Raw genomic sequence first — 72,089 nt, 5'->3', positions numbered from 1 at the left:
GGACGTCAAAATTATAAAGTGCAGAGTGAACTAAAATGTGCTTTAGCATAAAGGATCCCGGTGAAAAAATTCTGTGTCCAGGCATCATAGATTTTTTTCAGAATTGCTGGTGGCGGCGATACATGTACGTTATTCTTTATGTTTTTAAACTAATAAAAGCTCGGCTTCTAAAAAACGTATTACCTGTATGTTTATAAAAAGTATCAAACAAGAAAAGTGAGCTTGAATGAGATCGGAGAGTCGCTTTAATAGTTATTGATTTGTCAGAAAGCTTCTAACTCGACTTTGAGGCAACGCCATAATTTTTCCCTTCGAGCGAGATAATTTAGGAATTTCTTGCCGATTCAATCCTAAAGCGATAGTAGCTTCGTTTCGTGGCATAAAAAAGACTCGATCATCAATTTCATAAGAGATTCTTTGTGTGAATAAACAACGCAACTTAGCATAATAGATACCCGCGAAGTCGATCGAGCATTTCATGGTTACGCACTTGCGACTTTATGTCAGTAAGTCTATTATAAGCTCCCTAAAGATCTCCTACAAATAATTATGCGTAGTCTTTTATTTGAGCTGGCGTTTTCTACAGAAACTTGATTTGCTTTCACCTTCCTAATGCAGCTAAGAAATACCTCTATCACACATCATCATCATCATCAGCCTGACTACACCTACTGCAGGGCAAAGGACTCTCCCATATCTCTTCATAATCTCATCCGCCCACCTCACCCCCTGCCACCCTCTGCTACGCTTGCTTTCACTTGGAATCCACTCCGTTACTCTTAAGGACCAGCGGACGCGAGCCGAATCAATAAATGCGCGAGTTGGATCACCTTCAAATCACCATCACCAAAGCCCGAAGCTGCTTCTCGAGTTCAAGCCTTTATACTGCTACATCGTAAATAACTTTATTGCCCAAATTGAATTCCCAGGTAGTGAAGTCTGTTACCTTTATTTAACATACGTATTCAATTTATGGGGAATTAAGAAAACAGTTCATTGCATGTTTACGGTCACTTCATTTTATTGCATACTTTCTGCTTTAAAATTATGCATTAGCCATTGAAGTACATGGATCACCGCGTGGTATTCGACTGCGACATCTAAATAATCTATAATACAATCTCTTCTTTCATGCAGTATTGGTTTCATCCACAAAACGATTGCTTTGACGTGCGGTTCAGCATTGAGTGACGTGCGGCAAAGAAAAAAACTACAATATGAACGTTTATACATAGTTTTAAGACAGTACTGCACATAAACCAACCTGCTTCAAGAGCTAGAATTACAACAAATGACGCATCGGCTGTTTTATTGGCGTCTTTATGCGCCTCACGTCAACTAGAGTTCAACTTCAAATTACAGCCATTCTTCGCTTCATGAAGCCGAAAGAGCGCGAAGAATTGGACGTTATTTAGCGGTCGTAGGCAAATATCACGCGATGCTTCATGTATATAATGGTATAAGGCACCGTTTGAGAAAAAAAAACAAATAAGCAAAAAATTTGATGTTCATTGTACTTTAAACGCTTTATTAGGGCAGTAGCGGCAGGCAGAGCACTAACACCTGAAACGTATATTTGGCATAAACTTAAGCCAGCAAACAGAAATGAACTACAAAACACAACGTAAAGCCCATCAGCTAAAAATAACAGTTTACACATGGGCAACAAATACAGTAATACAAACTCTTCCGAAACAAACAATGAGATAGAAAAAAAAATTACAAATTCATATGTGGATCACTTCTGTCACCGTTCTATGCAAGTTACACTTACCTTCAGCCCGAGATTGCTCAGCAGCTGTGTAGATAAAAAGAGAGAGAGGGATGGGCTCTTTCACAAAATAGAGATTTTAGTGGGCGTGTGAAATGAGCTTGAATGGTTTTCTATTTTGTAGAGGGTTTTATAAACTAAAGGCAGTTTGCACAAGAAGTTGATTAAAGCTGAAAATTTATACATGCGGTAATTGCATTGGTGAGAGTATGTATGAGAGGGGACTATAAGGAGCCTGCCTTCAAACGTACATAAATGTCCGCTATCCTCCCGAAGGGCCACGGCATAGGCAGTGTCCTGTGTACAGCTATCTCAGACAACATTTATACAAAATTACGAAGAGCAGACAGCGAGTTGCCTAGCGCCGCAGGTATTCTTCAAGCAGATTAATAAGCTAGCACCTAAGAAATCGCGTGTTTGTCTTTGCGCTGTTTCGGTGCGTGAACGAAAAGTGTTCCAATAATTAAAAACGATCAGTTCTTTATTTTAGCGGAAGGAGTTCTACTTACGCCTAAGGCCCAGATGGTGACTGGAATCTGAATTATGAAGGGTAGGCTACGTCCCACGCACGAAGCACGATACATGGGTCCCGACATCATACATACCGCATTGCTGGTACACACAGGTGAAAAAAAATAAGGCTGACAGGCGCCATCGGCTGGCTGTGCCGCTAATGTGCAAAATGCTAAGCCGACGATGCAGAACACGAATAGCTGGAAGAAACGGCACGTGCATGGTGTCGCAATGATATAAAATCCCGTAAACCACGCAAATGTAGCTTACAGTAGCACGTTATGAAATTCAGCACGTTCCTTCCGTGTCGCTACCTTCTATAATACTAATGCAAGCCGTGATATAAATATGTAAGCGTTCAAAACTGTGCTCTTTTGATATTATCATCATCCCCCATAAAGGCGCTGCTTATTTGAAAGACTAAAGCAAGTCATTTTGCGTGAATACCGTAAATAATTGATGTCGTTTGCTTGCTGCAATCAGTTAATTCTCTTTGCCAGTAAATATCTGCTCGACAAGTAAAAAAAGCTACGATAATAATTGCGGGAATGCGTTTAACGGCCGCATTCTTCCTTGGTTTTGGTTGCTCACCTTCCACCCATTCGTCCATGAGGGCCCGTCCTCTAGGACCTGAAAAGTGGACAAAGTGATGCTTGAAAGAGGCTCAAAAACTGTCGTTTTTTGATTAATTCCCCCATTTTTCTTCAATTAAGGTGGATAAGGGTAACTTAAAGAATGGCTGAAGCTAAATGCAGGGTTTTGAATTCTAACAAACTATAGAAAGGTCGTTTTTATACCGATTCCATCATATTTTCCTTACCATAATGAAACAATAGTCATTAAAAAAACACTTTTCTTTTACCGCAAAATAGCACGATCATAGGATTAAAGACCTCAATCAGCGATTACAGCCGCGAACACATTACAAGGCATTTTTATGTTTCTGCGTAAACCGGAAAAACAACATGAGAATGCTGAGATAACTGAACTGAAAAAAAAATTTTCCGCCATTTGATTCCTGGGCTCGACGCAAAAATTGCAAAGCACTTGCCTATCACGCTTTGGGAGTGTGTGAAAATGGACCCTGGCATCAGAAATCCGCCTGAAAAAAAAAACTGTCACTACGCACTGTCGCTTTCTTTGCGAATATAGCCGATGGTGCTTACACTTGTACTTTATTCTTTGATATGTTCAAGCTAATAAAAGCTTTCTTTTGAAAGCATGTATCGTCAGTATGTTGGGAAAGCAGGTGGCCATAAAAAAACGCGACCCTCCATGTGTTCTTAGTGTCCGTTTAATAGTTACTGATAGCTCTCAGGTACTTTTGACCTCGAGAGCGAGGCAAAGCTAAAGAGTTGCTTTCGGGAGGGATAATTTACAACTCTTTGCAGATCCAGTTCTCAAGCCATTGTGTTTTCGTGTCGAGACATAAAAAAGAAACCCGCTCATCAAATTTTTAACCGAATATACATTCTGTTCAAGCGCCAATATACCCAGGGCAGACAAACAACGCGTCTTGGCGAAATGAATATTCCTGAAATCCATTGATTCGTTAATTACTACGGATTTGCGACTGCCCATTAATACGTTCATTATAATCCCCCCCCCCCCTCCAATAGTGCTCCACAGAATTAAGCGTAATCTTATTTCAGCGGATGTTTTCTGCATAAGCTCGACTTTCCGAGTTTCCTTATTGTAGCTAAGCGATATCTTCATCAGAGTGTCGATTCTTTTAATTCGGGTTGGGTACTCTGGAAAGTATCATAAACCAGGCCAGCAACTGTTTTTCGAATTATCGGTTTTTCTACTGCTAGGTCCTGAATATTACTGTACTGCTGACTCCTGAATATATAAGGGCAGGTCATATAAAGTTTTACCTTTTTCATTTGTCTAAATGTGATGTTGGCCCATGCGGTCGCCAGTGAGCATATTTATTTTCCCACGGTTAAGTGTTGCATGCTTCAAGCGCGAAAGCAATGAAGAATACAGGTGTAATACGAGTGCTGCGCACAATACAAACCAGTACATAAGGCTTAAAGCACATTATTATTATAGCTTAGAGGAAGAAAAATGGTGAGCACAAAAATATATTAACGAATGAAGAATTCGGACTACTACAATGCAGTCTAACACGACTACAATATAAACAATAGAATCTAGCCGCTACTGTTCGTCGTAAAGTAATCCGGTAAAGCATTTTCCAATTTCCTTCCGGAATACATATTTTCAATTTCCCTTCGTAAAGAGCTTCATGCTTGAAACTTGTGTGAAAAAGCAGATTAATTAAATACCCCTCTACTCGCTTGCAGAGGCATGATTATATATTAGTTACTGCATACGGCTGAACGTGATGACCTTCTTTTTATTATAACCTTTTCTAAAATGACGTATTTTTGTGCACATCGAGCGAAGAAACTTTAACCTTGCAAGGATCAGTGGTTGGGATAGTTTCACTAAGTTCCTTTTAGTTCACATAACCTTGAGTGAATAGGTTGTGCTTATTTCTAAAGCAGAAATCCTTCTGCCCGCCTCTATATTCTTTTGTGGGATTTATGGGATTAAGATAAAAGCTTCTCATGGCTACCTGATCAGCCTTAAACCCTGTCTGAGTGCTGCAGCGCCAGGCACAGCATTATTTCATCAAAAAGCACATAGTTGGCTTAACTCAAGCCAGTAAACAGAATGACAATAGAAAAAAAGAGCAAAAGCTTGGGGCAACAGCCTAATCATGGGAAAAACAGCAATAGACGAAATAGACAGCGAAGAAGAAAGAGGCATGGCTACAAATTTATTTCAGCAACCTTTATAAACAGATACACTTACCTCCAGCCCGAGATTGTTCCACTCCTGCGTAGAGAGAGAGGGGGGAGGAATAGAGGGAGAGGCTCTTTATTAAAGTACAGTTATATTAGCGGGCGTGTGAAATGCGCTGCAATGGTATTCTATATTCAAAGATTACAGGAGAGAACTGCAGTCAAAGATGTCTGCAGACAAAGTTAATGAAAAGAGTAAAATTAAAAATTCGGTCAATGGATAGGGTGGAGTACACATCGATAAGGACTGTAAGAAAGTTTTAAACTTAGTTGAAACGTCCAACATTTTTCAAAAAATGGAGGCAGAGGCAGTGTCCTGTGTGCAACTATCTCGCATTATTCGAGCAAATATACGATGATTAGACAGGAAAGTTCCCAGCGCCATCGGTATGCTTAAAGCAGTTAGCAAACTAGTATCTAAAAAATCGCCTGCTTGTCCTTCGTGCTGTTTCCGTGCACAAACGAATAGTGTGCCAATGCAATTAAACTCTCTTGCTGCTTTATTTTAGCGGCTGGCTTTCTAATTGCGCCTAAAGTAAAGGTTCTGGAGACACTAGTATCAGTTAAACGGGTTAGGCTACGTCCCATGTGAGAAGCGTGATACACTGGTTCCCGACATCATTCATCCTGCATTGCTGGTACACAGTAATTGTGAACGGCAAAAAAGGACAACAGCCACCATTGGCTCGCTGAGCAGCGGACCTTCGAAACGCTGACCTATCGGAGAAAAACGTGAATAGTAGGAAGAAACAGCATGTGCACCGCGTCGCAGTGATTACATCGCGTGAGCCACGCAAAAGTAGTCTATAGTTGCAGGCTATGAAATGAAATTTATGCCTTTCATATCAATAACTTCGAGTGTGCGAAGTAAAACAGTAATAAATATCAAAAGCCTAAAAACTGCGCTGTTCTGATGTCATCTTCAACCTCTATTGAGACGCTGGTTATTCGAATGGCGGAAACTAATTATTTAGAGTGGATAAGCTAAGTAAGAGAAGCCGTTTGCTTGCCGTGAATAGTGTATCGTTTTCATAGTAACCATTTGCTTGACAAATCCAATAGCGAAACAGTGTTAATGCAGGACTATGTTTAACGGCAACATTATCACTTGACCTGGGCTGTTCACCTTCTGCCCGTTCATCCATCAAGGCCCGTAAATGAGGACCTGCATATAGGCACAAAGCGACGTTTGAGCGACGCTCAAAAATGCTCGTTTCTTCTTTATATCTTCAATTTGTTAGATAACAATGGTATCCAATTGGAGCCACGCAAATTTCGCGGGGTTTTAAATCGACACCAACCATAGGAAGGTTCTGAATGCAGATAAAATAACAAAGAGGATTCTTGTACTGAAAAGGCTAGGGAGGGACAGCCATATACATTTAAACTCCGCCATGAGGGCGCCAGATGGCGCTTTGTTTCTGCGCCGCAAGATGGCCGCTAATTAAGCCCACTGAAATAGAAATACGCGTGGACTCTTTGCTTTCGCCAACGACTTGGAGGTAGGGAAATGAAAACCGTGAAAATAGTCGAAGTGATTTCTATTGCTCTTTCTGAACACGCTGTAAGAAATATTTTTATAAAACCTCTAAAGATTTTCGGTTCATAGAATATATCACCGAAAAAAAAAACAAGTCTGAACCAGCCGGACTATGGTTCCTCCTCTTCTGCTGCAACCGAAGTGATGAGCCCCGGCGCGGTGGCTTCTGCAGGCTCCGAGGAAGTGCTGTTTCTCTATGCCCTCGCTCTTTTGCTTGTGGTTTGTCGGTGTGCGCGGTTCCTCTTCCTCGAAGGTCCCGTGTTTGCCCCACTTCCAACTTTTGCTATCGTGCGACATCCTTGGATCTGCACTTTTTTGTGTGTTCTGTAGCAAGTGCCGTTCGGTTCGCTAGTGATATTTTCGCGATGCCGGACGTTTGTTCGGTGAGAACGTGCCCTAATCGGACTTAAAAACCTACCCAAAGCGCCTACGATTCTTCTGCTTGCCGGTGGACGAACCGGGACGTAGCGCGTGGGTACGTCGCGCGGGGCGCTGTAGCACCACCTAGAAGCTATCACAGTTTTCCCGTTTCTGAGCTGAACATTTTAAGGCATGCGCTTTCTTTCGGCACAACCTGAATGAGTCCCGCTTGCGGTGGAACGCTCTGTCCACGCTTCGACTTCCCGTCGTCGACAGAACCGAGCAACAAGCCCCGAAGGGCCAAAGAGTCCTGGTAAGTATTTCTCCGAATGAACTTTCTTTTGTTGGCACGGCGCGAACGTTCGCATCGTTCAGTAGAGTCGCTGACTCGAACATGCGTCAGGCTGAAAATATAGATTGTTCTAAATGTTACGTGGTTGTATCATCACCTGAATGTTCATGATTTGCGGAAGCTAAGGAACTAACAATGTTTCATACTTCACGTTCGTAAGCGTGTGGTCAGTCTGATTATAAGCTTCGAAAATTGTAACCCAGCTTGTCCGGCAGTTTTACGCGCCTTAGACTGGTTCTGTCATCTAAAGCGGCGCATTGTTCGTGCTCAAATTTCGCACAGCTATGGCATTTCGTCGGCAGTGGTGTTGGTTTGGGGTGCTTGCGTAAGTCGATCGCCCTAAGTCGGGTATTCGCATCGTCTATTCTGACGGTGAAGCAAAGCAGGCCACTATCCCAGCGATGGCGCCATCAAGTTTAGTTGGTAACGGCTGATCATCGCGCACTGCGGCCGTGTCTGGGAGCGGCCACTGACGCTGTTGATGCGCTCCCCTCGTGCGATTCGGGGTTCGGGGTGATGCTGCTGTCGGAGGCGATCGTAGACAACCGCTCGCATGTCCTCCAGTGCGGGAGGCGGGTCGCTCGGAAGCAGCTGGTGTGCGGCGGTCGTGAGTTCATCAGCTTGCTCGTTGGTCGCAATTACGCAGTGGCCGGGCACCCACTGTGTACGAACGGAGGGGCCGTGCTGCGCTAGGTGCGCACCAATTTTGCACAGTGATTGCCGAGGCCGTGCTCGTTGTAGAAACTCACGACGTACTGAAATCGATATATTGCGAAGCGATGAAACGCTCAGCAAACCGTAATTGCTATGTTTCACCACCCCCAGCTTTCTAAACCGAAATGATTTAGAAAGCAAAGTGGTCGATCTGCATTTTTACAACCATTTTTAGGAGCGGACACTTCAAGCAGATCCCTCCGAGGCAGGGCCTTCAACTGTTACACCCAACAGTTGTCCGCACCAGGACAGTGGTTCTGTCGAGCACAGCACTGGATCCGAAGCCGTCGGTAAGTCCTTATTGTATTTCGCCCGTTTTGTTTAGATACATAATTGCTTCCCTGCAGTGGCAGCAGCTACGGCTTCTCCCGCCTGTGTCACAGAGGTACCCATGCTGCTTCCATCCTTAGTTCTGGCCTTATGCAGCAGTGAACCACTTGGCTGCACATTCCTACAGGGTCACAGGCCAGACTCTAACTCCAGCTACTCTCCAACCCACCATGACGACATCGAAAGGTGGGCTCTTCACACGTGCATCGGCTTTGGGCCTGACAGGTGGCACTATTCTGATTCCAGTGAGCCAGGCACAAAGAGTACACCACCCATCCCAGAAGAATAACGGCAGTTCTTGGTGTTCGAGAGCTGTCTGAGGGAGTTCTTCCAGACATGCCCACAGTGCTCGAGGCCCTGCGAAAAACCATTACTACCAAGGGCAGCCTCATCAATGTCATCAGTATCTGCCCCCTGGATCATGTCCGGACGTGTAACAGCCAGCCTGTCATCACTGCATGGGCAGCAGGAAACCATCTGCTGTCCAGCCACTTGCTCTTTTCAGGAGCAAATGTAGCTTCCACGCTGAGGATGCTGCGTCGCATGAATGTGCGGGTCCCAAGTGACCAGACCTTCCACACATATCAGAATGCCCTCCTGTTTCCTGCGGCAGAAAAGGTGTCCAACAAACCAAACATACTGAAATATTTTACCCCAGCATGAACAGATTGCTAGTTTTCATGAACAAAGCAGCGGTGTTTTAAAAAAATTCAATTCTAGGGAGCCCAAAAGGCAGAAATGAGGTTCAGATTAAAAGAACACATTTCTGTTGTCATTTTTTGTGGTTGCTTTGTTCTAGTCACCACCGCTAAAGTAGCTGACAATAAAACTAAATTGTTATTTTACCACATGCTGGGCTAGTCAAGGAATTGAATAACACTTGAACAGATCTGCGTACAAGAACAAGCTGGACTCATCGATCAGATTTTTCTTTTTTTCTTTTTTTTCTTTTTTCTTTTTTTTCTTTTCTTCTCGGTGTTAATCTGCTCAAGCAAACGGATGACACCACTGTTATCCTTATCATATCTTGTAGCGCTTTTTTGTACTTTCTTCACCATGTATGCTCACTCCTGCCAAAGGCCTTCTGCGAAGGCTGGCAGTACCTCTGAAATATAAAAATTATAAATAAATAAAGGGGTTGATGTCACTGATGACGGACGGTTAGACTCCCCTGGGTTTTCTGCTAAGTTCCTGACATACACCACGCATGTTCATCATATGAACAAAATGCTTCACTCGGTCCAGGTCCAGCTGGGGGAGGTCCGTAGATTGTAAACTGTTGCAGTATAATCAGTGATCTATATTTAGGTAAGTCGTTGGTAAGCTGAGCGTAAATACAGTAATGTAATGCTTAAAAACCGTCTTCATGCAGTCGAAGCAGGTAATGGCCAGCGCGAACACGGAGAAGGAAGGCCTAATCAAGCAGCTGGAATTCTTCAAGGAAACATGCATGTGCATAGATGCATATGTTTGTAACTAGCAGCATCATGCCAGAAAGGTTAACATGGTAGATACTCTATTTAGTGTCATATTGTTATCCCCAGGCAATGCACGACACAGGTATCTAGATGCAGTCTCTCACTACTGACCCTCCACCCTGCCACACCAAAGTACATGCAGACCCATGAACCCAATATCAACCGCTACTCCGACATTTGGCACATCTCTAAAAGAAATTTGATAGCCAGATTGAAAACCTACTTGCTTGCGCAGAATGTGGCGCGTGCTTCACTGATATATCTTTTTAAATTCGAGGTGTCAAGAAAAAGCTGGCTAAGGCATAAAAGCGGGCTAGATGCCAGGAGAAGGAGATGTGGATTCAGGCAGCTACCAACCACATGTATTGAACAGCCTGGGCCGGGGGGAGGGGGGGGGGGGCGATCCAAAGCTGGTCGTCGACATCTGGCAGTGCATGCAAAATGAAGTCATCAACAAGCACTCTGAACATGACGGACTGTATACAAGGTTTCTCCACGACGACATGCCGGAGGGAATGTGGTTGGACCCCGGTAAGTTTTTGTTGCCCTTGCCTAAAGAACTCTTTTAAAGCATGCCGTTTCCTCAAGATTCTCAGGCATACAATCACTTCAAGCAGACCACCGGGGACAAGCGCCTCCTCAAGGATATTGCACAGGTGTCGCCCAATGGACAAACATTTGGTCAGGAGGCATTCCACAGTGTCCTGACTGACTTCACACCAAAGTCGGCGTCATTTTCCTCAGCAGGGATGCTTGCAAGGAATATATTTTCGTTCTGTCCTGTGCCTTGAGGCAGCTCATTTATTTCAAGAGTCAGCACCCAACCATGTCCATGTACTGCGGTTCATTAGGCACAATTGCCACCTTATGAAATATCAACTTACAGGACGCGACTTGCTATCCTTCATTTCAATGAAAACGTGGACCGCTCCCAGGTTTGACCAAGTAAGGCAATTCACGCTGAAAGGTGAAGACCACCAAGGAGCGAAAAAGCCATCACACAGTGTGTCCCATCAAGACACATATCACTTACAGCAAATATTATGCTGCATCCCGAATGAACAACTTGAGTGGAGCCTTCCGGAATGAGCTCAGATGAAGACTACATATCCAGCGTATGTCAAAAAGCTTGTGAAAGAAGTTATCACCAGCAGCAAGCTCTGGCGATCCCCCTCTGATGCATCGGAAGGCCGCACAAGCGCTTTCTGAGCACCAATGACCTCCACCTTCACAAGTCGTTCTTTTCAGGAGCTCATGGAAGCGAGGAGGACCCACTTCAGCCAGGGTCCCCAGTGAGGCTAGCCTCGAGTTCATGTTATCTCGACCGAACCAAGGTGACGACTCCAAGTTCCAACGTGTTTGGAAGTCTGAAATGTCTGACGAGCCGTACCATGTGTTGCTTCTCTTGCTGCTGCATCAGAGGCCGAAATAGCGTCTTGGAATGGCTAAACATCCTACATGTCAAAAAAGTGCGGACGAATGCCAGGCTATGACGCACAAAGGCAGTGGTGAATAAGCAACTAAGGCTCGGAACGGCCACGACACACTTTGTCCCATGAAAGCACCTCCAACATTCTGTAACACACTTCCGTCCGCATGAATGACATCTGGTGAGCATTTTGGAGCAATATCAAACGCCGATTTTATTTTCAGTGTACGTCTAAAAGCCTGTGAACCAAATGGTGAGCAGCAGCAAGCTCTGTCGTTTTTTCTCGGGTGCATCAAAAGCCAGCATAAATGCTTTCCCAGCACCAATGACCCCGGCCTTCACCAAGGTAGGGGCGACAAATTCAAGCGTATTTGAAGGTTCGAGCTGTCTTACAGGTAGCAAGTTGCGTTGCTTCCCTTTATGCTTGATCAGAGCCCGACATTAACATTTCTCTTCATACACTTTTTCGAGTTTCTAGCAGGTGCAACCGGCTGCTGATTTCCAGTTTCCTGTCCACACGACCAAACATTGTATGGTCATGCTGAGACACATATCCTTTGTTCAATAGTCACCTTGGAAACGAGGGCAAACAACATCTTATGCAGAAAGAGACTGGTTTAGCCAGATCACACAGATTTTTCTATCGGCAGAACCTGCCGGCTAGAGAGCGCGTATTCCCAGTTGGCGGATTGGGATGCTGTTTTCCCAGCAGGGCCCTGCTCCTCTGCATTCTGCAGTCACCTCGAGACACTGTTATCAGGAAAAGCTTCGATTTATTGTGCCTGCAATTACATTCCCTATCACTGGCAGAGGAGCAGTTGAGGCATGCGTGATAGGAGTGGTGCTTGCACCCGCGGACCAACAGGCGTTCAGATTTGAGCAGGATCCAGACTGTCTACCAAGCGTACACCGGAAGGACTCTGCAGATAAATCTAAGCAAGTCAATGAACTGTTTTACAACTGCTATGCTAAATGGCGTGTGCATCCATTTGTTTTTTACCGCATGGCTGAAATACATAGCTATATACTAAGTTGCGAAGGAATGGTGAAGGTAATCAACTTGCTTACTTTGAGATGTTGCTGAGCGAATGTATTTCCTGTGATTCTATTGTGTACGGCAGCGTGATGAACTGCAGAACAAAGTTTTGGGATGCACTTGGAAGGATCACACCTTTAGTTAGCTGTAAGACATTGATTCATGCATTAGGCGGGTAGTCGAATTCTGATTTTGGTCCACTGCCAGAATTCTGTGGCCCTCATAAACAACTCTTATAGAGTGGTCGAATTACAAATACCTCTTTGCTACTCACAGATTGAATAACCTTAGCACATTTTCAAAAGTGGTGTGTATGAAAGCTGTAAAAGCTCTGATGCACTCCTAGCATCAATGGGGTGTGAGGTGGTACACTACTTCATCCTGCCAATGCCAAGCTGAAATGTCATGTTTGGGGCATAAGATGCCTACCTCTGTTCACTTTTGGACGATGAACAAGGATGAGCTGGTCCTTTTCCGTCTTGCAGAGAGTTTATGGCTCTTTTAAACAAATTTTGAGCAGCAGTTTAAATAAGTATACACTACTACACAGACAATGAATAAGCTGAGCGCATTCCCTACAATGGTTTGCATGGAATCTGTAAATGCGGTGACGCCATGGAGGCAAAAATGGGGTAAGAGGTTGTCATTTCGAAAGAAAATAAAACATACAGCGCGAACAGAGACGACGGACGAAATAGTGGTGCACAGCTCAAGCGCTGTCTCACAACAAAAGTTTTATTCAGGAGGAAAGAACATATATAACAGCGGCCGAAGAAACTGCGTGGTCAGCAATCACACGAGGCAATAAACACGAGGAAGAAACGCAAAAGATAGCGCGGGGCGCCGTTTCCTATGACCTATGGCAAATCTGGTGTTGTCCAAGAATTGTATCTCCGCATCAAATAATGTGATAGAAGGTTGGCTGATGCATGAGCTAATTTTTTTCTTAATGAAATGCGCTTCCATAACTTCTCTGGATCGCTGGTCGCGGTACCGGTAAAGTATATTGGTTCTCTCAAATATCGCATTACAGTTATTTTAATCTGCGCACTGATCGCAATGTTTTGATACACCTGGCAATGCTTTTTCGTGTTCTTTTAGGCGGATATTCATGCATCGCCCCGTTTATCCGATCTACGCCTTTTGGCAAGTGAAAAGAATCTGGTACACCTCCGAACGTACACAATCTACTAATCTAAATCTGTCCTGCACCGAACACGTAAAGGGGCGCATTTCTTCCTTTCAATTTGGTCCTTCTCATCGGACCCAGCTGTTGATGCTTTAGGGGTGGTGAATAAACCACATCTACACTAAAACGACGAGCAACATTCCTCAGATTGTGCGCCATGCGATGCACGTAGGAAATGGCCACTGCTTTCTTTTTGGCTCCCGTTTTTTCACCTCCGTTCGTGGTTCGGAGACCCCTGAAGTTGGCAATTAGTTTTTCGCATGTACGTGTTATAACTGAGAGTCGGAACCCTGCCGTGGTCAGTCGTTGCAGCTGCAAAGAAACACCATCTGTAATCGAGTGCACACAAGATTTTTCTAGAGCAGACCTTAGGCAGGAGAGGGTTATGCCATTTTTCCAGTTTCGAGTGCCCTGAGCAAAAGTTTTATATTGCTTTCTTGGAACGTGGTTTGTTGACCCAACTAACTGTTTGTTGACCGAAAACTAATTGCCAACTTCAGGGGTCGCCGACCCATGCATGGAGGTGAAAAAACGAGCCAAAAAGAAAGCAGTGGCCATTCCCTACGTTCATCGCATGGCGCACAATCTGAGGAATGTTGCTCGTCGTTTTAGTGTTCATGTGGTTTCTTCATCACCCCTAGACCTCCAACCCCTAGGTCCGATGACAGGGACAGATGTCCAAAAATGGAAGAAAAAATGCACCCCTTTACGTGTTCGGTGCTCCACAGATCAAGATTAGTGGATTGTGTGCGTTCAGTGGTGTACCAGATTCCTTTCACTTGCCAAAAGGTGTACATCGAGCGAACGGGGCGATACTTGAATGTCCGCCAAAAAGAACGCAAAAAAAAAGCCTCGTCAGATGTATCTAAACATTGCGCTCAGTGCGCAGATGAAAAGAACTGTCAGGCGATATTTGAGAGAACCGAGGTACTGTAACGGCACCGCGACCAGCATACCAGAGAGATTATTGAAGCGTTTTTCATACTGTAAAAAAATTGGCGCATGCATCAGCCAACCCTATACCACATTACTTGATGCAGGGATACGGTTCTTGGAAAACACCTGATTAACTATGGGTCTTAGAAAAGGGCGCCCCGCGCTATCTTTTGAGTTTGTTCCTCGCGTTGATTGCCTCACGTGATTGCTGACTTCGCAGTTTCTTCGGTCCCTTTTATATGTGTTTTTTCGCCCTGAATAAAATTTTTGTTCCGAGACAGCGCTTGTGCTGTGCACCTCTTCTTCGTCCGTCGTCTCTGTTCGCGCTGTATTTTCATTCAAAATGACGATCTCTTACCTCATTTTTGCCTCCATGGCACCACAGCATTTACAGATTGCATGCAAACCATTTTAGGGAATGCGCTTAGCTTATTCAGTGTTTGTGTAGTCGTGTAGATGTATTTAAGCTGCTGCACAGAAGTTGTTTAAAAGGGCCATAAACTGTCTGGCAGACGGACAAGGACAAGCTCATCCTTGTTCATCATCCAAAAGGGAACACAGGTAGGCATTCTATGCATGGACCAAACATAAAAATTCAGCATGGCAATGTAAGGATAAAGCAGTGGACCACCTCACACCCCTTTTACGCTTGCATACAGACCTGTTTTGGAAATGTGCTAAGCTTATTTACTCTTTCTGAGTAGCCAACACGCATTTGTAATGCAGCCGCCCTACAAGAGTTGTTTATGACGGCCACAGAACTGTGGTGGTGGGCCAAAATCTGAATTCAACTACCCAGCTATTGCATGAACCAATATATCTTACAGCTAATTCAATGCATCACAAAATCTTGTTCTGCAGTTCATCACACTACCGTAAGCAATTCAAATCACAAGAAATACATTCGCTCAGCAGTGTTTCAAAGTCAGCAAGTTGGGTGGCTTCACGATTCTTTAGCATCATAATGTATAGCTATGTAGTACTCGTCAGAAAGGTTTTCTCTGCGTAAGTGTTCACCCTCTTGTCGCTGTCCATACCTGTTCCCCGCTAAAGCTGCGCTCGTGGCCAAAGTGTATGGGTCGGAGAAGTTATCTCAAAGGCAGTGAAGCTGTTTGAGCTGTTACAGGTGTGTGGTAAAGTTATGATGATCGTGACCTTGTCACTCAGTTCAAAGCACGGTGAGAGCTCATTCATTCATTCATTCATTCATTCATTCATTCATTCATTCATTCATTCATTCATTCATTCATTCATTCATTCATTCATTCATTCATTCATTCATTCATTCATTTCCTCAAAGGTCTTTTCGAGACACTACATGAGGGAGACTAAGCAACCTTGTCATAGAAAGCAGCAGTAACGACAGTTCGGTAAAGCGACATTAAAAGAGGCCGGAAATTTCAAGGAAGTATCGTTTGATAAATTACCTCATTACATGTAGCATTCCACGGTTCACTACAGTAGACATTCGTACCCTGTTCATTCGCTGCTTATCGAGAGGTGGGGAATTAGCCTGGATTCATTTCGCTGCTGCAAAGTTACCTAGAAGTGGAAGAAGAATGTATTGTTAAGTGATATGGTGCATAATTCGCAGAAAAAGCAAGCGGAAAATGAACGCATTCACACGATGATAAATACCCATGAATGATGCAACAACACAACGAATTAAGCTCTTTAGAAAACTCACCAACAGAGCAGGGCCCACATACTCAGAAGCATTTGATTTTTTTACGCAAACTCTACCATCGTGATACAGACTTTGCGCGATAACCCAAAGTGTGATGTCTGCAGCCGAAGAAGAGCCACCGCGGCGGTTGTGAATCCTGGCCTTCTGCTGCGAAGCCCATGATAATGGGTTCTTAATCCGGCAGTGGCGGCCACGTCTAGACTGAGCTTAAATGTGTAAACTGCCGTGTTCTGTGCGACGCCAGTGTATTCTAAACAAAGGTTGTCAAAATTAATCAAGAGTCACTCTTGCGTCTGTTGTAGCCCACGTGTAGTACCGAGCTGTGAGGGTCTACACGGTGTGAAACAAACCGCAAGAGAACAGACCTGAAAAATGTACCCCATCCTATTCGGGGTCGCGAATTGTGCGCCGGCCGTGGCAACGGCGACTTGGGTCGCTTTGGAAAAGTGCTCACTTAATTCTCCCGACCCGTCGACGAGAGACGAACTAAGCGCCCATGATTAGGCGCTTCTTTGTGGTTGGTTCTCCTTGCGGCAAGTGGCGCGGATGCCGAAGAATCCCTCGCGCGTAGAGGGCGTGAAGCAGGAGTTGGGCGCAGGGTGGCGGCGAAAAGGCACGTAAGTTGCGTCCTGTTTTCGTTGAGAAAAATATTTTGATACTTTCTACGCAGACGTTGTTTTGATGCTATCTAACGGGAACCTAAAACTAATCACTGTGACGATCAATATAATTTTATAGTCGTGCGTTTCTGAGGTTCGAAATGTGCTTTTTCATATTCCTACGGAAATTTGGACAGGTAGCGTTACATAAATAAGACGTTTTCGTGAATTACAGCCTTTTTTGTCCATGTGGACCAGATTTATGTGCGATATTGCTTTCTAATTTGGCAGAATTATTATTTCTTAATGCGTGAAAACTTCTGACGCAACGTACGTATCAAAGTGCCGAGATGGAATTTTATCCGCCAAGTAGGAAAATTTGACCCTACCTGTCATGAAGTCGTTCCAATGAAAATGGCAAATTTCATCGCAAAGATTTATATTAATTTTTTCACACTGTTAGGTGGGCACACTGTACCGCATCAGTTCGAATAAGTACGAAAAACTTGGTGCCTATAAAAGGAAAATTGCGATATGAGTGCGCTGGCGAGCCAACACACTGTGCATGCATAACGATGATGTATAAATCTCTAACGGTAAAATCCAGCCGATCTATTTATGTACAGTTGTAACACAAAACGGAGCATCGGAAACACACTTTCGCTTAACGTAACGTTCAAGGGAATTGTTTTAAAATAAGTCTAGGCTAAAGGAGAGGCAATGGTGGAACTAGCCCACCAAGTTACTCTATCGATCGAAAGGAGAGCCTTCGCTAAAATTCAAGGCATAGTCAGCACTGTCATAATCGTTGTTGAAACCTTCCTTGCATTATTTTGGCGCCTTAAATATCTGCACGGCAGACTCTATTCCTTAAGCCGCTTTTTTTTTACAGCGAGGGTTTGTGCGAATGCTGTAACTACGGACCCTCTCACGTACGAAGCTTGACAGATGTTATAAACGTGTACATACGTACACTCAAGTGGTGTCTCTGTGCAACCTTCAAGGAGCTATTCGGTCGTCGTAGCGTCCTCTGTGCGTTGCATGCCACTGGCGCTCCTATTCACTTCTTATTCGCAGTGTGGCGGTATGCTCTTGAAATGAATATCGCAACGCCAGGCGCTGCGATTATAGGACTGTTGTTGTCATCCTATTAAGAGATTTGTTTTCATCCTTGGTCACTGGCTCAAGCACGGGGACGCTCCAGTTATGGCAGGGAGCAGCCATTTTACTGAACGAGGTCGGAAAAATATCATACTTGTTTTAGTCTGGCTCAGTATGTTCATTAGACCTACTACAAAGTAATATGCGTTGACATTTCTTTCAGCGTGAAGGTGGAACAGCTTGCGGACCCCGAGCCATGTGTCTGAGAAGCAGTCTGTTGTGGCTTGGTTTCCTCGTCCTAAATGGAGCAGCATCAAGCCGGTAAGTTTCACTGTTAGGGGAATGTACCATTTACATAATGCCGTATAAGATTGCTTTCCATGGCTTGAATACAAGAGAATAGAGAACCAAGCAATGTATGTTTGTTCAGACATAGTTGCCAGAATTTTTAAAACAATATACAGAGTGTTTCACATAGGACATTACACAGTTTTTAAAAAACAGGGGTCTTCAGTTAGATGAGCGCTTTCTTCGGCATGACATTGTAAGCGGTGTAGTGCATCGGAATACAGCTAAGACATGCTAACTCGCAAGATGGTTAAGCGGCATAAAATTAAAAAAATAACTATTACTGTTAGGCTTCGTAATTATTACGGCGTGTAGCCAACCGTAAGCAATTTTGTTAGTTTTTCCGTTCAACACAAAGCTTTCTAGTGATCCATTGCATGAGGGCATCCATTGTCAACTGACTACATGGTTTATGTGAAAAAAGTCGTGCAGCATAAATGCCATCCCCATCAAATGCTGCTTCCTGAATTTAGCGTATAGGGAGCTTTGAGTACAACAGCAGCTGAGGCAGGTTCCACTATTGCACTGTGGGAGCGTGCGTTTAAAATTACTTATATATGTAAAGGGGTAATGATACGGAAAAGTGTGCTACTATAACAATCCGAATCAAGAAATTATGATATCGCTTGTAGTTCATACACAGCCAGGTATAGGGAGTGATAATAACGCACATGGCTATGTCGCCTCCGCCAATTTCGCGCTGCCAACGAAATCTCCGTGCTTCACCCATGACGAGTTCCCAAGATTATAAACCCACATGTCAATATAATCATGCCATGTGTGGAGAGCCACCCACGCTAGTGATGCGATTTTTTGCTGCGGATAAAGCGCCAGCGAGCAACCATCTTAGTGCACTTCGTACGGCCTCCTTTGGAAGCCATCGAACCGAGTTCCTGGTTCGATGCCGAGCGTGTCTTGCAGTGTAGGTGCGCAACCGGCTTTTCGGCTGTAGCCAGAATTACGTATTTCCGGTGTTGATACTCTTGTAACGCCTCTTTCCTCATTTTATGTCGGCGCTATGGCATATCAGCTTATTTCTACCCAAACTTTATTCACGTCTTGCTTAAGCTGCTGAACATCATTTATTTTTTCATGCCGCTTCCACTATTGTTTTTTGTTATAGGACAAACCATGCATTATACCTTCATCACCTTGGTTAAAAGATTTAACAAATTTTTCATTTTATTTTTAAATCCACGTCAAAAATCTTGCTTGTTTGTATTCTGTAGCGCAACACTTAATTAGTACAGTCTCACTGCACTGAAAAACATTTTCTAATAGTTTTAGTTTTTACCGGTAACAAACACGAGCAAACACTTATTCGGATTCTGCAAGTGGTCATGATAAATTAAGTTCATTTCTTCATACATGACATTATTGGTGAATAACTACATTTTTGACCGTTATTGTAAATTTATTGCTTTCCATATTTTAGTTTGCAACTTGTTTTATCTTTGTTACTCTCTTTGCGTGGGATATCCAATTACCGTCTCCGGCTTCGGTACCTCCTCCTGTACAAGATATCATTCATAAAATTTCTGTATTAATACAATAGGTTCAGGTACCATTTAACACGCTCTTCCTTAACCATTCTGACGTAATACCTCCAAATATGCACTGGCTTCAGCATGTGATACCGTTTTCTTGTGTTTGAACAACATATCGGGAGCACTGCGTATTTTTGGGTAATACTGCCTGCAGCTCCTATAAAAGTATTCGAAAGAATTCACCATGTGTTAAAGCAAATTCTCTGCATCATTACAGCCGGCGCTGATTGCCGTGTGAAGGAAATGTTAGAGGAAACGCATGGCTAAATCAGACTAGAGTTAAGCAAATTGGACAAAGCAAGTAGCTTACCTGAACAGAAATACAATTTCCGCTGCGATTGTTCGTCGCGCAAATGGCCAGCAGCGCCACCATGAAGAGATTCGAAGCTTCACCACTACAGAGGTTAAAGCGCTGAATGTTTGCCTTTTTGTCAGCTTAATAATAATATTATTAATTGGGTTATTTGGGGAAAGGAAGCGGCGCAGTATCTGTCTCATGTATCGTTGGACACCTGAACCGCGCCGTAAGGGAAGGGATAAAGGAGGGAGTGAAAGAAGAGAAGAAGAAAGAGGTGCCGTAGTGGAGGGCTCCGGAATAATTTTGACCACCTGGATATCTTTAACGTGCACTGACATCGCACAGCACACGGGAGCCTTACCGTTTTTCCTCCATAAAAACGCAGCCGCCGCGGTCGGGTTCGAAGCCGGGAACTCCAAAGCAGTAGTTGAGCGCCTGACCACTGAGCCACCGCGGCGGGTGTATTTTTTTTGTAGCATACTTACGAACTTACTTTCATGCACAAGTGTCGGCAGTTGGGCTAATTGGCGTAAATTTATCTTTAGAAGTAGCTCGAAAGAGGGCACAAAGAATGAGTACAAGCGCGCATTGATTTTGTGTTGGAGTCGTTGTCTTATTACCAATGCGCGACTTTATTTGGATTTCAGCATGTATAGCCGAGAGCGCCATATCGGCATCCTAAACACCATTTTCGAGAAGAATGCCTACGACAGCAGCATGCGGCCTCCAGCCGTCAATGGCACAGGTAAGTTACGTGACAAAGATTGCCGCGCGTCTGACTGGTCCTGGGAGAATGCAATGAACTTACGTGCTCTGGCGAAAGTTCGTCCCTTAAAGAGAGCTCACATGCACCTTCTGTGGTTCTAGCTTGAAGATTTTAGTTTTGCCTTAGCACTCGCCAAGTGGCTTCTCGGCGCATGAAACGAAGGCGCTAAGTCCTGCACTACACTGCAGCACTTTCTAGAGCTTGCGATGATCAAAAATGAAATGGAGAAAAGCGATGAAGAACGCGCGTCAAACCGGGCTAAGTTAACAACTGAGAAAAAAAGAGAATGGGTTATAACTTGCATTCATCCTTCGTGAAAAAAAAAGCCAAGAACTTAGAAACAGATGCAATAGTGAAACGAAACACAAAACGGCAAATCCACAATACCTGATTTAAGCAGCATTAGATGCAATGAAGCAGAAAATAGAGAGAGAAAGACGAAAAGAAAGACAAGAACAAGGAAAGGCAAGACTATCATGCAAACACGTTTGTCTGCCCTACTTCACTTCTAGTTGGGGTGAAGGGAGCGAAAGAGTAGAACAATGAAGATCTAGTGCAGACTGCGGCGTGGACCACTTTGACCACTGCCGCGTTGTCCTTTAGATCTGAGTGCAGGGTACAGCCAGCATGAGAAGCACCTTGATGGTGTTCCTTTAGGCGATGGCTGTGGCCAATGTCCCAGGACATTCTTCTCCTTTAGGGGACGCAATTCCAGACGGCAGCGTGTTGTCTGTAGGCACAATCGTCAGCTCTCAGCGAATGTTGACAGGCTGCAGTGATTAATAAATTAGAATGAGCTAATTAACTTCGCGTACTATTTAGCATGTAGTCTACGACCACTGACCATAGCGGGTTTTAAAACGTCGTAAGCACGAAATCCATTTCGCCTGGAACAGGTAGGTGTTTGTAATGCTGCACACAAGGAAACGCCAACACGCTTTTCATGCGGGATTTCGGCAGTAAAACGCTTCTTGAAATGCCAAGGCTGCATTCTTCGCGTTAGGAACGCTCTTTGACTGTGCAATGTGCTCCAGAGGAGGCATAAACAGAGGGCTGAAATCAGTCTAAGATTCAACGCCGCTACTACAGAAAGCTCTGAAGTAATGAAGCCCATATAGCCAAGTTCAAAGAATTAGATAATACTGATATCTTTACTGCTGAGCTAGGCAGTAACCACCGGATGCTATAGTTATCATGAATAAGGTAAAAATAAACAAAATGAAAACATATAACGTTTTTTCCGGAAAAGGATAAAATATTCTCTGATGGCGGGCTCCGGTTCCAAAACCCCTGCTAGGCACCACCACCCTATGAATTGCGCGATGTTATTATAAATATGCATTAGTGACGATTGCATCGCATTGTAGGGTGACCAAGGGGTATGCAGTGTCTGCAAAAAAAATTGCAGTGGTTTAGCTCTGGTTAAATCTGGAGTGACGGAACGCTACAGCTGGCCGAGTGGAACTCGCTCTGTCAAGTTTCAAAGTCAGTCTTTCGCCGCTCCGTTTCGCAGGGCGTTCCTTCTTGATCTTCGTCCCTACACGTGATTCACTCTTCCCCACCCCGCCTCTGTTTTGCCGGCGCGCCGCACAGCCAGCAGCTGTTCCGCACCACGTGACAACGTGGCGGCGCCACCACGCTAAAGGCTAGAAGTTCTAGCGTAATGTATCTATCACTTTAAAAAATCCACTCACGAAATGGAGGTCTCTAATCCTTTAACATGCTGGTACGCATCCAATACTCACGGCGGGTCGTGAAATCAACAGGCTTTAGTGCAGTCGGCCGTTCTGAGATTCTGGCGCCCATAATCCTTAGAATTATCCTGCAGGCTTCTGTTATTTTTCAATCTTTTTAGGTTGCCCCAGCCTAATATATGTTTCATTGAAGCGTCATTTTCAAATTTGGCGCACGGGTACTGCTCACGCACGTGCTTCGATGCTCCAGCATCAAGTACACAGCATGCAGATTCTGTTGCGGCGCAACATATGCATGAGCCCTAAGATAACCATACAATGTTTTTTTGCTTCTTTCGTGGTATGTGGAGTTCGGCATACTAAAGTTCCGCACGGCCTATGTTGGATGCCGTAGTGAAGAAATTCTGACTTAATACAAACCCACAAGCTATTTTGTGGCGAGAGCTACAATACGGTAGCATTCCGAACCTTCAGCGTGGCGGCGCGCAACCCTGTGGCGGCGCCGCCACGCTGTCACGTGACTGGTCACGTGGTGCGGCGCCGTGGCTGGTCACGTGGTTCGTCACATTGTTAGTCACGTGAACAAGTTCCACTCGGCCAGCTGTAGCTATCGCGTCACTCCAGGTTTATTCAGAGCTAAACCGCCGCCAATTATGTTTTAGTGACCTATCATCCTAAAATCGACTCGGGTGTATTCGAGTTTCTCCTCTATTGAAATACGGCCGCTGCTGTAAGGATTCGATGCTGCGACTTTTAAATCAGCAGCTGGACGCCAACGTGCCGCTGACCCATCATGGTGGTTTGGTTTTATGGTTTTAAGGGTGTTTAACGTCCCAAAGCGACTCGCGCTATGAGAGACGCAGTAGTGAAAGGCTCCGGAAATTTCGACCACCTGGGGTTCTTTAACGTGCACTGACGTCGCACAGCACACGGGCCTCTAGATTTTCGCCTCCATCAAAATTCGACCGCCGCGGCCGGGATCGAACCCGCGTCTTTCGGGCCGGCAGCCGAGTGCCATAACCACTCAGCCACCGCGGCGGCTCCATCATTGCGGTTGTTTCATTCATCAGGATTCAGATGCATTGCGAGGACAAATATATCGCTTTTATTTTGAACGCCAAAGAAAACAATGGCTGTATACGCATACATTGAATAACTGTTTCATATTCTGTTAGCAATTTTGTGTTAACAGTCAGCCCACGTCAGCTAAGTGCTAGCGTTTTATTAAGCAGCCGTCCTGTCGGCTTGGGCTTGCAATGCGGCTCACACCACATGCCCGCAGTACTCAAGAAGCTGGTCTGCGTGCACGAAGCCATCACTGGTGAGATGATTCAGTTTAAAGAAGGAAGCGAGACACCAAATGGTCTCGTTGCTCGGTTTTGTGGGTCCTAGAAGAGAAGAGGAAGGAGCCAGCGTAGCAGTGATTTTACGTACCGCAGTAGTGAGTGTATGTACGGGGCGTAGCATGATTTTGTACACGAATGGGCACGTTCCAGCGCCGTCCATTTGACCATTTTACAGGTTGAATCCAACAAGTAATTTTACATAGTCACCTTCCTTTTTGGACGTCACTCGAAGGGACATACGGTATCCGCACAGGTACACCTACTCGTTTACATGACAGGCAGATCAGGTTTTCATTACTGCTTCTTAAGGCGACTTCAGACCGTTAGCAAAGAAGCAGTGAGGTGTACGAAGGTGACACCTGCAGCGCTTTATTGCTGCACTCCAAACTCTTTTGGCTCCTTTGCATCAGCTGCATATTCTTCGATTGAAGCTGCAATATGAGAAAACGTCTTTGAATTTTGTTTCGTCATAATAGCGAGACTATTTCTTTGGTCCTGGCCTAATAAGTTAGCGGTGCGGGTAAGATTTTCAATTCGATCTTCTCCTTCCAGCACACTTGCTCACGTTATCACGTTATTATTGATGCGATCACTAGACGCACATCTGCTTACAAACAGTCGGGATCATGCCCCACTGTTCCCGCAAACTTTTTCAAAGTGCCTACTAAACCGCCGATGAAGTGTTATATTTCACTGCACCTTACTTCAAGTGGGAGTCTTGCAACGAAGAACCGCTCGAGGAAGGCCCTCGTTTCACAAGCCTGCTCTTCGAGCACTCTCTTGAGAGATGAAAACAGCTGTGTCTCAATCATGCTAGTCGACCGGGATTTGTTTCCGGACGTGTCCAGCGTCCTTAGGGGGGAACCGTTCAATTTTAGGTAAAAGCACCTGTCAGTGCAAAGAACTGCCGCCGAGAACTTGGGGCAGCAAACAGTGTCGAGAGTCAGCCTGGAAGCGTCAGGTGATCTTCGATGTGGCCATCAAAACCCCAGAGCCGTGTTCTTTGTTCCAGCACTTTACCTGCAAAGAAATACAACCCGTAGCGCAGAGAACAGTCAGAAGAATTTAGCTATCATTTCTACCATTCGCGGAGAGTTGTGTAAGACACGAACCCGCAATAACAAACCAGAGATGTCTTCATTGACCCCCTCCCATTAAGGTATTTAAAATAATTAGAGGGGGCAATTATGCTCCGCCTTAAGAGCATGACGCGATAGCGTGGTGGATTAATTCTCATATATGTGGAAGTTCATTCCTTACATTATATTCGTAGATCCCTTAGGGCCCTCGTACACCCCTGCGTACTGGTGCAGCGGTTAAGCGATGCGCCAGTGCTCTGCAATCCCAGCGGCACGCATTGTACGCACCAGGGTGCTCTTCCCTAGCAGCCCATCATTATCTTAATTTGGCACCTGCTACGTTGGGCAGTTTACTCACTATCTTTTGGGCAGCTTGTGATGATGCCGCAAGGTGACGACTTATTTCACGTGTCTCCTATGTTGCTCTCTGAGGACGAGCTGCCAGAGCCATGCCCATGATCGCGCGCAATGGCACCGCCAACATTGTCGACATCATCGAGTAGACCGCACTTTTTTTGTACATTTATCACGTTTTCAGCCGGATAAGTTGCCTCTATGTGCCGACTTCTGCAGTCCATTTTGGATTTATATCCTACAACATTAAGAATTCTCCTGACGCATTACCAAAGTCGCTTCCGTTTTAGGAGCGTTGCAAACATGCAAAGCATCTTCAAGCCGACCCGGTGAACGCAGGCTCTTCTTTGGTCCGCAAGAGGTGGCCCAAAGTTTCATATAGCCCATGCTTTGAACACCACAACTGCCTGTTTCCGCCCCTACATCGACGCGATGTATTTGAGTAATTACCTCAGAACAAATATATACACTCTTCCCTTAGGCGTACATTAATCGTCAAAAAATTATAGTCAGCCACCATAACACTGTGCCGGAAAGTCACGCTGTACCGCTGTTAGACTCCCTAAGATTAAGTGGGAATAAGTGAGTTATCGAGACAACTGTCTCTCTGTATATGACGCTCCAGTGTCTGGGTCGCCAAAGAAACACTCGCACCAACTACTTGCCACCCTCTGAGCTTACCTCTCTTTTTAGCATGTCCTCGGTGGCGCATTCCGTCCATTGCACGTCGTCATCCTGGTACAGGCGGCCATCTAGAGGACAGGCGCTTTCACCTTCGTGTTCGCACTGGTCGTGCAAAAGTAGCACATGGAGTGCATGCAGAGTGGCAACGCGGTCCACCTGCGCACCAGTCCACAGGAACTGCATATACGGCTCACGGGAACCTGTCCGATGAACCGCAAAAGTTTCCAGTCAAGTCATTCAGACAATCCTACTCAAGTGTAGCTCTCATCACCCCATGCATCATGTTCTGCATCCGCTCACTTCTCAAGGATGTTCCGTGCCCAGGCTTGCGAGTGGCGAGGCAGCCCTAGGGTCTCTTCCTGTTTAACCAGCGCCATCTTGAATTCACAAGGCCTGCCCGCTTTCCGTTTCCCCCGCTTTGACGCCAGCTACTTTGACTGCTGACCCCTCCGCATTCCACTGGCACTGAGACGTCTCCTTTCCTCCCTCAACCACTCCTGCACCCATCCGTTGTCGTGTTCCCGGACGTGTCAGCGTGGGCGGCCGCGCTCCATTGCTGTCGCGTCCGTGAGGGCTGGCTAGGAAATTACTTGCGATCGCGATATCTAAATTTTCGCGTCGCCTGCACCTGCTTTAGAAGCGATGGGTCGCTTCTGCGTGCCCAACTGCAAAGGAAACTATGACAACGGCCAAATGTGCGTGTGTTTTCGTTTCCAAAAGACGCCCGTAGGGTTACGTGGGAGCGTGCTGTTCGCCGCGATGACGTCGACATACAGACTTTCCGAGATCCTAAGGTACGTTGTGTCGGCGCATCGAAGCAATCGCTGAAGACTGATAATTCATCACGGTGCTTAAATATGAAGAAGGTGTGGTTTTAAAATTCATGGGACGCGAAATTTGCGCTAGTTTGCTGGTATCAGTAAATATATCTCTTTCTCATGTACCCGGCCATGTTTTTTTGTGGTTGAATGCATGCAATTTGTTAAGTTCAGTGCGGGCGTTCGTGTCTTGGTTAATTAAATGTGCCTATGAATTCCATCCAATTCTGCAGACAGCATATATACATTAAGAAGGTATATTCTTACATTTTGATTTAACTTTTCAACTATATTTATTGAGTGTAGTGTTTTGGATTAAGAATGTACAGTATTTTTAGGTCATTGAAGCTCTTCTATGCAGAGGCGTCTATGACATGGGTGCGCAGTCTAGCATACAAGTAGCGACACCAAATTTGGTTCAAACTTGAAATAAAAAACTGAATAGAAAGGAAATATTTTAGTTCCTGAAGGAGGACATGAAGTTGGGCTGGTCGGTTCATAGTTGATGCGAATAAAAACTGCGCGAAGTGGACGGGACAAGGAGAGACACAATGACGCACACACAAAGCGCAGATCTTTAGATTAGAGAAAAAGTCCTCAAGGACTTTTTCCTCCGGTGCTTTTCAAGTATACGTGCTACATTTTGAAACCCCAGTATCTCAGAAACAAGTCCGCGTATACAGACGCTACTGGCAATACAATAGAAGCACCAATGGGCCTCAAAAGGTTGACTCCAGACGCAGTACCCCCAATTCTTTCGAACAGTCCTGCTTACCTGTCGGACAGAAGGCCAGAACGTCAGGAGCCGGAGGAAAAAAGGAAGCGCCTCGAACAAGTTCAGTTACAATAAGCCATACAACTTAGAATTTCAGCATACGAAGAAGATGAGCGTGTCAACCACCTACCACGGTTCGGACAACTTCTCACACGACTGCACGATTTTGAAGTCTCCGACATCTGGACATTAAAAAAAGGCGAAAGTGTGTACTATTTGTGCACGTTGACGGCGGTGCAGGGCCACCGGAGATTGAGTGTTCTGTAGCTCTCAGTGATGTCATAGAAATCTCAGTCTTCTGGAAAAAAAAGTCAAGCTCTCTCAAAAATGAGGTCAAGATTTTAGTGAAAATTGGCGATTTGCGCATTCTTCACTGTGCCTTAAACAGCGTGCAGGTATTCATAGCGCCGAGTGTGTGCCAGCGAGAAGAAAAACTGGAAGCCTGTTGCAGTTCAATTTGCATCCTTCATGATGGCCTGGCTAGTGACGAGCTACTGCCGGGAGAAAAAGGTTGAAGTCGTCACTTTCCTAATAGGGCAACTCCGATTAATTCGCAAAAAAGAGGCGCCCTAAGGTACCCTGCAGCGCTCCCTGTCTTTTCCAGCCTTCTTTTTAAATTTTCCCCCATGCCCATGAATTCCTTCGCAGTCGTGAAAAAAACAGATTTACCACACCGATGAACATTAATGAGGGTATGCAGTCATTGCAATGCCAGTCCTGCAAAAGACCAAAATGATGAGGGGTTCCTGCGATACATAAAGAAGAGAGCAAACCATATAATACTGCACGAAAGAGTGGTCACATTCATCGTTGATGAAATTCACCTTCAACAATATTTTGATTTCAAGGGGGATCAGTGTCTGGAACGGCGTCGAACTCTTCTGAAGCGGAAAAAAACTGAACATGTCCTCATGGCACAATCCTTGTTGTCAGCCCACAAAGATGTTGCACATATTGTTCCCGTAGCCAGTATAGAGGCAAGTCAGCTGCAAGACGTTCTTGTGAGAAGCATTTTGGAATTGGAGAAATTTTGGAATTGGAATAACGGAAAACAACGCTAAAAACTGGAAGGTTACGTAGCTGTTTTCTAAACAGAACACAGTAGACACTGTTTTTCAACATCGTGCTGGCAATACGAGGTCGCTTTTTTAGTTTTTGGACCCAGCTACATTGGTTGAACAGCGTAAAAAATAACTGGCTAAATAAAAAACCTCGCACATGCATTTTTTGATCGATAATTTAACACAGGGTCAATTGTACAAGTTTATGCTGCATCAGTTAAGACTCTGTGAGATCTTCACGCTTCCGAACAACTGCTTGCTAAACTCTGACTACTTACTGACCTAAAAAGCTTTTCATCCGTCAAACATTGAGTGTCAGAATGTAAAGTTCCCTCTAAAGGTATTCAACTGCTTTGTGGTAGAGGCCTTAAGAAGGCGCGGAACTTGGCTTAGTTTCCTGTATGTGATAAGCACAGCTACTTTCACTGGACTGATCAATAAGTGGCGGTGCATTGCTAATGTGAAAACCCCTTCGAAAGGGCGACGCCTTAGAGACAACCTCCAAGAGCCAATTAAAAGCATCAACGAAGCACTAAGGGAATTTCGAAATTCTTTCTTTGGCTGGCTCGACTTGTGAAAAGACGTAAATATGAAGACTGGTGCCCTAAAAAATGATACACACGCAGCTCTGAGGCTCACATCACACTCCCTGATGGAGCCTAGAAGGTACTATCTTGACAAACTCAATTTTAATTATACACTTCTCTAAAAATACCTTACCCACCGTTTAGAGGGCAAGTTTGGCAAATATCGCTGCCTCTATGGGTCAAATTACTTTGTTTCCATTCAAAAAATATTCGAAACAGTAACAAAGATTACGCTTCAAGATTCCTTGTCCTTGACAAATATGCAAGAGCTCTGCAAGCGATGTACCACACCTAGTGACAGGGAAAGGCGTTTTGAAGACTATGGAATTCATAATACACAGAACATGAAAAGTAAGGCACCCTCTCTACAAGCTATCACATATATAGCAGGACTCTGTGCGCATGCTGCACTGAAGAAGCTACCGGTCGAAACCAGCGCGGAAGCTTAAAAACGCGGGATAGAGAACTGGAGAGAAATATTCTCACTAGACGCGCTCTCAAGTTCCCACAGCCAGTTGTCGTCAATGCTGTCTTGAAAGGACAACTAGCACTTGAAAAACAGACAGATAAAGAAAACTGCGCCAGGTTTCCTGCCGCAGGCAACCAAATACACGTAGTTGTTGCCCTGACAAAGCATCTGCTTTCAGAGAGTGAAGAATTAGATTATTGCTACAATAGGCACCATCCTGACATAGTGCTGGAGATCATCTTGCGCGCTGCTGCGAACACGTTGTTGAAAAACTCATCGTCATCATCAGCCTGAATACACCCACTGCAGGACAAAGGCCTCTTCCATGTCTCTCCCTGTCATTTGCCAGCTGCATCCACCCTTTGCCCGCAAACTTCTTAATCTCATCCGCCCACCTAGCCTTCAGCAGCCCCTTGCTACGCTTACTTTCTCTTGAAATCCACTCGATATGCAGCGGTTATCTTTCCTTCTCATTACATGCCCTGCCTAAGCCCATTTCTTCCTCTTGATTTCGATTGGGATGTCATTAAACAACGTTTGTTCCCTCACCCACTCTGCCCAATTCCGGTGTCTTAACTTATCATTTTTCTTTCCATGGCTCTGCGTTGTCCTTAGCTTAGGACGAACCCTTTTCGTTAGCCTGCATGTTTCTGCACCACAGGTGAGTACCGGTAATATACAGCTGTTATGCACTTTTCTCTTGAGAGATACTGGGAAACTGGCATTCATGATCTGTGAAAACCTGACATATGCGCTCCACCCCATTAATCTAAGAGGAGAAGGAGAACACAACTTTATGCGGCGCGTGCTGCCGGATTTGTGAACTAGAGCGCATGAACCAGAATTCTGACCATAGAATCTGACCGTGATAATCAGGGGGAGTAGAAAGAAGGTGGACGATGAGTGGGGTGCGAAGGTTTAGAAGAATGTGGCTATTATTGCGCATGTACAAAATACAAACGCTGTGTACAACTGCCTTTATCATTCTTGAACTTCTTACATCGGGCAACTAGCCGATCCATTAGCACGCGCCGAAAAGGGTAGATATTTCTTAGAAAAAGGGGCTGCCTCACATCTGGCCGATTATTATCGTAAGCATCGTTGCGCTCCGCTTTTCTAAGAAAGAAATGCGCTTTTCAAGCATACACGTCCGCCGTATGTTCACCTGCAAGAATGCAAACCGTGCATGAGTAAGTGATCACTAGAAGATAGAAGGAAGTAGAGACAATTGATAAAAGGAAATTGATAAATGTAAATAGAGACGAGTATTTATACATTGTCGGCCCCGCCTCTTCGGGATAATAGGATAGTGCAGCGCTAAAAAGTCTGCCGCTTGTCGCATCGCACTCGTTGGACTTTTTTTTTATGGTTCATCCTTTTGTGTTTAGTTGTGACCTACTTGATAGTCCTACTTGTGATCTTGTGACCTACTTGATATGAAAGTATTTCATTGAGGTTTTATGCTAGCGGGACTTTGAGCTGTCTTGATCTCTGTCGCTTGTAATTTCGTGTTTCCGCCCTGCTTCCACCAATATAAGCATTTTTTTTATTGAGCGCAGTTTCATTTCTTCTTTTTTCATTTATTGTTTCCTTAAACATCTGAGGACAACACATAAGTCCGGAGAAAATTGAACTTTATACTTCCAACAAGAACACATTAAAACCGAAAAAGAACAATGAGGTACAGAACAAGAAATATAGCAGTATGCACTAATTAAAAAATACTGCTTGAAATAAACAGTGATAAGTTAAATATACGAAATACGAAGCAGGAAAAATATATCGAACACGATGCATTGCATGAACAAGTACAGCACAATAGTTGTATAAAAAAAAACGAGTACTGACGCTCAGCCGTTTAAAGGGTAGAAATGCATATAAGCGAAAAATATTTCAGTAATGCGAAGGATCTGAGAAATCTGAGTCTGAGAAATTAATCAGATGCTACTTTTGCTACTTGCATGGTGTACCTTTCCTCGCACAATCTTCCAACCGTTTTGTTTGAGCTTCTGGAACGAATTGCAGAATAGCCACCGAGACTGGGCTCGCGTGGTTCAATACGGTATTAAAATTTGCTATACCATGAATCCTTGCTACGTTTGGTCCACAGGGTGACAGAGAAGAGTCGCACTTTGCATCACTAAAGTTGCGCCTTTCTAATATTTGTCATTCCTGTTTCTCTTGTGAAAGGTCCTGTACGTGTGGAGGTCAGCATGTTTGTCCTGTCCATCCCGGAGTTATCAGAAAAGCACATGGTGAGCAATGCAACTTCGTTGCTGGTGTGTCTCCTCACTAGGCGTGTTTTTTTAATAATAGGCGGCACACCTTGGGGTTATTCGGCGTGAATATGGGTACGAAAGAGGCTTATTCCTTCCCCCCCTTTCCTTTTTCAACTTATGCCTCATGGCACACTTCTCGAATAAAAAAAAATAATAAGGTTCAATGTATTCTAGGCTAATCACGCATGCCTAAATAAACTATAAGTTGCCGATATTGTGTGTTATAGTTTTTGGCACTCCCTGACTACGAACACTCGCTGTCTTTCCCTGCATTATGATATGCTGGAACAAGAGATCTGGAGATGCATGCAATTGAAAATAGAAGTGAACCAACAAATAAGTAACTCAGGCTGACCAAAGAGAGCAACAGGTGTGAGAGCGACTGCCTTTCTCTCGCCCTCTGCCTTTCCCGTACGCTTGATGCAAAGCAGAATGCTCTTTCCCTTTTCTGTGCGACGGATACCCTCTTCCCACCCACTCCCTTCTGTTTTACAATCGCAACCTTCAAGAGATCTCTACAAATCTGCCCCCGGCGCCGTCTGCGGTCTATAGCCGGACTTCCTGTTTGATGGGCTACTTGCAGCATCAAAACATGGGCAGCCTGTGACATAAGACCAAAGTGCAGAGAGCTTTCGGATAGTTATTTGCCATAACGCGAACAACAATGCCTTGATTAATTTGATTTCATTCCGCTGCTGTTATTTTTGTCAGCCGTAATTGAAGATGTCCCAAACAGGAAGATAGTTGCTGGCGCCTTGCGTCAGTCTGCGAGGATTCGTGAAAGTCATTTTATTTTCCAGAAAAGGATAAAAAGTACACAGTACCGACGAAAAACTTCCATTTCTCGCAGCGTGTATGAGAAAGCGTGCCATATTTGATGTTGACATAAAACGCATCATTAGAACAACGCAGCAAGGAATTCATAAGTTACAATTCAGCTGCGAGCAATAGCTTGAGAGCGGACGTCGGTGTCGATTTTTTCTTTTGTTCAGTTCTTTGTGGAGTATGATATAAAGAAACTAATCTTCGCCGTCGTGATGGGCAAAAAAGTCTCCGATTGCACATATTAGCCTCCGAAAATATTTTAGACCTTTACTGACAATATTTGCCCCTCACGGTAGTGACCGAATTAAGGCCGGTTCAAATGGACGCTCGTTGAGAACATTTATTAACCTTGAGTGAAAGGCAACCTGAGTTCCATACAACGAGCAGGGAACGAGTAGGACAACGATAGAGCTGTACAAAAAGGATCATAGTTTACATTTATTTATTTATTTATTTATTTATTTCAAGAAACCCCTAAAGGCCCTTTTCACGAGGTTATTACATAGGGATTTGATAAAAATTTGAACATCAATATACAAGAAGGAACATCTAACATGAGGCACTGAACAGAAACAAAACAATAAATGCGCAATAACATAGTCCGCAAGCGCCAAAATGTGGGGAACAATAAAACGCAAAATGAACACAATGGAAAAAAAAGAAAACAACGTAATAAACGGAATGAAAAGCAAACCTAAAACACATTACGTGGACCGGAAGAGAACTACGAGAAACTAAACATCGCTTTCATTTTTAAAGGTTAATGAAATGATGTATTGGTTTCAGTTGCGATTGTGGAAGGCAGCCGGTTGCAATCAATAATGGTTTTGGTTATGAACGATTTGGCGAAAGTGGAAGTGCTACATGTGATGCGTTTGATCTTGAAAGGATGTTCTCGGCGTGGAAACGTGCTGAGGCTCAGTGAAAGAAATCGCCGTGAAGCAAAAGATGATGGTAAATTTTGTGGAAATGAGTTATACGAGCGAGTTTGCACGATGAGAAAGGTTGTCAAGTCCTGGACGAGCTTTTAACACAGTTACGCTAGTAAAACGTTAGTAGCCGGAATAAATGAAACGAGCAGCATGGTTTTGCAGGAATTCGACGTTATTTTTGATGTAACCTTGATTTCGGTCTCATATGGCGGAAGCGTACTCAATTTTAGGTGTAATTAATATATTATAGGCAAGTTTACTCACGTGCGCCGCAGCATGTCGAAGGTTACGTTTTAAAATGCCAAGAGAAGGGCTAACAGCTGCTAGAATCAATTTAATACGATAGCTCCAAGTTAAGCCTGACTGAAGGTACACTCCTAGATATTTGAAAGTGTTAGCTGTGTCAACTGTTATGTCATTAAGAGAGTATGCGGTAAGAATTTCTGGTAAACGAGAAGAGCTTTTTCATAGAAGGGTTTAGGGTCATAAGCCACAACTGGCACCAAGTGCTAATAGAACCGAGGTCAGTTTGTAAGGATTGTCGGTCAGAGTCATTTGTAATTGTTCGGTACACAACACAGTCGTCAGCAAACATTTTAACTTGGGAAGAAATGCGACTTCGTAAGTCATTAATATATATTAGAATGAACAGGGGACCAAAAACACTCCATTGGGGCACACCGGATGTGACATGGGTCATTGTAGAGTTAGAACCATTAACAGAAGTGAACTGGACGTAAGACGAAAGGAATTCTTTAATCTATGCTAGTACCGTAGGGTGCATATCGAGATGCGATAGCTTGAGTAGTAGTGTGTGGTGAGGAGCACAATCAAACGCGTTGGTAAAATTAAAAAACAAAGCATCGACTTGAATTCCGGTATCCAAAGAAGTAAATAAGTCGTTAGTAAATCCGGCGAGCTCAGTGTCGCAAGAAAATTCCTTGCGAAAACAGTGCTGATATTTAAAAATGATGTTATGATCTTAAGGATAATAAATAATTTTAGTGTGTGTGGCGTGTTCAAAGAGCTTGGAGAAGGAGCAAGTCAATCAAATGGGTCTATAGTTAAGAGGATCAGAGCGGATGCCAGATTTTAAAATAGGCATTACGTTGGCTACGCGCCAGTCGTGAGGGATGAAGCCAGATTATAAAGACTGAGAAAATAGCTCAGACAAGACTTGAAAATTACTCTGAGGTATGTGTTTTAGTACTATGTTGTTAACGCCCAGCGGATCCGCGCTTGTGGTAATTATAATATTAGTTAACAAAAAAAGAATACCATCTTCACTAATGACTATTGGGGACCCAAAAGACTCATAAAATGAGTTGAGAACTGTAGCGGTAGTATTTACTTCTTGAGAGAAAATAGATGAGAAGGCGTTGTTGAAGCGCTGAACACAATGGCAATCGTCCACCTGGTCACCATTAGAACTTGTAAAGAAAGAATCTGGACGCGAATGAGGATTAATTGAACTCGAAAATCTTGGGGGGTTTTTAGATAGCATAGTGAGCAAAACGACACTATAAATCTGGCGACGGGTAGCTTTAAGCATTTTTGGTAATTTTTACCGCTTTTGCACTTTTCCTATGTGATCAATAGGTTGTTAGCGACCGCCTTCCTTTGCGAACGCTATTTTTTCTTTTTATTAGCACTTCGCAACAACCCATTGAACCAGGGCGCACTTTTTCTGCACTAAATTGTGATAATTTGTGTGTATTTTATAGTGAGCTTAAATAGGGTAATTTTAAACAGTGTCCAGTTATGCTCAATGCAATCGAATGAACATTCATCCAAGAACCACCTAAAACAAGAGGTTAAATCATGATTCATTTGGTCACAATTAGCTCTTTTATAACAGCTCTTCACCTTGGAGGTAGTTTTTTTTTTTCGATAATTCTACAGTTGAAGCGGCCAGTTATGATGTCATGGTCCGAAAAACCATGAAGGTGAAATATTTTAGAACAAGAATCAGAATTATTGGTATTAATTATTGGTATTAAATATCGGAATTAATCGCGAAAAAAGGCAAACACGTACTGTCGGACATATTGTTCATATCGGTTTGTTTTATTTTAGGATAGGATATCTTCTTTTTGAATGTCTCATAGGAGAAAGTGCGGGGGGCCTCTATAAATAGAGTACGGCATTCTATCAACAAAGAGGCTTGTATAACGGAAAACTGAGGTTTTCAGTGAAACGAGCTATAAGCTACAACAGAAAAAATAAAATAAGCAAAACAAGGTAAGATCATTTAATATACGTTTCACGACGAAGGCCGTTTTTGAAAGCAATCTGCATGACCATAAACACAATTTTTTTAGAGCGGGGAGCTTTCAGCCTAGGTTATAGTGCCATGCACTTATAAATTCTTATCGTGGAGTTTCTTTCGGTGTTCATGTTACGAGCTTGATTCGAGTGACGAGAAAAAGATGTTGAACATTAGAATCAAAACTTTCAGTCTGTAATCCTTTTTTCCTGGACAAAAAACATCTGCATGGCAAAAAAAGAACTTTTCTTTTAAGAATAAAAATTAGTAGACGTTGTCGTCACCCTCCGTTCATGCGTAGTCTGCTCTCAACCGACACAATATTTGTCACAATCAAGAAAATCAATGTAAATTCAAAGCGACATTTAATCAGCAGATTAGTCAACTTGCAATTTCTTTAAAAAGCTAGTTTGTGTGAGGTGTGCTAGATCCATTCATAGAGACTTAGAAGAGCGGAAAGTTGGGCAAGTTAATTGAAATACAAAGAAGCGCCACAAAGAAAGCTCGTTGTTCTAGAAATTACACTTATCATTAAGGTAAGTAGGCTAAGTTAGCTGAAATGCAGAGATTAAGTGCGACAAAACCGAGCCCATTGTGCCAGAAATTATAAAAGCGGAAAGTAGGACAAGCTGCTTGAAATACAAAGAAGTGCGACAACAAAAATGCCAATTGTACTAGAAATTAAACTTAGAAGAGAGGAAAGTTGGGTAAGTTGGTTCAAATGTAGAAATGAAGTGCTACAAAAGAGAGCCCCTTGTACCAGAAATTGCACTTATAACCGCGGCAATTTGGGGAGGTTGCTTGAAATGCATTGAAGATCCACCAAGGGCCCGTTTTACTAGAAATTACACTTAGAAGGTAAGAAAGTTCGGGAAGTTAGTGTAAATGCATAGAAATGCCACAAAAAGAGCCTGTTGTAGAAGAAAATAACTTAGAACACCGGAAACTTTGGCAAGTTCCTTGAAATGCATACAAGTGCCACATGTACTAGAAATTGCACTTTGAATAGAGGAAAGTTGGGTAAGTTGGTTTAAATGCAAAGGCGGAGTGCCACAAAAGAGAGCGCGTTGTACCTGAAACTGCACCTATAGAACAGTGCAAACATGGGCAGGTGGGTTGACAGGCATAAAAGTGGCTCAGAAAGAGTACGTTACGGCATAAATTACAGATAAAATGGCGGAACGTTGGGCAGGCTGGTTGAAACGGTTGAAAGCGCTTGCCCTTGTAATTCTTTTTTTTTCGTCCGTGTGCTCCCGTAGCCACTATTTTTCAGCAATGATTTTGATACTGAAGTTTGGGCAGGCGCCGCGGAAGTAAGATCTCGGCAAGTGAGCAATGAAAAAAGTACATCCTAGCACGCTGCAGCAGCCGATGGGCACGCATATAGCGAGGGAGCACGTGGATCATCTGGGTCACCAGTGCCATACAGGTAACGGCACCTGTATCATTTCTCTCGGTCGTCTTGAAGATAAACAGTGCCGAAGCAAAACAACAAGGCTGAGAGAAAAACTTTAAAGGCGATAAATTGGTTTTATGTGGAAGAAGTGCGGTAGCATTCTTCCTTCACTCGCCAGTCAATTGCATTTGTGACTATTAAAGTTATGATTGTATTCCAAATATGAAATATGAGTCCTTTGTCTTTCGCTACCGGTTGACACTACCGAGGCCTTTGCAGTAATGCTTCGTGAACGTCGTCTATTGCGAGCTGGAGTCATGCGCGCCGGAACTGTAAGACGGTAGGTGCAGCGGCGGGACCGGTTGTGATTTCGACGTCTCCCTTGTCCGACATAAAGGTATACAGCAAACAGCTATTGCCCTCTCCACTTACAGAATGAGCCCCAATTCTGATCCTGTTTCAGTTCCGGCTACGCGCAACGCGCCACACTGGCAGATCATGGTGTGTTCTCGTACGTACATATAGCGGCGCAGTGGCGCTAGATTTTACCGAGCAAAGCGATGAGGAATAGCTCCCGCAAACATCATTTTTGCACACAAAGCTCTTCACGAGGGTTTATATTTTGCACGTACGCGCGATGTTGTCGATGTCATTTTGCTCTTAGTCATTTTCGTTTCTGCTAAGTCATTATTTGTCCAGCGCCCACCTCCTCTGTCCTCCATGTAAAAAATTACGGAGGGAACTTCAGACTGCTTACGTGGTGTCAATACGAAAGCATGCACGCTGAGTGTTCGGCTGCTGCGATGGTGTACACCTACAATGCCTTGCCCTGTGAACGTGATCTGCTCGCGCCGGCCGAATGAAGTTGATGAAGACGACGACACCCAAATATATCCCGAATGAGTGGCAGTTTTAGAGTTCGGGTTGTCTGCGCTGAACGCGCAGTGCTCTAATTAAGTGGCGAGATAAACTGATCGGTCGCGTGGGCCTGGGTTCGAAACCCCTTCCGAATCAAATTTCTTTTTCTTCCTTTCCTGACGGGGTCATATGGGTTTCGGCACCATCTGACGTAGACAACGAAAACACCGAATTTTGCGCCTGTTGAGCCATTTTATGCTCGCGCATTGATAAGGGGAGGGGGAGATAGGGACTGTTGACAGGTGGCAGCTGGAGATAAGCAAATCCCTCAAAACACGACAAAGTAGCGCCGAACCCGCGGACAGTTTTCGCCTTCATGGCCTTCCCAGTGTTTTCGCACTAAAACACTACAACGGGCCAGCACGATTTTTCCAAACGTGGAAGGAACACTGGAAACCACACTGTGGTAATGACCTCATCTGCCGCTCAACGTTTTACGAAGCAAAGCCGCGGCCTAGAGCGGAAAATGCAGACACATACGCAGCAATTCTGGACAAAATCATTTTTGAACAGGAAAACCTTTTATGAACGCAATTTGTTCATATAACGTAAGATTTCGCTACACAATCAATATACCCTCTGATCACCCGACAGCAGTCTTGAATTTTTTTATCAATGTATTTGCTATCGCCAAAAGCGTTCCCCATTGGTTTTCTATGTTAGTCTTAACTGTTCCATGCGATTGATGGAAACCCTAAAAGAATTCGCGACATATCAACTGATTTCCTTCAATGATTTCCTTCGATGTTTCCATTAAAGTATCTTACAATTTTCAAAAATTTTGCCCGAAATTGTTGGACATTTCCCGGACTTTCGTCACCGCAGCTGGCAATGCAATAACGTTGTGGCGCCTCGCACGACTACACGATGCAAGTGTACTTCCGACAAAGCTGGGTCGATCCGCGACTGCAGTTTGACGACCGTGCTGGTGACGTCGAGTACCTTAACCTGTACCAGGCCGACAAGATTTTGAGGCCGGACGCGTTCTTCGCCAACGAAAAGGAAGGCTACTTCCACCATGTTCCCCGGCCTAATTCCTTTGTTCGGATATTTCCCACAGGACGCGTTCTCTACAGCACGAGGTGGGTGCGCTCGTCTTTTTAGCGGTCATTTGCAAAACATGTGTCCGCTCATTAAAGATCTCCTTTATAAAGTCTACCCTTTTCCTTTGCTGTACTCAAGGGCTCTATTGTCAGTTTGCCGTGTTAAGTGACGGAGCTGGTGTGTGTAACAGTGTGTGTCATTTCTGTTTCCACGTAACGCAGTCAGAAACAGCTGAATAATTTCGACGTAGTTCAGCACTAAGCAAATACGCTAGCATTTAGGATGTTTTTTTGTGCGTATCTAGCGTGTAAGTGACAAATCGTCCAGTATTATTCTGTCAGTGGGGGCGCCAAGGGAACCGAAACGTTGCCTGAGGTGCCAGACAGTTAGGTGAAGTGATTATACTATGGAATCTTGATGGGATAGTGAGGTGACTTCTGTCGCGACATGGAGGGATTTGGGAACTACTGGAGGAGAGATAAACGCGAACGAAAAGGCAGGGACGTTAACTAGAAGACGCCTAGTATGCTACCCTAGACGTCGGAAGGGAAACGGATGGAGAGATAGAAAGGAGATAGAGCAAAGGAAGATCACTTTTTCACGTGTCCGTTGGCCGTTACTTACAGGGTACACCGGGGACACACGTATACTTCACAACCTTGCACTGAGTCCTGAGTCCTTCAAGAACTTGAAAAGCGCGTTCACAGCTGTTCTCTACGATGAAGGTTTAGTGCAAGAACCCAGAATCTTGGCTTTACTAAGTGGCCGATTATCTAAGCAGTGGAGAGTTGCCGCCAGGAGGGCATGCTGACGCTGGAACCAAGGGCAGTTACATAGAATGTGCTCTGTTGTTTCGTCGCATCCGCAGTTCTCCCATGCAGCAAGGTCTTCCATTGCGATTAAGTGAGAGTACGCATTTATAACTGCCACTCCCAGCCGCAGGCGACACAACAGCGCAGCATCGCAGCGGGACAGGCCATACGGAGGCTCGAGTTGAAATAAGGAGTCGATGCGGTGCAGGAGGCATGCGGAGTTTCCAGGAGAAGACGCTAAAATCTCATTTCGGCCAATCATTCACAGATGTCTTGCTACGTCAGCTCTTGTCAGGTGTATCCGGACAATGATGGCTCTACCGCGAGCCGATCGAGCTGCAGCGGCAGCTTTGTCGTTTCCGACAATTCCACAGTGTCCTGGTATCCACCGGAAGACGATATCATGACCATCTTCCTGTGCCTGGTGTTGACGATACCTTAATTCAGATACGAGTTGGTCGTGATCGTCATGATGTAAAGCAGAATTAAGACTTTGTTAGGCTACTTTTGAGTTCGCAGAACAGAGCCCATTTGTGGGGTGTTTGCGCACCGATGTACTGCTAGCCGAATGAAGAACGGCCAATTCTGATCCGGTGGAGGTTGTCCGATGCGAAGTTATCTGGTTAATACTGGCTTGTCTCAAGTTGAACTTGTAGCTGAAACTGAACCATCTGTATGCACATGAGAGCGGCCACTATATTCGGTATGCAGTAGGTAGATTTTCAACTGTTTTATGGCCGGCGTCGATAAGTTGCTTTTTTCGCTATGCCTGGAATTGTAAGCTGCACAGTCACCGCAGACACCACAGCACAAAGGAAGGCCGCGCCGCCGGGGTGAACTGTGGTGGGATGGACGACTGGTGGGCTACTACTACATTTGAAATCGCTGCGTGTGGTCTTTTTGACCGCCACCGATATAATGCGATGCTAGAGAATCCTTGTTAGATGACGTATACGGGTTCTCAGGGTGTCGAGGTTTATATACGTCGAAAGTGGCTTTATTCTTGCGTAATAGCAATGGTAGCAATTATTGATGCACTGCTAGGGAGACCCAAGCATGTGCGAAGTGCCTGACCTTTTTGAGTCTGGAAGGCCACGGCCGGTCTCGAGGGGAGCGCGCGCTTTTCTTCTTAAGGCCTTCGCAATGGGGTCTGTTTCCGCCTCCCGCCGCACCTCGGTGGGGTCGCCACTTCCACACCGCTCCGCCGCTGCGACCGCCGTTCACTCCGAAGGAGAACGCGCGCTCGCTCCCAATTCGGCCTGCGTCAGTGGTAACTGTCAATCCTTTATATTTTGCCCTTTACGCTTTACGCAAAGACCGCGTAGTAAGCCCCTTTCCCATGGACGAAATCTGAAATAACGGATTAACGTTTGCGTGCTCACTCCTTGAGCCGGACTGTGTATGGTCGAACGTATGCTTCGAGCACAAACGTCTACAGGTTCCACCCTTATACTTGGCTAAAAAGCAAGGCTTTCAGCTTCTATAGTACGTCTTCCGGCAGGCTATTTAGGAGTGTGTAGAATGATATGCGGCATGTAATACTTGGATGGCGAGTTTCAAAGAGTAAAGGATTCTGCAGAGCAAATATAGCTACTGAAATTTCAAGCGCAGCTGCTTTAAGTTTGCACAACCGCGGCATTAGCAAGAATTCATGGTGCTACCCCGGAAAACGCGTCATGTCATTCGCTAAAAAAACGGTTATAGACGGAACCCAACCCTGGCTGCTGGAGCAGAGCACGCTGCACGCACGCGACGTCCAAGATTTCCTCTTGGAAAGGCATTTTGAAGTTTGGTGGCGTCTCACGGCCGCCCATCCCACCACACGACAATGCGAAAATTAAGTCACTTGTTTACAGTAACTGCAAGCATGAACTAACTGCCAGCAAAGCAAAATTAGGAACTGGGCTCTGTCTTAATAAAATCGGCCTTTACGAGCGAGCAAACTTATCTGGGAGGCGATGGCTACCAGCTTTGCATTATCCTCCTGCATATCTGTAGCCTCGTCCTTGCTTTCGATAAACCTCCCGTGAACATGAACTTTCCTCACGTCATTCAGTAAACAAAGTCGCTCGCACCACAAAAAGAAGCTTTCCGCAAATTAACGGAGCACCACTAAACATCACAGCAATGCGCGTTATACCATCTGGCTTAGCTTATAATGTAAGGAACAGAAATTGAAGATTTGCAGTACTTACATGTTAGTAAAATCCCCTGAATTTAAGAAAATAGAGGGCATTCGGCATTCAAGTCCATAATCTCATGTCTTTTACAATGATATTTAAATCAAATATTCTAGGAAGTTTCAGGACACGCCGCAGGTTGAACATACGTGGAGAACAAAAAATGGCGCTCTTTATGGTAGCTGAAGTCACTTATTGGACATACATACTTTCTGAAATTGCAATACTCAGTACATTTCAATAGATGTGGCCGCAAACGCATCTTGTACTGTTTGGTTCTGTATGTTCTATTAATGTTATTCAGGCCAGACTGACGACAAGGAAGCTTGCGTCCAACAAGAAAATTGTTTATTGGGGCTAACTCGTGTACTCAAACATAAAGCATGCAGTTCAGCGGCGCAGCGATTAAACAAGTGCTCGGTCAACGAAGGTCAGAATGATGGTCGCTCTCGGCCTTGCACAATTTAAAGGTGACCAGGAACTTGAAACATTAGACGGCTAATGCGCTTACGACCATTTTGAATATAAATGGAGACTTCCACGCGGCTACAGACATTCCAGAGGGATCTGGTGGCTTCTTGTTTGACAACAAAAGCAGAAAGGCCGCGTGCCATTGGCTTTGAGCAGATAAAAATTCATTACAATGCTTCTTGACACTTGCTCGCACATTAGTAATTAGCATTCTTTTGAGATATCAATACAGGCCTCTCGTTTAAGGAAGTTGTGACGTATAAGAGGGTGAAAATAAGTTCATTCAGGACTTGCGAAAAGCGATATCGGCGTAATTATGTACTATTACACCTACCAGCAATCTTGCAATTTATTTGACAGTCCAACGACTCAAGTATCGTCTCAAGCCACCAGCTACGGCGCTATAGAATTTATGGCTCAAGCGTCGTAGAAATTTTTTTCCCCGATATAGTACATTTTTATGGGACGAGCACAAAACGTTCGTTCTCTGAGTTTTCATTATCTTCCTCATAGCACTAACTTGTCATTTAATCAGGGACCATGATATATAAGAGAGAAAGTGATCACAGTATTTCGTTCTGGATTGAAAACCAGCAATGCTGGACATAGTTTTGAGGAATGGGAGAAAAATTCCTCATTTTGAATGTTTTCATCGAGCAAAGTTTGTGACGAAGAATCTGTGCACATGTGGGCTTTGTTGCCGATACGCAGCTTAAGCATCTGGATTTTGTTTTCTTTGACTTCGGTGCTGCGCTCACCATGAAGCAGCGGACCACAGCACAAAACCAGTCAAAAGCCACCCGCCGCCGCAGATGCAGGCGGGGAGCGAGCGGTGGGGTGGTCGAGCTTCTAGCGGCGGCGGGCGGCGTAACTCCCGGAGAAAAACTCGCATTGCTTCTGTAGCGAATGCGAAGGCCGTATAAAAGAGCTCGCGCGCCCACCTCGAGACCGGCCGTAGGAAGGCATGCAAATTCGTCTTGCATGTGTTCGAAAGCACTGGTGTACTATACCCCAAAAATTACAAAAACAGTGTTCTGTACAGCTGCAGCATTGGCTGAGTCGATGAACTCCATGATTTTCAGCCAAGAAATCTGAGCATGTGTGACAGAGATTACATCTTTCTTTACAAAGCTGCAATGCGGGCTCCATGATAGATTCCGGTATATGATAATTCCCAAAAAAACGATGAGAAGCATGATAAGCAATGGCATGACGGTCGATAGTTGGCTGTTATTGAGCAATACGTTTTCGCCTAAATGCCACTATAGCGCACTTTTCGGCTGACGCGCTAAGACCTTGATCTCGGATGAGAGATTTGTATTGCAGATATCTGACCTAGGTTAGCGAATATAATAATGTGTAAAATTTGCTAATATGAATGATGAGCTGCTAAAGCAAAATGTCACCAAAGCCGGCGTGGTGCGGTCATGACGTTTTCTGTGCCGTAAGCAGATATTCCAGTTTAATAGAATTGCTGGGGAGTAGAAAAACTTAGAGCAAATGAGCTGTAGTCATTTATGTATACTTTAGTTAATTTGAATGCCGAAGCTTGACTTCGATGTCGCGTCCTTTATTATCTCTCTCTGTGAAATTTCTGATATTTGGCGAACAGTAGAGTATAGAACACTGCAGAAAATGAAAAAGGATAGAAAAGTGTTCAACAGAGAAAAGATACCTCCATAATGTTCTGGCAATTTCGGCATTTCTGCTTCATTTTCAGGTTGTTGTTGACGCTGTCTTGCCTCATGAATCTGAAGAAGTATCCCTTCGACTCCCAGAGCTGCGCGATCATCATTCCAAGCTGTAAGCATTATCTATGCCTTTACTCCATGATTTATTCCCAGTTTTTACGACTTTGGTTGTCTTGATTCTTATTTTGGTAACAGAAGTAGCTTTTTCTTCTGTCCAGAGCACGGATACGTGAGGCATACGTGTCCTCGGTTTGATTTAATAACCAAGAATATGGCGGCGTCTGTGTAGGGAGGTTGCACGTGGGCGTACGACTGCCTTCACCGGCACCTGCACGAAAATACCTTACATGATTTCCAATAGCATACAATGAACCCACACTATGCCTTCATGGCAGGTGTACCAAAAAAGTGCGATAGGCGCCTGAGCTGGGTGGCTTGAGCAACGCGCATTTTTCGTACAGAATTACCTTTGAAGAACACCAAGCAACTATGGTGTAGCCAATGCAACATTGCTCTGTCGATCACCAGGTCATTTAGGTTGTTCTTCAAGTGGTAAACCGTTATTCGCTACAACCGCAGGTGAGTGTATACCGGCACGTACAACAAGGGTATTTGGCGGCTCTCGTTAACGCCAGTCCTTTTGGGCGTGTCCGCTGGAGAATACAATGGAGACATTTTTCGAACTTACTCGAAAGTGGGTGCGGTCGCGAGCCGATAGCAATCTTGAGGCTTAATTATAATATTTTCGCAAGGGCAACGAACAGACGCGCGGGGTTATTGAGCAGGAGGCCATGTGCAGCTATTCGTTTCATGGTCATGCTTGGTTGAGGGTAGTAGAAGGGCCTAGGTTATCGGGAAGTGGTTAATGCGAGCAGTTAGCTCTACAGTTAGGCATTGTGTCGACTTCAGTATCTGAGCAAAAGTGTTGCGTCCGCTTTGGTATTCTCTTAGCTAGTACCTCTGTTTATCCATCTGTATTCAGTGCAGATCTTTATCAAGAGGCTGTCTGCTACGCGTGATAACTCAAATCAACGTGTACCTCGAAGAAGCGAGGCACAGATGAACCTGAACTTTAATTGCACTTTGATATCAAGCCAAGGCCTAAAACAGAGTGTAACGTTTACGATACCAGTAATGAAGAGATGACGTCATAGACAGAATGCCTTTTAAAAACGCCAAGCGACCTTCAAAGATGGTGTGAATTTTGGCGCTTGCAGTGCGTTAAACTTCGCTTAGGCGCAGAAAACTTATTTCAAAGGATGTGCGTCCCACGAACGCTCTAATTTATTTAGGTTGAAAAATTATTGGGGTACTTGTAAGCGCACAAAGGAGGAAAACCGAGACGCAAGCACTGTGCCTAACTGAGAACTTGGGAGACGTCTTATAGAATACGGCTTGCTGTCATAAGTCATGAGAGAAGCGGAGTTGGCGCCAGTGCCGTCGAGCAGCCATTGTAAGCAGTTTCATTTCGTCCGAACCAAATGGCTGCACAATTATAACCCTAGCTCCAATTCTACCGGCAGCTAAATTGCGCTTCGTTCTCCTGCCTCTCATTGGCCATTAAACGTCGCTTCCATCTACCGTATTTCCCTCCGTTGTACCAATAATTCAGTCTCCCTCCTCTTTAAGTACAAGAGACCCGCTGATGGTCACTCGGTAGTAACTCTAATAAGGACGGAATGGGCTCCACGCTGGTATAGAATTTGATAAATCCGAGAGACTTGGAATTTTTTAAAATTAAGCGGCACGGACAACTGTATACTTAATTTCTTTGTACTACAATTGTTGCCGGGAGACCATCTTGAGAATATGTTCTTTCGATCCAGAGGGGTATACGACGGATGACATTATTTTCGCCTACAAGCAACACAATGCCGTGATGATTGACAAGAGCGTCGCGCTCAGGGATTACAAGATTACTGGTTTCATACAGGGAAGCTGCACGAGTCGTACGAACACAGGTACGTAGATCAGAACGCTACCAGGAATTGCGAACAGTGCCGAGCCTGTGCCGCTAGGCCTAGTGGTCAATATGCTTCAGTGGGAATTCGGTAATGTTCTTTCTTGCGCGGATGATGCCAGTGCGTTACTTTTTAATGTTGAAGCCATGTTCCACGTGGTGGTAAAAAATAGAACAAAAAGCAGTTGTGCTGAATTTCTAGCAATATTTTTTTGTTTCTAGTACGGTTACTTACATTTGCGAATTCATGCTACTTCCCATTTTAAAAAGCGTTCATGCATCGATGTGCCCTAAAATGATTATGCACGTGAGAATAATATGTACTGTGTGGGGTTCGTATGTCGCGCCCGCTGCAATGACTTATTACAGTCGGTGTCAGAAATAAATTGTTAATGGTGATCATACTGTAGCTTTTTGCTCCCATTAAGCTTATTGCGGATGAATAAAAGAATAAAGCCTTTATTGCATGAGATAAGAAAAAATGAAGCATGAAGTTATTCCTATAATACGGCACAGATATGTTGCTTTTAATCGTTCAAAATTTGGACATCCAGGTTTATTGTGAGTGAATCAATTATATCTCAATTACTGTCTTTGCTATCCCTAACTACCATTATTATCATTACTGAACACACAAGGGAAGTGAAATGCTAGGCTTGTTATAATATATATATGGAGGAAGCCAACTGTTACCGAAACAGAGTAGCAACACGGCAATGTTTTTTCTTTTTCTATATAAAATAACAGAAACATTCCCCCAAGGTACATGGTCTCGGTGGCTGTATAAGAAAAAAAAATCATTCCCCTATGCTACCTGGTTTCGGTAACATTTCGCTTCCCTTCATATATTAACGTTTGTTATGTAGAAAAGATGTGCCTGATAGAGCCGCCGCTATGAGAAAATGTGAATTGATAACCACTCAGGTGGACGTAGGTATTTGGTAAAAAGCTCTTCAATACTTTTTTACCCCAGTTAGATTATTGTATAAACAGGATTAACGCTCCTGATATTACCCGTTCTGATTTCCGCCGTCTTTTATAATTCTTTCATGTGAGTGAGCTTCAGCACATGTTAAAGCTGTCATCTGTTCACGGTATGAAGTGAAGCGCCCGGTAATCTCAATGTTTTGGTCTGTTAACTATTTCCTTTTGTCTAGGTTTCATGAGCAGTTAGTACGTAGAGTGCTATTTGAGCGGTCTTTCTAGTCTGTATGTTGAAAAAGGCCATTAGGCCGTTTTCCGTGCACCGGCCTTAACTACTTATTTCTCGTCAAACTGCATAACATGATTGCCCACGCTCCTTCACAAAATGTCCTTAAGGCGACTACTCCTGCCTTCGGGCGGACTTCTGGTTCCGGCGCCTCACGCGTAGCCTCGACGTTCTGGTGTTCATTCCGTGCGCCATGTACGTGGTTCCCTCCTGGATGCCGCTCTAGTTGGACAACACCGGTGCTGCCAAGCGAACGCACCTAGTCGTTCCCGCACTGGTGCTCGTCGCTATGGGCTCAACCCTGTCCAGGCTCCGGCATTCGGAGTTCCCGCAGACGGCCTAGACCAAGGCGGTGGACGTGTGGACAGGGGTCACCCTCGCCTTCGTGCTGGCCGTGTGGATAGACTTGGGACTCGTCGCGCTGCTCGCTGGCCGCAGTCCCAGCGGTGCTGGGAAGGCAGCTGCTCAGGAGGCGGCAACAGTCAACGATGAATGCTTCGGAAAAGCGGAGCATCTGGAGTTGCTGGTGAGTGTACTATCGCACGAATGCACCTATGTGGGAGTAAAAAGAGAGTAATTGGTCCTCTAGCGCACTCCGTTTTGTGAAAGGAAGCGCGCTAGAGGACAACTTACTCTCTTTTTATTCACTTTTGTTCATAGCGTTGAGTGCCACTCTTCTAGCGTATTTGCGGAAAGCAAGTCGGCATGAAATGAACGAGCATTGAAGATTACATATGCTTCAAATTAGGTACCCGGGAAAGTCATGTAGCTGTTGTTTCAGTCTCACTTAGCCCTGATTTATTGGGGAATGACACTGCTGCTGTGGGACGTCAGTGCGTGTGCCAAAATAGGCCGTTTTGTACTGGTGACCTCGTCCTGTCGAACAAGGGAATACAGGAATACTCTACCGCAGGGGCATCTGCTTCATGGAGATGTTGGTGCGTTGCGTCACCACGGGTCCTTGAGCATCCGCAGGGACATCACCGCAGGGCGATGATGGTGAACAGTGCGCCACCACGCACCCTAGCACCCGCACTTATCCGTGTGGGGCATCGCCGTGTCCGGGGAAAAGGGGATCCCTGGCGGTTGAGCCGATGCCGAGCGTTTGGACCTTTAAGGCCCCTCGGCAAAGGCAACACACCACTTTGGCCGCAGCTTGCTGTAGACGGCACCTCCGGCCTGACCCGACCAGTGGAAATCGGCAGTCACCTTTTCCTGACCTCCCCTCCGTCTTTCACTTTCGTATTTTCTTTCTCACAACTCTCCTGTATTCTATTTACTTCTTGTATTTTCCTTTTTTTTCTGGCGGCTAGCGTTAATCTTGTGTGACCAACCAATCTGAGTGGCGTCATATTTGGTTATAGCTGGGATGTACAGCTGCCGTGGGCAGCACTTGCTTGCAAGTTCCTGTCCCCTCCTCAAGTTAGGCTCTAAGGTGGGTGTCTCGCACCATTGCCGAAAAATACGCTTAGTTTATGGCTAACTCTCTTTATCAACTGATCACCCTCTTAAGAGAGGGCAGACCAATGAAAGTGAAACGTTTGTGCAGAAAAAAAAGCAAAGCTTCCCTAAATTTCACGTAATACATAGGAAAAAACCGAGAAATCCGTCCCAATAATCTCCCCATTCATTGTCGAAAAATGCCTGACAAGTGCCTCCGGCCTAGGCTGCAAGATTGCAAATAGAGCTGGTGGAGACGTCTCGCTCGAACTTCGAGATAAAGTCCAACACTGAAAACTTTCCAACAGCGTGTCCATGGGCGACATACCTGTCTCCAGCACTGCCCATCGTTCCCTCAACACAATCCGTGTGGTCATTTAAGAAAATGATTTGCTCCACCTCGCTGAACAAGACATCAGAGAAGGTCTTTCTGAACAAAACGACGTTGATGTTCACAGGTTAAAAATATGAAAAGAAATCCAACGAAACATATTGAGTTCACATTTGCCCAAAGTACTCTTCCTGATTGAATCGAAGAGGATTATTTGAAAATAAATGTGAGACCCGACATTCCTAATCCTCGACAATGCTTTAACTACCACAGGTTCAGCCATGGTTTAAAGAGTTTCTATGGTCGCAAAATTTGCACGAAATGCGCTCCGAAAGGTCACTCTTCTGATGAATACTAAGGCGCGCCACGCTGCTCAAGCCGTTAAGGAGACCATGCTGCATACCTCAGGTCGTGTCTGTCCTGTAAGAAAGAAAAATAATTAATGACACTGAAAACTACTGAAAGCTTTTCTTTCAAAGAAGCAAGAATGTGATGCGCTGCGGTAAACACATTTTATTTCAACGCAAAAAGAAACTTCGCCAATGTGGTGCGTAGAGCGCGGCACGTACACCACACCAGGCTTCGGCACCTGCCCAGGCCACTCACAGTGAGCCCCTGCTCCCACAGGTTGAGGTCTAACTCTATCATGCATGCGCCCTCTGCACGGTCGTCCAGCGGCTCTGCAGAGGCGATGGACACGACCCAGGGCAGCCCCGTGCCATCCACATCAGACGGTCGGCGGAGATCTCTAGATCGATAAAAAAGAGACAGGCCCCGAGTCACGTGGTCATAAACTACTTGATCTAGTTTTTAACTACACAGAAGCACAATATTAATACGGCTTTCTTAATTCAGTGCAACTGTAGAGGACTAAATTAACTACGCTAACATAAAAGTCATCCTAGGAGCACACGCTCTAGTCGCGTTATGTCTGCAATAGACAGACTTAGGTAAAAAGATAATTTTGTCAAGAATAATACTCTTTCCGGTAGCGACCGAGAGCAGGTGAGCAGGCCGTCAGGAGGTGTAGCCATCATAGTAAAAAACGGTGTACAGGCTAGTGAGTTTACACTAAAAACAAGACTTGAGGCTGTAGCAGCCACTCTCCTTGTACATAAAATCATTACAGTGTGCTCTGCATATATTGAGCCACATCTGAAGGTAACACTACATGACATAGAGGTCCTTTTAGAACAGCTACCAGAGTCATACCTTGTAATTGGAGACTTTAATGCACATTCTTCTTTATGGGGACGCTAGAGGGCAGCTTATAGAGGTTTTTGTTCAGTGCACTCATGTTTGTCTGCTAAACTCGGGTGAACCCACATTCTGTTCCACAGCGTCAAAGAAAATGAGTGTTTTACTTTTGCCTTTTAATTCACTGTCTGTTTTTAGCGATTTTAACTGGAGCGTTTTACACGATCCATCTGGAAGTGATCATCTCCCTATAATAAGTATTTGATCCTCGCCAACTGGTATTTCCACAAAACCACGGCGTTAGAAACTACATTTACCTGAATGGGCATTGTTTACAAAAAAGCCAGTTAAGAGAATATACTTTTATAAAACTATAGCATATATTAGATTATTGGAATGTTCGCAGCATGCATTCTTTCTGCTGCACATGTATCAATCCCAAAATCCAAAGGAGTGGTACGCCAGAACCACGAGCTGTGGTACTCACGAGAATTTAAGGAGGCAAGGAAACAACAGAACAAAGCCTGCTGAGTCTTTCGAGATATCCAACACAAAAGAACTTTAATTTTTTTTTTCAAAAAGACGAGAGCACCAGCGCGGACTATTTGGCGCATGGCCGAGAAAACATCATGGCAAGCTTATGTCCCCTCCATAAACACCTATACCACATAAAAAAATGTTGAAGCAGTTGAGAAAATTAAAAGGCAGTTTCTCATTATTCGCAGTTCCTTTTTAATGACACCTGGCACGCAAACAAGCGTGAAGGAACCGGCAGACGTTTTGGGCGAAGAATTCGCTGCAGTCTCTAGTTCGTCACATTCCACCCAGTCAATTCTAAAATACAGAAATATAGCCGAGAAACAGAGTCCCAACAAGTGGAGGGGCTAACGAATACTACAATGGATTAATTACCATCCAGGAAATCACTAGAGTGCTGTCTTCCGGCAAAAACACTGCTCCAGGAACTGAACAAATAGACTACGAAATGCTGGTCAATCTTTCCCAGCCTGCCGTAGAGGTACTTTTAAGATTCCTTAATGAAGTATGGGTATCGGGGAAAATACCCGAAACCTGGAAGAAAGCTAATTTTGTACCATTTCTTTAACACGGGAAGCCAGCAACATGTCCTATCAGTTATAGACCCATAGCCGTTAAGAGTTGCCTAGCCAAATCCTTTGAAAGTCGCCTAAATATTGGACTAACTTTTGTCCTTAAATCTTTTGAACTTCCTGACAGCCACCAGTGCGGTTTTCGAAAGAGATGCTCCACTACAGATCACCTAGTTTGTATGGAAATACTGTCCGAGAAGCTTTTCTTTATAAACAACACTGTCTTGGTGTGTTTTTTTTTTATTTCGAGAGGGCGTACGACACGGCCTGTAGGTTCGGACATCTTCATGACCTTGCTAAGCTTGGCATACGAGGCAGAATGCTGAATATCTTAAAAGACTTCTTAGCCAACCATTCATTTCATGTTAGCCTATGTACAACCCTTTCGAAGAATTTCATCCAGGAAAATGGAGTACCTGATGAATGTACTTTAAGCACAACTCTCTTTGTTGTAAAAATCAACTTTCTTAGAGAAATAATCCCCAGGTCCATTATGTACTATGTCTATGTAGACGACCTTTAACCAGATTGCACATCATGTAATGTATCAACAAGTGAAAGACAAATACAATAAAAAGTAAATAGACTGGCAACATTGGCAAACAGAAATGGTTTCTAGTTTTTTCCACTGAAATCGGTGGCAATTGTTTTTTCACTCAAACGATGCACACACAGATCCCACCCTAGACCTGAACGAAATAGAGTTACCCCTGAAAATAATATAACTTTCTAGGTATAACATTTGACTGAAAGCTCGCTTTCATGCCTCACATGAACGCGTTGAAAAATAAAGCTTCTCGATCCCTGAACATACTCAAAGTAATTTCCCGGAAACACTGGGGTTCCGAAAGGACATGTCATCTACGAATTTATCGCTCTGTAATACGCTCTACCTTAGATTATGGATGTACAAATTATGTCTCAGCGAGACAATCGTATCTTAAACGACTGGTTCTGGTACATAAATTTGGCTGGCCTCTTTCAAATGGTGCATGCAGGACGTCGCCCGTCAACAGTCTGTATATAGAAACAAACAAACCATTACTTACAGACACAAGAACAATGCTCACGTGTTCATACATTCTAAAATTTCGTTCACTACCTAAACACATCTGTCACCAAATAGCCACAAATTGCCCATCCAGAATACTGTTTAACAACAAACCGCAAAGTATAAGGCCATTGCTGCTGCATTTTGAAGAGATGTGCCAAAATCTCGGCGTACTAGACACATTACCTGCCATTGCTAGAAGACGAAATCCACTGCCGCCATGGTACAATTTCTCTGAAATCTCTGATTTCACTCTTACACTGTTTCGCAAAAAGCAAACTGCACAACTTATACTAAAAGAATTTCTTGCACTCGAAGAAAGATGCAGTACTTGCACAGCTTTTTATGCAGATGGCTCAAAAACAGATGATTACGTTGGAAGGGCAGTGGTACAAGGGAACTGCAATCAAATATTAAGGCTTCTAATAAGTGTGTCAATCTGCACTGCCGAATATTACGCCGTCTGTATACCCATTGAACCAATTGTAACGGAAGACCTCACAAACAGTAATATTTACACAGACTTCCTAAGTTTACTTATGATCTCCCCTCTAGATATGCAGTCATTACTATACTTGGTGATATACACAACATAATAATAGGCACACCTAAAGGACAAAAACATAAAACTGCGCTGGGTCCCCAGTCATGTCGGAATAAAAGAGAACGAGAGGGCAGACTTCCGCTTTGCTCAAGCTCATGACAAGCATATCAAAAAAGTAAATATGCCGTTTAAAGATTGCATTAAGTTGTTTCATAGTAATGTAAGAGTAAAATGCCTGTTCAGATGGAAAAACAAAGTAGATAACAAACTACACAATCTAAAACCAGTTAAATGTTAATGAAAGTCCTGCACCTACAAGAAACGTTTTAAGGAAATGATTATTTGCCGTGTTCGTATATTACACACGCACCTCACACACAATTTCCTACTGACGAAACGGAGATGAAGGTACGACTAACCCCATTTTCGTCTCTTGTACGAAACTGGATAAATTAAGGAAAAAGTATTTTACTCAGTTTTAAAACGAATACATTCCTTCTCATCCTACACTGCTTTTAGGAGCTGAGGCAATTGTTTATGTATCATTTGTCTCTACCTTTCTTAAAGAAACGATATTTCTCAAGAGACTAAATATTTTAACCGCTGGTCTGTATGAATTCTAATACACCTCAGCCACTTTATCAAGCCTGAGAAGAAGGGTGAGGTTTTATTTCGATTGTTGGGATCCTCAGCAACCTTGCCCAGCCAAGCATAGCATAGGTAAAGCTGTTATTAGTAGCTATTTCTAAAATTTGCGTATGTGTTCACTAGGTAATATTAACATTTGAGGGCCTCTTTACATCTTTCCAATTCTATATTATTCAACAAAGAACGTTTCCTACGCCTCGTGCTTGGAACATGATGGCCTCACTTGCCTATATGCCGTAAACCCCAACACAACAGCAGGAATACTATTTATTGATCCATTGGCGACGGCAAAACAAAATATCTGGGTGCTGGATGGCTTTCTTGGCGAGCGTACTCTGTTTTCAGTGGTGCGCCCTCCACCTAACTTCGCTGCCGTGTCTGTATCGTAAACGCACTCTTCTCTCTAAATGCGACTACTATCTCAAGCACAAACACAGGAGAACAGTAAAACAAGCAAGCATTCCCACCGATATCGCACAAATTTTACTCCGTAATTGGCGTTGATTTACACGAGCCACTCCATCGTCTCTAAACAGCAAAGTACCGATTAATTTTTCAACAGACCGCAGTGTATGGAGTTGAGCTGATTCTGAGTTGAACTCAAATGGCTCCTTACGTCAAATATTCCAAGAAATAGTAACCACAGCATCAGGGTCAACAGGGAGTCAGGTGGAGGGATGAAGTTAGAAAGGTTTTACATGAAAGGGCAGCTGAAGTTTGCGCCGGACGGGGTTATTTGGAGACCAATAGGAGAGGCCATTGTCTTGCGGTGGGCGTACCTAAGGCTGACGTTGAGGATAAGTGCTGAATTGAGGCAATAACGCAAACTCATATAACAAAATATGCTTGGAATGCTACGTAGAAACGTAATCCGGCGATAATTTCGAGCGTTGCGGCGTTCTAACGCTTCAGAGGAGAATAAAAAAACAGACGTATTGCAGTCATTACTTGTATTTACGGTCATGCCTGCTGCACTGTTTCTAGTTTATGTTTATAATTCCGCATGTTACTTGCCCTGACCCGTGATCACATTTTGTTCTCACCCCCTTAATGTTTCATAAAGGGCCCTTAAGTCATTATTTTCAATATAGATTAAAATAATGATGGTATAAAACACTCATTGATGCTGAGCAATTATCGTGTTATATAGTAAAAGACGCCCGTTTCCCATGCTAGAGTGGAGAAATTAGTGATCATTATAGTTGAGTTTCCCCTTCCGGTGGCGATGAGAGGAAACTACTTGATGATGAAATCGGGGTTTCTTGATGACCCGGTGGTTCTACTCGCAAACATTCACATTACTCAAGGAAAGGAGAAGGTTAACTATTTATTTACAACATAGGTAAAAAAACGAGAAGAACCAAAGCAAGGAGAAAACTATTTACATGACTAAATCGGGATCAGACGAATTCAGCCCCGGCTGAACCCAGAGCGCTTGGTTTTAAACCCTCTGTCTACGCCCTTAGCGGGGACAGCAACCAATAAGATAAAAAACGACCCGTCTCGCCAATCAGTGGTTAGGGAAAGGAAAACAAGGTCCGCCCACTGATCAGAGATTGGGGAAAAAGTACTGATTAAACATTTGGAAAAGGAGAGGTTGCAATCAAATAGACAAACAACACAAATGCGACTTCCGTTCCCCACGCCACCCACGGCACCACAGACGCTAGAAACATGTGCCGATGAGGCGATGACTCAGGTTGTTGACAGCAACAAAGAGAACACAGTCGTTAAGGGAAGTAGACAGTCGGTACAGGAATAGTGAGTTTCCGGTCACTCGGCTAATACTCAGCCGTATCTCGTGCGCCCCCGAAACCTCGTCCACCCCTTAACAACATGTCGTCAGCTGTACTTGGTTCGCGTTTTTCCCGGCGGGTCATCCCCGTGACGGCGCGGCGTAAACGAGGACGTCCGCTGCACAAAGGGGAGGCAGGGACGGGACGGGCCCCTTTGTTGGGGACTTCCGACCCCGCTGGCGCGGCCTTCCTTGAGAACACAAGACCAACGAGTTCGCAGAAAGGTCAGCGAACTCCACACCTCCCAGCCAAGAATGTCACGCGGACACTTGCTGTCAGTGTGACATTAAAGTCCGGCCACAAGGTTCCAAGCAGCACTGCGCACGCACATACACAGCCTCAATTCGTTCCGTGCACACAAGGTTAGGACACCAATCTGCACATTCCAGAATCCACCATGTCAGATCGGTGCACCAAATTGGCAGAATGATTTCTAGCTACCTACATCTCGAAAAAGATGTTTCCTTTTAGCTTTGTCCACAAGATTGGACCAAAATTCCAATTTGTCCGGCACGGCGCCGGTTGTGAAGGCTACCGCCGTTATCGGGTCTACATCGTCGTTTTCATCAAAAGCAACAAAGCTCACCAGCTCGCTCCCTGCATTCTACCAAGATTGCTGCTGCCATCGTGTCTGCGTTCTCTGCCTCTTTGAATTTCACAGTTGGGATAGGCCTGTCACCGGATACTTCACATGCAGTTTTACATCGCTCTTCAGGTAGCGCTAGCTCCCTGTACGGCTGGCAGCCGGCATTCTCTTCAAAGAAAACCATGCCCTTAAGCATTCTTTTCTCCCATTTACCTTGACCAGCTTGCTCCCGCTCTTCTGGTAATGAGGTCTTATGCTCCATGTTTAAGCTTGCAGGGATGGGTGCAGTATCCGAATCCCCCAGTTCCCTATCTGCTGCGAAACTCGCCGCTGTTCCTGTTAACTCCCAATCTGCTGCAGGAACATTTGCAGGTTCCGGATCTGCTTGAAGCTCTGCTGAAGCCTCACGTTTGTCGCTAACAGATTCGCGCGGTATTATGAAGTGCTCTTTCAAATTAGCTTTCTCATTTTCTTCCTGCAGCTTCACCTTTTCTGGCTGCTCCAGCAGCGCGGGCATCTCAAGTGTTATCAACTTCCCTACACCTGCAGCTACATCTGCTGTCACTGCGCACAGTGTCAGCTCCAGCTGGCTAACCAACTCATCTTTGGCAGCCAGCTTACCGTCACCTGCAAGGAGTGTGCCCGCTATCATATCCTGATTTACCTCTTCCTCGCGCATTCCCGCTGCTTCAGAGTTAGCTCCGACCTGCTCTTGCACAATGTTCAACTCTTGTTCACGAGAAGTCCACTCCTGCGCCTCCTGGGTCAGCTCTATATATGCTCGCTCTGACAGCGCGTGCTTCACAGAAGTTTCTAACGCCTCTCTGCCTTCGGCGATCTGTTCTGGCACGGCACACAGCGTTAGATCAGCTTGTGCTCTTTGGAGAAATACACATTCCCGTTTTATTATTTCGTTCCCTGAATCCACACAGGCTTCAGAATTTTGACCTTCGGATTCCAAGTTGCGGCATGCCAGATCGTCAACCCTATCTGGTTGACTGACCTTATCAACAGCCATCTCCGACTGGGAGCTTGCTTTATCAGGCGCCGGTATCTCCACATGAGATACTAGCTCGCACACCTTTCTTCTCACCGCGGGAATATCTTGTTCCTGTTTTTTCGGACACTCAATCATCGAATGCCCAAATTTCATGCAGTTAAAACATTGAACTGCTGCGAATAAGACCCCGCTATCGACTTTCGCCCCCTGCCTTAACTTCAATTGCATCTGTGCAAGTTTTTTCTTTTCTAGTTCAATTTGGAGTTTCAAATTTTCAATTTCACTCAGCAGTTCAGCCTCCTCCTGCTCAACACGTCGCATCCTGCCATCCTGATCATACCGTCCGGCAGCCATCTCCGTTTTCCGTGCTATCGTTTCTAGCACTAAACACTACACCGACATAGTGAATTCGGAGAAAGCAGAAAGGTCTCCTACCTTACTGGTTGCTCTCTGCCCCGGTAATCTCGTCGTCCTCAGTGATGACGACAGGCTCCTCGATGCGGACGACTTGAGCTCTGGATCTCTCAGCAGCTCGCTGACTTCTGCCTCGTTTGACTGGCTTGACTTGGTCGCCTGGTTACTTTTCAGCAGCTCGCTGACTCGAACCCGTTCGATGTGGACGCCTGGTTCTTTTCAGCAGCTCGCTGACTCGAACCCTCGATGGCTTGTTGTTGCTCGGCTCCTTCAGCTCCTAGCTGACTTGAGCCTCCGATGTCCTCTCGAACTCGACCCGTGATCCCGAAGCTTTCGACGTCAGTCTTGCGACGCAGCTTCACGTTTTCTCCTTTAGGACAAAAAGCTTGTCCACCGACTTGTTCTTCTCACCTTCCGTCCAATGCCTTGAGTAGAAAGAATTTGCGATCCTGTCGACTGCGCCAGTTGAGTTTCCCCTACCGGTGGCGATGAGAGGAAACTACTTGATGATGAAATCGGGGTTTCTTGATGACCCGGTGGTTCTACTCGCAAACATTCACATTACTCAAGGAAAGGAGAAGGTTAACTATTTATTTACAACATAGGTAAAAAAACGAGAAGAAAGAAAGCAAGGAGAAAACTATTTACATGACTAAATCGTGGATCAGACGAATTCAGCCCCCGCTCAACCCAGAGCGCTAGGTTTTAAACCCTCTGTCTACGCCCTTAGCGGGGACAGCAACCAATAAGATAAAAAACGACCGATCTCGCCAATCCGTGGTTAGGGAAAGGAAAACAAGGTCCGCCCACTGGTCAGAGATTGGGGAAAAAAGTACTGATTAAACATTTGGGAAAGGAGAGGTTGCAATCAAATAGACAAACAACACAAATGCGACTTCCGTTCCCCACGCCACCCACGGCACCACAGACGCTAGAAACATGTGCCGACGAGGCGATGACTCAGGTTGTTGACAGCAACAAAGAGAACACAGTCGTTAAGGGAAGTAGACAGTCGTTACAGGAATAGTGGGTTTCCTGTCACTCGGCTAATACTCAGCCGTATCTCGTGCGCCCCCGAAACCTCGTCAACCCCTTAACAACCACATGTCGTCAGCTGTACTTGGTTCGCGTTTTTCCCGGCGGGTCATCCCCGTGACGGCGCGGCGTAAACGAGGACGTCCGCTGCACAAAGGGGAGGCAGGGACGGGACGGGCCCCTTTGTTGGGGACTTCCGACCCCGCTGGCGCGGCCTTCCTTGAGAACACAAGACCAACGAGTTCGCAGAAAGGTCTGCGAATTCCACAATATTCTTCCTTTATTTTAACGTAGTCCTAATGTAAACGATGCCAGAGTTTGCCAAAATTGTTTAGGTTTTCGCTACTCTGAAAATAGCGCGAAAGCACGAGAGGAGGAGAGCCAGACACGTGACAAGCGCTACATTCGCTACAAGTGCTATAAGACGCTTGTCTTGTCCTCGTCCTATCGTGCTTCCGCGCTAATTTAAGGCGGACGCCTTTAATGGCTCATACTCGTGGTGTCCGTCCGTCCGTGACACTCTTCAACTCGATATGGAAAAAAATCTTTGTGCACGATGAGGTTCCAACCCCCATCCTTCCTTTCCGCAGCTGAGCGTGCTAACAACTACGCTACTTCCTGCCAACGCACATGCAGTTCTTCTTGTCTAGGACGCTGAAGATTTTGCAGGAAGGCGTCCAATCATATGGATGCCTCCCGAATGCCGTCGAGTGTCGGCAGCATTTAACATTCACATAGAATTATGTACTTAATTCACATCTTAACCACACATTAGTGACACAAGCATCAACACCGGGCTAAAGGCTTTCGCCTCACCGCACTTTAGGTCAACAAAGTGCCTCTGAATTTTTTTATTTACGAGTAACAATGAATTACTAACATGTGCAAACCTATTAACTTTAGCTTTTCATCAAATTTCGTTCCCTTTCCAAGCTGCTGAAACGTGATTAGAGTAGATCTGTGGGAATCAGGCTACATTGTCGCCGAAAAATAGTTTGAGATTTAATCAGTAGCTGAGTAGAAAGAGGTATTCTTCATTCGGGGCACACTTCGAAAGAAACAGGAAGGTTGAATCAGCGGCCTTGAATTTTCATAATGAAAAGCTATAAACGCACATAATGAGGATGAAAAGGAGCGGCTGAGTGAAATTGAAAATTTTATTTTTAAATATGCGGAAGTATCTGTCCCCATATCTTGTGAGTCTCCGTACGCGTGGGGAAGTAATCACGAAGTGCAAAAAACTGCCTTTACCGCTTTGTTTTCCCACTACGGCTTTTCTCAGTATCTATTGAGTGCTTTTCGGTCTGTGTACACTGCCGTAGAACTGAAGTAGTTACGAGTGAATGGATTATTTTTGAGCGTTCTTCTTTCGTTCATGATTTAGGTGTTCTGAGGAGTCTGTAACCATAGTGGAGACGTCATGATCTTCAGGAGATGCCTGTAAAGCTAGTATTTTTTAGCATACAGCAATCACGTTTCAGTGCAGAGAGCCTTCCGGAGGAGGCGTGCTAGGTGAGCACGCGTGGTAGAGGAGAGTGCTGATAGAGTTTGTGCGGTTTTAGTGAAAGGAAAAAACCCAGCTTTTGGAAAGCACACCGTAGGGAGAAGGCGGAAGGACATTTTTTCCATACAAATCAAGTGAGTGATGCTTTACGAGGCCCGACCAAGGTAACAAAACTATTATTTATTTGTTTAAAGTACCCTAAAGGCCCAACAGGGCATTCCCGTCGCTAGGGCAAGCGCAGGTGATGCGCCCAAGGCGGCTTCGTTTTCTGTGCGGTAAAGAACCTATACTCCTTTTCATACATCAGGTGAAACGCTGTCAAATCTAGCGCTGTTGTTTGCGCTGCCTACATCCGCGATCAAAAAGTAGTGCTTTCCTTGTCGTGAGCGACAGATAAACTTTTGGCCTGCATGTATATCTACGTGATACATTTGTCACGAGCTTGAATAAATGTGCTCTTACTACTGCAGACACGCTGTCGCCTTCTCGTCTGCCAGACACTCGACCACAAACCAAACATGAAGTAACACCTCTCACATTATTCTTTTATGCTTACTACTTCCGTACCTTTCACAGCGTAGTACCTTATGTATGAAACGAAGTGTAGGTGGCGCGGCTGATGCAGCTCAATCGCCCGTGGCACGGGGTGTGTGCCGTGGCTGTTATCTCGTTATCATCTACTTCCAATCGGAAATCTAAGGTAGCCTCCAATGTTAGTGGTGTTGCTTTTTTCGGTCAGCAATCATTTTTATTAATTAATTAATTAATTAATTAATTAATTAATTAATTAATAATTAATTAATTAATTAATTAATTAATAATTAATTAATTAATTAATTTATTTATTTATTAGTTACCTGCATCGCCCCGCAGGGCATTACAGCAGGAGGGTACAGACTTCATTTATAGGTATAAAGCAATTATTGCAGTGCATGGAAAAATGCTTCGTTAGATGTAATACATACAATGCTCGATGGCAAACTGTTCAAGTCCCGAACAGTTCTAACAAAAAAAGAATAACGCAAGACGTCACCCTTGCAAGAAAATTATCTGACCTTCAAGCAGTGGTCCAGTCGCTTTGATATATAATGAGGTGCCTGGATATATCGTTCGCGGTTTATGCCAGTTTTTCAATAATAAATCTCATGGAAAAATTTCAATCTGATGTACCTTCTACGGTCCTTTAACTGTTGCCAGTTAAGTTTTCGTTTGCTTTCCGTCATACTAACTTGCCAATTATAATTACCAAGAACAAATCTAACTGCCCTATTCTGAATTTTCTCTAATTTTCCTACACACTCAGATGTGTGTGGGTCCCAGAAAACACATCCATATTCATGTATGGAGCGTACATAACTGAAATACAGCTGTGTTTTTAAGTTATTTGGTAAATGGCTAAAATTCCGCCGTAGAAAACCCAAACGTGACGCTGCCTTATTCGCTGCCTTATGATCCCTTTTGTTCTGTCTAGAAAATATACTCTGCCGCATCTTCGCGCTACCTATTCAAGGCCAAGTTTGTTTCCTCGTGAGTATGACGCAACGGAATGTAATGCAGTAAACATACTATGATACGAGAAGGCAATGCAAGATGGTCAAAAAAATTTCCGTAATCTACAGCTTCCGAGCTTTTGTCGGTGTGTACTCTGCCTGATGGTACCGCTTCGTCAATTCGATCAGCTGCTTCTGTTACATTTGCCTTTGTGAATAGGTAGTCAGCGTCGTCCGTGTAAAGGATGCAACGCTGGTTGCGGCATGTTCGGCACAGGGCCTTAGCCCTTGCTTCGCGCCTACAGGCGTGTTGTTCGGAATGAGAATTCCGAAGTACGAGTGCAACTGAAATGCATGCTCTGGTTTTGTTGGTGTGGTGTTTAGCTCGCTTGAGGAAAGTTATGACACTGGGTGTCTTATTTGTTAGAGGGCATGCCTTCATGTCGGGGTGCGTTTGAGTCGTTCTAGCTAGCCGCCGCGGTGGCTGCTGACCTGAAAGACGCGTGTGAATCGAAAGACGTGGCCGCCGCGGTCGAATTTTGATGGAGGCAAAATATTAGAGCCCGTGTACTGTACGATGTCAGCGCACGTTAAAGAACCCCAGGTGGTTGATGTTTCTGGAGCCCTTCACTAAGACGTCTCTCATAGCCTGAGTCGCTTTGGGACATTAAACCCCTACAGCCACAAACCAGTCGTTCTAGCTGATTGACTTCCTGGCCTTCTATTAATTCAGTTGTGGTGTTATGTAGGCCTCTTTGTATTAGTTCGTTGGCTGAGGCACATATAGAGATCCTTGTCACCATTTCCACTGCTGCGCACATTAAGGTGCCCATCTCCTTTGTCTCTGCCTTGGTACATAAGTGGCTGATATAATGCCTAATATGTGGTGCGGTTTATGATGAGAGCCTGTATGATACCTTAAAGTTCAGCTCTTTTTGTGGCCCTGGGGGCTGCTGATAACCCGTACGATCAGGTGAATGATCTGAGTGAATTGCTCCGTGAGTAGCTCTAGAGCGCATGCTGCCTTCATATTCTTTCGTATGTGCTGACAGGTAATCGTACTCAGCTTACCCTTTTAACGATTTAGCCCCCAAATTTTATCATGGTGTCGTCTGGCGAGTTGGTTTTTTTCCGGCATTTTCTGACGATGAATAGTTACTACTTATAATGTGCACATTGATCCTCCTTCTCGCGCATAACTGTTGGGTGGCGGTCACTGCTTCTTGCAGCGGGTTCTCTATTTCTCAATCGAAGCTGCTGGCGGCCCAGATCGTAATATCGCCTTGAGCGTAATATCACCATGGCTCCCACTATGGCTCCCGTTAAGGGGGGGGGGGGGGTGTAGGTGAGGAGGGAGGGGAGGGGGCAGTTGGCTTAGTGCTATGCTAAACAGCAAGGGGGAGAGAATCAACCCTTCTGTTGTGCCATTCCTTCAATGAAATGGGGTCTGATCGAAATTTTTCTACTCTTATCATGGCTGTGCATTCTTAAATAAAAAGCTTGGTTATAGTTGCCAGTTGGTTGGCCCCACTTGTTTGCCTCTAGCTTGTGTACTTTAACGAGCTCCGTGTTCCTAGAGGCCGATTATCTCTGAAATTTTTGGCCCTACACTAAGACAGCTTATGTTTATTAAATTTAAATATGTTTTAAGCCGCGCGTGTATCTAGCCAAACGTGCATCATAAGAAATTTTTGCATGTTCCTGAACACGGAGAAATCCAAAGCACAAATAACGGAGAAAATTTGCAGAGGAAGAACTGTGGACCCTACGGCTCCATTATTTTTTGTGCGTGTTCATGGGATCTTGAGGCTTGTGTGCAATTTCCTTAAGCGCTGACAAACTGAATTTGTGTTCACGTGTTTAGAGAATGAAATGCAGAGAGCGTCTCCAGTCTGCAGGCACCCCTGGTGGTTTTAGTGTATACATCGCGCGCTTTTCCAAATTTGCCCCCATAAGGGTATTATACGCCCTAAAGTTATTACGTAGTAGTGTTATTGGATCTTTTCAGCCGCCTCGGCTTCGTTTTGCATATCACTTCGCAGCCATGAACACTGATGTTTATTTTCCTGTTTTTTTTACCCATTTTTTAAGTTATTTTGTACTTTTCATTTCTTTTTATTCTTCATCTTATTTTTAACTTTTTTTTCTCGTAACCACGAACACATAAGGTCTTCCTTTAATGAAATCGATCAAATTTCCCTCGATGACCTAAGTCTAGCGTTCCTCCCATCCAAACCTAATTTTATTTTCACTCCATTTAACTTTCTTTACAACCTTACATCTCATAATTCTCTTTTAAGACATTTTGCGACCTTGTAGCCATAGTTTTTCTGCTGTCGTGATGAATTTCGATACCATGTGGCGTCAGTTTCGTTCTCAAATCGCAAGGATTGCCGCCGAACAGAATTTCGTTTTCAAACTTCGGGGACTGCCACAGACCGCGTACTCTAACGCTATCGTGTTAAAGTACTCGCAGTACACAAAGTGTGAGGATTTTTCTTGCTAGATTTTCTCGCGCCTTCTCTGCTACAGCAGTGTCCTGCCTCCGAGATGTAACTAGGATCCACAGCGACGCACACACACTGACACGTAACTTGACTGTTCACAATGTGGTTTTATAGGTCATGCTGTGCCATACATTTTGCTGTCCTTCTTATCTTGCTCCTTCCCCTTCATCTTAAAAGGTGTTAACTGCTTTAAGTGGCAAACGGGAGCGTTTCGCATGGCAAGCTAACACCCGTGTTGCTTCTCGGTTATGTTTATGTGTGCAGGAGATGGACACGAAGGATAACGCATCGAACGGGCCACTGCGGAACACGGGTCAAGGAAACTGGGAATCCACCGTCCAGAATTGGCTGAGTTCACCGCGCACAACGGCCGACAAGCTTGACCTTGTATCGCGCATTCTATTTCCAGCCGCGTTTTTCCTCTTCGTGGTGATCTACATCCGCACCTACGTAGGCGAACTGGATGTTCCGGAGGACTGGATCTTGCGTTTTCTACAACTGCCGTGTACAGACTGTATCCTGGGGCGAAGGTTCAGCACTCCGCCGTGTAGTAGCACTCGCAGGGCATTTGGCAGCTGTAGGCTGTCAAACTATAACTTCGCACTAACTTTACAACTATATATGCATGCTATTGCGAGATGTATATCTAGGAACTGAGATCATTTGGTGTTTTAATAAATGTGTTGTTAGCCTGAAATCATTCGTGTAAAGAGACATGCTCACAATGACGTAAAAAATCAAATAGCCCACTACCTTTTTTCAGGCGCGAAAATGTACGGTAAGGCTTCCAAACAGAAGAGCGTGAAATGGAACGGTAGGAAAGTGCTGTTTGGTCTGACTTCGCGAACTTTTTTTCACCATGAATTTTTATTACGCCGTGAATTGCACGGAGGCCTGCCACGGCCAGGTTGAAGAGCTGGGGGTACTATTACTCATGTTACTTTTGGATGATCAAGAACTTATTGATTTTTCAAGTATAAAGTTTCTTACGGAAGCCAGTATTTTAAACAATCTATAAGTACATCCTTTAAAAAATTCAGGGTGGCACTTTGTGATCTAAACTGTGGTAAACATAAAGCCTTTAGCGCGGTGTTCCTACTTTGTCGCTGATGTGTGGTGAAGATGTTGATTCAAGGCGCCATCCAATGACGTCACACGCATGCGCAGTAGGCTGAAGCGCAGGTGCATTGTCTCTGGTGCCTTGCGCATGCGCAGTGCATTACCGTGTACTGAGTTCCCAGTTACGACATACTACCACAACCACTTGTATTATAATTTACTAATTCACCAATTGACAATTAACTAATTACTGACTTACTAATTAAGTAACTGCTATTCAACTAATTACTTTTACCTTAGTACAGCTAGTGCACTATATATATATAGCTACGACATACTACACCACGAATAGTTGATGGAGAGCTATAGTCTAAAAATTTTCAGCGAACATTGTTGCTGGCGATTCATGAGACTATAAAGGCTTTCGCTTTAATACAAGACATTCTAAACCTGTGTTTGGCGCACCATAGCCTCATTTTGTTTTTAGCCATTAAACTTCATATAGTTAACAGGCCTTGCTTCTCCATCTAAGGAAGGTACTTCCGGGTCCACGCGCGCATGTCGTTCTGCGTCGATGTCGGCGGCCCGTCCACCTGGACCTTGTCTTCGCATTCTGGCAAGAAGAGCTGGGTTTCGTAGACTATCTGCGCTTCTGTACGCAGTCCTGGCCACAACGAAGCTTGTGTCGCTGCAGGACATGGCTTCTCCATCACCTCGGCAGCCTGGCATTAACAGCTGTCACTTTAAAACTATGTGACCGACACTGCTAATAGTATCGTTCACGACGCGAACTATGAAAGTTTTCTTCTTCAGCACCTGCATATGACAACGGCGTCGCCGATGGTGCCAGTGTTTTCGTTGAAGGCACTCTCACACGGTTACTTCTGTCCAAATGTTGCCATGAGCAGTTTTCAAAAGATGAAGTATTCGAGATTTTCAGCGACAGTATTAAAAAAAGCGTCAGCTGAAATCTTGATAACATTGTCAGAGCACTTTCTGAGGCCCACTTGTTATAAATTAGATTCAACCATATTCGACCCTCTTTTCCTTGCTAAACTGAACATTAAACGGCTCTCGATTTGAAAGCCACGTTCAATATAATATTCAAAAAAGACTCTTTGTTATGGCAGCAGCAATGTAAATCAGAGGTAATGAGGAGGAGGTAATCAGAGCAATATTGCTTCGGAAGCTGGCACACCCTATATTTTCTTGTGCTGTATGTAGGCCGCTTTTGGGTTGTTTTTTTTTTTTGAGTGCAGTAAAATATCGTTAATTTGAGCCGTGTTAACACGAAAAACTTCATAATTCAGACATCCCCGTTTGTTTCCATCAACGTTTACGTTGTTAACTCGGATAAACACCCGCCGCAGAAGCTCAGTAGTTATGGTGCTCGGCTAAACCCGAAACATGCGGGTTCCATCCCGGCCGCGGCGGTAGCATTTCGATGAAGGCGAAATGATAGAGGCCCGTGTACTGTGCGATGTTTGTGCACCACGTCTCTCATGGTCTCAGTCGCTTTCGAACTTTAACCCTCATAAAATAAGCTGAATGAACTCGGATAAATGTTGCCTCACTTCGGTTAACTCGGACTGGAGTGAGTTTCGCTAGTGCACGCGGTGCTGGAGTTCGGCTGATGATGAGGGCCAGTGCGCGACTCCGTAGTCTGACCACTATAGTATAAGTATAGCTTGAGCATGCATCCGAAATGCAAAGGTGTCGTACTTATTCCATTGATTATCAGTTCAATAGACACTATTGGATGTTCGTTTTCTCGTGCTGGGCTCCATCATTTTCTCCTGTGTCTTAGTTACGTGCGTGTTGCGGACCATACTGTTGGAGTACTTCGTGCTATCGCGAAGCCTGTAATTCCTTTACATTCCACCGTGTGTGTGTACGTCGGGTGGACTTTTTTTGCTCAGGATTTGTGTATATAGAGCAAGCGAGTGAGGCGGAATGGCTCTTGATGCTGTGATTGTCATAGTGGACATACCTGTTGGTTCACCCTACAGCGTAGGCGCACTGCTGGCGGAACTCCACGAAATAGTTATTGCCAGGCTTGTTTCTAGCAAGAAGCAAACAAATATTGCAGATTTTCTCAAGTAATTAAGGCATGTTTATGTGGAATCCATGCCTGCGGCTTCTTCAAATCACCTCCAGTAATACGGCATTCCGCTTATACGGACAGTTTTTTAAATTGCGTGTCTAATAACGGGGTTTTATTATACTATATCTCTTTTTGTGTGAAATTATATTTATTTATTTTTCCACTCAGAAGTTGAAAAGATAGCATCGAAGCTAACACAGCTTGGCCATATAGAAATGATCTTTTCCCTCTCAATACAATGTACACGGAAATAACTTTTCAGCTTTGTACCACATCGTATCTTTTCACAATTTCGCGAAAATGTGCACAAAACAACATTCCTATGCCTTGAGCTTGGCGCATGATAGCCTCAGCTGCTTATGCGCCATTAAACCAAACAAACAAAAAAGCAAACGGAGGTAACGGATTCGTTTGTTGCAGAAGATAAATGCATCGCGACAATTTTATACGAAAGCCTAAATAGTAGCCGTTCGTAATTTCGCTCATTACTGCATAGCTCGCAAGCGCTAATGAGGTGGCCTCCGGCCAACGCGGCCGTGACTTTCCTCAGCTGCGTAGCAAATGTTCCGTTCATGACCGAATAATCGGCTTGCGTGTCGACTAGAGCGGTAACTTTCCGGCCGTCGATAGTCACTTTTAACTCTGATGTCCTGGATGCTGTGTGGCAGTTCGTTCTCGACGTCGGGTCATAATTCCTTCCGCTTTGTGGATCGTGGGTAGTCCGTGTCGTCGGGGCTTTTCTGGTTGGCGGACTCATTCTACAGCACGATCGCGTCGTGGTCGAACTCGTGTTTATGCGCGGCGTCGGCGTAACGGGTGCAACGTATTCATTCGGCGTCGTCGGTGGAGGATCTTTGGAGGTGAGGCTGCTCACCAGCGAAACGACAAAATATGCTTTCCTTAGTTTCCTCTGCGGCGGCTGAGGGAATTTCCGCGAACAGCCGCTGCGTAGCTGGTGCCCGGCGGCGCAGATCGTGTGGTGGAAGGCGACGGGGAGCAGGGCAGATGGCTTGATGCGATTTACTCCCTTTTGCGCTGGTAACTGTTGATTTTTTGTGGGCGCTAGCCGGTCAGCGGTCTTGGGACGTTGATGAGGAAACCGAGCAGGCCGATGCGTCTGTATGGGCCGATGCGCCCCCGCATGGGTGCCGCGGCTTGGCACCCGTGCGGGGGTGGTGACGTTAGGAAGAGGGGGAAGTAAGAGTGCCTGTAGGGAACATCCTGCGGTATAAGGAGGAACGCCCATGGGGGTGGGTCGACGTTGTTGTTTGGTTGTTCTGATATGGTCGTACTCCCTGCATCCATGCGTGTTCTAGAATGAGCTGCGGCCCGGACAAGAAGCTTAAGCCTAGTTAAATCTGTTTATTCTCCCCCTCACTCTGACTTCACCCCTCTTCCCTTCCTTACCCTTTCCTTCACAATTTTTTGTGCGCTAATCCTCTAACAACTGAAGCCTTCACGAGTGAGTGGGAGGAAGCCCTCATTGTGAACCGATGGAAGTTCTTGTCGGGGCCTTATTTGTCATTCCTCGCAGTTGAAGCAGATAATATGATGAACGGAGAGGGTACTTATAATGAAGGAAGGCAGCAGACAATTATTTTCCAATGTCTATACAATTACGCTCCCGTCTCTCAGATGAAGCGGGATAAGTCATCCGAGGCTGTGGAGATAGGAATCAATATGCTGTACTAGAAGCACTCTAAAGACTGCACATATTATGCACACATCGCAAGCAACACATTTGGCATGCCCTAGAGTACAGAAAAAAAAAGTGGTTTCTTCATACACACGCTTGATTTGGTTTTTGCTGAAACAAAATAAACCATTAAAATAAAGGTAAAGAAATTTTTTTCCTGACTCGGACCACTCTCTGCACATCACCGAGCGAAATTCCTCCTCCAAGTAGGGGACGTCTTCTGTTTGTTGCTGGGTGCCTTTATTTTGATTATGCGCGAAAATAGCGCGACGATTCAATACTCGTGCATATCAAAAAGAAAAATGAAATCATGGAAACACTTTCACATATATGAATGAGATCTGTGTGTTCGGAGCACAGATGGTTGGTGAAAATCGCCCGGAGCTTCGGCGAGAATACTGAAGCGAAAATGAGTGAACAATTGCGCTGAGGTCTTCATACTCGCAGCTCGTTAACTTCCGAGAATAGAATAAATTTTCTCAAATATTCGCCATAAAGTTCTGCTTAAGTATTTCTCTAGATGCGCACAAACTGGCGCTGTTGTTAAAAAAGGCAGGCGTGTTTTTGCATAAACGCTTTGAATTGGGCGCCATTTTACGCAGAATTATATGAAGGTTGGCATCGTTCCAAAATTTCCAAATGCTCTCAAGATTAATTGGCTCATGCATGACGAAAGGAATTCTGACGTCTCGAGCTCAGCTAATTTTCTTCCCCTACTGCTTTTGGCGGCATACAAAATGGCTAAAGAGCACTCGTAACTGACAAAGCAGTTCTCACTTTAAGTGCGAAAGCACTCATACGCTCACCAATAGCTACCATGGAGCTTGTCTTGACCTCTCCTGTGCTGTTGCCTAGCAACAGCAACTCCATGTTAAGATAAAATTAAGTCAATTAAATATTCATGACTTACTGCTGAATCCACGGCGGCGAGAGAAGATCAACTTCGCTGGCCGCTGCGCGTGAGGAGTATGCTATCGCCGCAGCGGAACAAGCCTCGTGCTAAACTTCGACACGCTCTCTGTCTGGCTGTGCATTGCATGTCGTCGTCTTCATCGCTTCATCAACTTCCATCTGCGGCGCGGATAGATCATATTAACTTAACCTCGATCGGAGCCCAATCTGAGTCTAATATCGTCACCAGACATGCCGACGACCCATCAAAGCAAAACCATGAGCCAACTAGGCTAAACACATGCTTCCACACGTCAAGTCCCAGGTCGTTTGAATTTTACTATTGCAACAAGGAAGCACTCATGCGCCCACTAATAGCCTTCTGCTTCACATATATCACTCATTGCTTCAGATATACAACTCGAAAAGCTCTCCTCTCAATTTGTCTTTCAGTATTTTGTTTCAGTGCTCCTCTTCGAGAAGGCACATACCCAGCAATTCTCGACAAATGATTTTTTGTAATAGAAACAGTATGTGAATGCGACTTTTTCAATAAATGTAAGATTTCAGTACAAGAATCAATATATCCGCAGATCACCTGACAAGTGTCCGGCACTTTTTTTCTTTTAAGGTGTTTGCTGTCTTCAAAAGCGCTCTCCATTGTTTTCTCTACCAGTCTTTAACTGTTCGATGCGATCGATGGAAACATTATAAAAGAAAGATGTTGCTATATATTACAAGAATGGAGCATTACCTTCAATATTTCTGCAAAAGCATCTTACAATTTTCTCATTTTCAAACTTGTTCTCATAAATGCTGGACAGAAGCTCCTTAAGTAGTCTGATACGTTTCTAAATAATTGCATGATACAGTGTTTTGTTTATTATTTTTGTTTTACGAATGGTAACTTTCATGTGTTCCAGCGAAGTTTCATGATTTTTTTGCATGCTCCCATTTTCTCTGTTCATCAGTATTTGGCAGTTGCTTGCTGCACGAAATCTGCTGGCACTGCTTTCTGCTCGCTTTGCGTTGATGCTGCTAATTATAAAGCTGTTCTTCGTGCATAGTGCTGTTTCTTTTTTACATTCAGCGATGGCCGCCTAAAGCCAAAGGCTCTGGAACAAGAAAAAGAAAGTCAGGAAAAGCGCTCCGTTGGAGAATATTGATTAGGAGGGAACTTGACGACGCGGGAATAAACGACATTACGCGCTCCATTCCTTCCAATGGTTTTTTTATGGAAAGAGAAACTTACAGGAACATCAAAAAGAAACATACAGAAAACATATCAGGAAACAACACAGGGTAACAGGGCTATGACAGAGCTTGAATCTCCGAACCGGGCCTTTTTATTCAGTAAGACCGCGAGTGAAGGCTTGCTTACAGAATTCGTACACGGGCAGATGCACAATGCTGTATCACTTCCGTTCTGTGCTTTTGCGCGTGGCGAAACTTTTCTTTTGTCGAAGATCAGCCGGCATTCATTGAAAATGAGAGAGTGATCACAGAGTAAGAAAGAATTGTAGCGAGACCTACACTGTGCTACCAGTCGAGCATTTCGCTGTGCATGCGAGATGCTAGTTGTGCTCATGCGCCGTTACCATGGCAACCGGAGAGTGGCAAGGTGCGGCGTACGCTTCGCCGTCGCCGCGCCGCGCGCCCGCTCCACCGTCGGAGCCGAGCGTGACGCCACGCAGATGAGCAGTTGTGAGCATGCGCCGATACCATGGTAACCAGAAAGAAAACCACAGCTGCGCCGCGTTCCTTCGTCAGTGCCTCGCCTCAGGCCGCTCTATCACCGAACCGAGCGTCGCATGCACAGCAGTGCGTATAAAAGGCGGAGATGCAGTGGGCGTTTGCATCACGTTTGACGTGCCTACAGAGGAGAGTCCAGTCGCTGCTAAACGGCGGTATAGACAAAAGAATATTAAGTTTTCCGATCCTTCTGTTGTCGCCTGGAATTCGGCTACCCAAAAAAGAATGAGCGTCATAAGGCAAACAGAGCAGCGGAGACGCCCGAATAGAGAGAGGA

General features: G+C 44.7%; 2 pseudogenes; both read left to right on the top strand.

Annotated features, from left to right (window-relative positions):
* Positions 1-8,661: 8,661 nt before the first annotated feature.
* On the top strand, positions 8,662-11,080 carry LOC144123843 (uncharacterized; annotated as a pseudogene).
* A 7,024-nt stretch (positions 11,081-18,104) lies between these two features.
* Positions 18,105-66,126, top strand: LOC144123842 (glutamate-gated chloride channel-like; annotated as a pseudogene).
* The last annotated feature ends 5,963 nt before the right edge of the window (positions 66,127-72,089 follow it).

This window comes from Amblyomma americanum, chromosome 3 (assembly GCF_052857255.1).
Source record: "Amblyomma americanum isolate KBUSLIRL-KWMA chromosome 3, ASM5285725v1, whole genome shotgun sequence".
Lineage (NCBI taxonomy): Eukaryota > Metazoa > Arthropoda > Arachnida > Ixodida > Ixodidae > Amblyomma > Amblyomma americanum.
This window is presented reverse-complemented; position numbering and strand designations above follow the sequence as displayed.